Below are 69,303 nucleotides of genomic sequence, written 5' to 3'. Positions count from 1 at the left end.
GGACCAGGGCCCTCTTAGAGAGGGTTGGCCGCGCGGGGACAAGGACGAGACAGGCGCTCGCTTGGAGCCGCTCGCTCCCTCTCCCGCGTGGACGCTTGTAACCCCCTACTGCAAGCGCACCAGACCTGGGCGCGGGACGAACACGAAGGCCGCGGGATTCCCACCTCTCTCACGCCGGTCTCCGGCCGCCTCGCTCTCCCCCCTTCGCGCTCGCCCTCGCGCTCGACCCATCTGGGCTGGGGCACGCGGCGACATTCACTCGTCGGCCCAGGGACCCCCCGGTCTCGAAACGCCGACAGTCGTGTCGTGCTTGGGCTGTAGCCTCGGCCTGTAGTGCTGGCCCGGTCCGACACGATTATTTTTTTATTTTAGAAAAAAAACGTATATACCTATATACAATTTATATTCAATATTAAAAATATCTTAGTGTGATGTTCTGCTGGTTAGACAGTTTCACCCAGTGTCTCCCGCCCTTCTTCCATCAGGGCATGGGTTCGAACCCCACCTCCTGCACCGGCTGGCCCGACACAGTTAGCAGGCCGGCATGACGTGCTTGTGCCATAGTTGTGGCCCGCGTGCATCTAGCCCATGTCGGACGTCGTTACGCTGATTTAATTAAATGGGTCGACGGGCTAACGGGCTGGTCCGACACAGTTAGCAGGCCGGCATGACGTGTCTGTGCCATATAATTGTGGCCCGCGTGCATCTAGCCCGTGTCGGACGTCGTTTGGCATCTATAGACATGCATCGGATTAATTTAAAATAGCTGTGAGAGGTTATTTCTAAAAAATGACGCATGATGACCGTTGAAACTGGTGCTTTAAGTATAGTATAGAAAAGAAAACCGTATAATGGGTCGTTGCATATTAAACGTGGGTGTTGAAATGCACTAAAGATAATAATTAGTTGCCTAAAAATTGCTAGTAGAATTAGCTAGTTAATATATTACCTAATTTTGTTAAAAATAGTCGATAGCTAAAATATTAGCTAGACTGTTTGGATGTTTTGGCTAATTTTAGTAACTAACTATTAGTTCTAGTGCATTTAAATACCTACTAAATTTAATTTAGTCATTGTGCACGGTGGAGATTTTGTGCACAGGATATATTACCGTTTTTTAATCTCTCTCGTATGCTCGAGACTCCGAAAATTTGTTACCCGACGCATCAATTGAAACCATAGTATTATAATAGTCTCAGCTTTAAAAATAGTATCCGACCGGTGCACCTTCTTTGAATAAGTTTGGAAACCCTATTTTCTTAAAAAAATCTATTTTTCTAAATAAAAGTAGTTCATTTTTCTTTGAGAAAATAAAAATCCTTAAAAAATGGAGTTCCTAGACTAGCCGTAACAATTTTTTTTTACTAGACTAGCCGTAACAATTTTTTTGACTTTTCCTGTTGCACGAAGTGGAATACTCTTTGAAAACGTTTGCAGGCACCTATCTCCGTTTATACTGTAACTTTATCTTCAAGTTTTTTTTTGCTATTTTGGCATGCAAAACTAAACGATTCTCGCTAATAGTACTCTTAATATTAGATTATTTATAATAGTACTTTCAAGTAGAGTGTTTTGCTAAAATGGTATTTTTAACTCCTTTTATTTTTCTTTTTAGTTTTTTGCTTCTGGAATTGACCATTCTACCCCTGCTTAATGTAAGACGAACCCTGCGTGCAGTTTGAATTTGCTCTTTAGTTGATGTTCAGTTGATGTAAAGCAGAGCGTGCAATAGTCTTAATTTTCTCTTTGGTTGATGTAGAGCAGAAGCATCAACATACTGAACTTTACATCAACTGAACATCAACTAAAGAGCGTCAATTATGTTATCAATTTGCTCTTTAGTTGACGATCTTTAAAATTCAGTTGGTGTTCTTTATACACATATATGCACGCTCTGAAGCAGAAGCATCAACCTACTGAACTGAACATCCTAGGTATTGCACAAATGTTCTAAAGCAGGGTACAGAGGGCAAAACATCAAGCATCGGCCGGTCTGTTGCAAGTTCTTTAAACTGGTTCATTCGAGTGAATAAAGCGATCGGAGAACCACGAACCCAATAGAAGTGTTCCTCCAGTAGATTAAGCAGGGGTAGAATGGTCGATTCCATAAGCCAAAAAACTAAAAAGAGTTTAAAGTACCCTAATTACCATTTTAGCAAAAAGCTCCACTTGAAAGTCTATTATAAATAATCTAATAGTAAGAGTACCATTAGGGAGAAGCTTTTAGTTTTGAATGCCAACATAGTAAATAACTCTCTTATCGTCTCCCTCAATCGTTCCCCAATCGTGCCTTTCGTTCTCATTCTTCTCCTCTGAATCTGCAGCTAGGGTTCTTGCTCCCACCGCCATCAACCCGAGGATGAACCCAACTGTTGTGGCATTCGTGAGGGAGAACGTGAGTTCCCCCTCATGCTTCGCCAATCAGGCGTACTCTTGAGAGCACCTAGAGGGAGGTGAATAGGTGATCCTGTAAAAATCAACACTAAATGGCACAAAACTTTGTTTATGAAATGTTAGTGGAATCAAAACCATGGTGCTATGTCTAGAGAGAAAGAGATGCTTCTTCACCTAATTGTTCTTCACAAAGTGAGTGTTTAAACTTAGAGCAATTATCAAGTGAGTAGAAGCAGAGAGAATCGCACACGAATAACAACAGGTGACACATCGATTTTTATCTTGTGGTTCGAAGTAGAACACTTGCCTACTTCCACGTTGTGGCGTCCCAATGGACGAGGGTTACACTCAACCTCTTTCAAGCGATCCAACGATCCACTTGAATACCACAGTTTTCTTCCTTATAGCAGATGTTTCCTTTGTGAGGAATCTCCACAAGTTGGAGCCTCTCACCATTACAATATTGATCACAATGAAAACCACAAGAGTAAGGGAGGGAATATAAACACACACAAGAGCTAGAGTCACAGCAGTGACACACACACAAGTCAAGAAACGAGCACACTAAACACAACGCAGCGAGTTCACAACTCAACAAGTGCTCAAATCTCAAACACAATGATCCGAATGCGTGCTTGCGGACTCTAGGCGTCTTAGGATGTTCAATGGAGGCTTTTTTCTGTTGCTCCATGCGCCTAGAGGTCCCTTTTATAGCCCCAAGACAGCTAGGAGCCGTTGGAGCCCCATTTGGTAGGCAATTCTTGCCTTCTGTCCGTTAGCGCACCGTGCACCACCGGACATGAACAGTGCACGATTTGTTTCCTTCTTTGGCGAAGCCGACCGTTGAACCCTCGGTCCCTTAGCACACCGGATACTATCTGGTGCACACCGGACAGTCCGATGCGGCCTAGTGATCGTTGCCTCTGGCCACGCGTTGCCTGTTGATTGCGCGTCGATCACACTGCCGACCGTTGGCGCGGACGCTGTTGGCTATCACCGGATAGTCCGGTGCACATCGGACAGTCCGGTGAATTTTAGTCGCAGCGTCCTTGGCGATTTCCGAGAGCAACGAGTTCGTCGCTAATCCAGCTTGGGCACCGGACACTGTCTGGTGCACCCGCAGCTGGTGCTCCACTAGTTGTTTCAGATTGCTCCTTCTTGGACTTGGCTTAATTGAGTTCCTGGCACTTATACAAGCATGTTTAGCACATGAAACAATTGACTAAGTGTATAGAACTTACCTTCATACTTGATCCATCTTGATATTGCTTTGCTCAACATTATGTTAGTTCACACATAGTGTGTTGTAAATTTAATCACCAAAACAATATAGAAATAGCCCAAGGGCACATTTCCCTTTCAATCACCCCATTTTTTGTGATTTATGCCAACACATTAAAAAGCAACTCATTTTGAACTAACATATCTAGAAGAGCTCAAAAGCGCAAGTTTATGTCAAATTTAAGATCACTAGGATTATTATATAATTTGGCATATATGGATCACTTATGTATTGAGAAAAAAATGATTTGATAAGATTGATATCAAAACGATCATTGATGACTTTGCCTCAAGAAATATTAGAAGAAACTTGTGAGGTATTGTAAAATTTATTTGATATAAAATTTAGATATCACATTAATTGTTATCGGTATAATATAAGATATATACTGAAAAAATATTATACTTATAAAGGGGCTACTTTTTATGTTCGTTCTGGGTCACCGAAATCTTATCTCCGATGCTGTTAGCAACCCATCTTATTAAAACTTTGATTATTAATTTTAGTCATGTGTTACGTGCCGGGAGCAAGAAAAAATAAATAAAATGTTTGTGCAAGGGGTGACAATGATAAATAATTTCTACTGAAGTTGTAGAGCAGTAGGGTCTTTTTAATAAATAAGCTGAAATAAGTATCTATTGAGCAGTTTATGGCATTATGATAATTTGTCCCTCAGATTATATAGTTTGAACTAATAATATATCTGTTTGCTCATCTAGATTATTAAAGTTAAATTATATAATCTATAAATTATAAGCCGAAACAAACAGCTCTATAGATTGATTCTCAAACTGGGTTTGGGGTGTTTGTCTTTGGCGCAAAATGTTTTCCAAGCCGTTCCGAGCTCGAACGAATCCGCAACAAGCGTTTGTCACGGTGGTCCGACTGTTTCCTGGTAGAATCATGATAGATTCGACGGGCCAAATGAGCCTCATGTCCCAAAAAAAACACTACAAAAATCTACAACTATAATCTGGCAACGGCAACATGTGTGACTCCTCAACTTCCGGAACACCGAACACACATTAATCCATCTTGGTAATTTCGTTAGGAAGCCTACCGTCAGTTGGCCTTTTTTAAAGGCATAATGGTCGTGACATCCAGGCTTGCTATCCATTAGAGTTAGACTATGCAGATGCATTTGCCATGGCCATGATCGATAACATCGAACCTGAAGATTGCAGCAGCAACCAAACCATCAAGATCCTGAGGAACCTAACGCAAAGTTTATTTTCAAGAAGAGCACAGGAATGCTCATTTCCGAACAATTCAATGTCTCGTTACAAGCAAGCATGCTCACACATAGGCACTCAACTTTCGTCATAGAAGACACATCACTGAACAAGCAAACAACCCAGAACAGACTTGGCTTATTCCATTCACCGATTGACAGGGCAACCGTTTCAAGCAGATGGCTTCATCAGGGCAGCGACCTTCTGGACAGACGGCCTCTCCATCAGACCAGACCACCAGGCCTTCACATGCGGGTAGGCGTCGAGCACAGATGCGTAGGGCGTAGCGAACAGGCAGAGAGTGACAGACACATGGTTCAGGTCGGCGAGGCTGAGGAAGTCTCCAGCAAGGTACTTGCACTTGGTCAGGCGTGCCTCGTACACCTCTAGCACCTTCTTCAGCTTCTCAAGGTTCTCATCCACAACTTTCTGGTCGGTGGTTCCCCCAAGCATAGGACTGATGAGGACCTGGAAGAGGATGGGATTCAGTGCAGCGGTGTACTGGTTAGCCTCCACCTCGATCCAAACATCCACCATTGCTGCCTCCTCGAGGTTTCCTTCCCTCAACAGCTCTGGCTTGTTTTTGCGAGCAGCGTACTTGCAGATTGCTCGTGATTCTATATAGCACACAGATGGAAAATATTTAAATAAGAATAAAATTAGGAAAGCAACGTCATTAGTAGATGCAAAATGATTCTACAGCACTAGCATTTGACTATTTCTTTTTTTTTTTTTTTGCGAGACCTAGTCCAGACGCAGATGCTCATGTATACATGAGTAGACGCTCACCTTTATGAAGGTGCACACACCTTGACTGCCTAACACTTCTCAGAAAGTAACAAGTAAAATCAGAAGGCGTCCCATCTGTGCACTTGATTTGATTTTACATGGAAGCTACATGCCCCATGACGACTGAGTGAAATAATGTGTTTGCTCCAATAAGCTTATTGAACTCATCGTGTTTGCCAAGTAATTCACTCATATGGAACAATACACACTCACCAAGCGACAGCATATGATGAGACAGAACAAGATATTATGACATTTCGCACTCAGACAATCTTTTTCTTTTACATCATGGTGTATCTATAAATGTGGCTTCATTTAGTCAAATCTCTTAAAATCATGTGCTTCTACCTTCTAGCAAAATCTGAGATATCATTTAAGTGGACAGTGATGTGCTAACCATGTCACATGGTACAACCAAGTGAGAATTAGTCACAGCAACAATGTATAATAAAAACAACTGTCCTATTTCCATGCAAAAAAAGGATCCGAAGAGATAGGATCATACCGAAGAGGTACAAGTCACCATCCTGCAGAGCTGGAACCTGACCAAACGGCTGCAGAGAGATAGATAACCATATCAAGAGTCAGGGCAGGCGCATACAAGAACCAGATATTCAAATGTTTCGCATCCGTGCATGCTTTGCCAGTTAAAATTTCAGTGAGCTTTATTATTGTGCGCATCAAATTTAATTTCAGGAAGGTGGAACGAGTATCAAGCCATTCCTGCATAAAATTCTACAAAAAACCTACTATGACCCATCCAACAAAACAATTGACAATCAACTGGTCGACTATGTTATTTCCCTACATCCATTTGCAACAATTGCTCAGACCAATAAAGTAACACGGTTCATCCCACCATCCGGCTAACTGAACACCTAATCCCATCCAGATGGAGTTACGGAGCTTGAGTCCGGCTCGCTCAGCCCAGATCTTCGGTAATCGAAGGGATTAGGGAAGACAGCAGATGGTGAACACGGGTTATTATAGTGGAAGGTGCGTGGAGGGATAGTAGGTAGAGGAAGTGGCGAAGTACTTTTCATCCGGTTCCTACGCTTAGCCCAGATCTGAAACAACCTACGGTTAGTCCATTTCTTATAATCTTGTAACTAATTTTACCATTTACAGTATGGAACAGATTCCCTGATTTGTCAATTTTGGATTCCCTCCGCGAAACCGCAGCCTTAAATCCTAAACCCCCAGTTTGCCGTGAAACAAAACCCATCGCGCTAGAGGGGAGTCAGATCGGCCGTCGACGATAGGCCGACTGCAGCGCCACGCCACCCCATCGCGCGAACGGAACGGACGCTGCATTTCAATTACCGGGAAGAACAAACAAACAACAACAACAACAACGGGAGAGGGAGAGGGAGAGGGAGAGGGAGGATCGGGAAGGTACGGTACGTTGCGGACGAGGTGCTCGGGGCTCTTGTGCTCGGCGGTGGCGAAGTTGATGGGCACGATCTCGTAGTCGGAGCCAGCCTCCTCCAGCGCCGTTGCGCACCTCGTCACGTTCCACGACATCACCGCCCCGTACAGCTTCATCGGAGCCATGGTGTCCCAGACCCAACCTCTCCTCTCCTCTCCTCTCCTCTCCCTCTACCCTGTTTGTTTGCTTGGGGATTCTCTGCGCCCAACTCTCTACGCAAGTTGCATCGGGTGGTTCACTGGTTCCCCTTTAATAGACGAACTGGGAGGTCGCGCGGCGACCGAGTGACGAGTGTGCCTGTTTTTTTAGTGCAACCAAGTGATTTCTATTTTTCTAAAAAAACTAATTTTCTTAGAAAAATAAAAATCCGTTGGAAAATGTGGAGTCGTAGTGGAGAGGGGTAGGTGCGGCAGCGCTGTTGTCAGTTCTGATGGTCAGCGAGGCCCCAACCGCCCCCGCGCGTCTAGATGCTTCTGCTTACTTTTCACACGAGTCCGTTTTTGTCATGTTTGGTTTCTTTAGTCTAAGAACTAAAATTTAGTCTCTAACATGTTTGTTTGTAGAGGCTAAAAATAGAAAAAATATACTAAATGACTCATAATAAGACTAAAATAGTCTTTAACATTCTTCTGCTATTAGTACAATTGAACTGGTAGATGTGGAATTAATATGGTTTAGTTTATTTTAGCACATATGTGAAGGACTAAAGACTAAATCATTTTAGTTCATATTTTAGTTCTAGTGTTTGATAAAAAAAGAACTAAATAAGACTAAAAACTAGAGACTAATCTTTAGTCCCTCCAAGTAACACCCCTTTATTGTCCGGAAAGACCGCAAGAGATCAGGAGACGCGATTACGCCAGCGATTACGCTCGGTAGTGCGCCACCGAGGGGCCCACATGAGCAGGGGGCTGCAGCGGCTGCTTTGTTCTCCAGCAAAGCAGACTCGTCCTTCCTTCCTGCTGCTGGGCAGCACAAAGGGCCGCCTGGTACTTTGCAGCCTAGCCAACCGACAAACTGCTGGCTGTTTGGTTCTCGTACCTTTGCTTCTCTCGATTCCTGCACCGACAGTATTTTCCTTGATGTTAAGTTTAGCAAAAATGGCTCTTTTCCTTGATGTCGCGTTGTAGCAAAAATGGCTCGCCTGGTCTAGCAGGTTTCTCATAGCGCGCTTTGTGAGGCCACCCGAGCTAAAGGGGGTGCCTTTGGTAAATAAAGTTTACTTCAGTTTATATCATGTCAAATATTTAAATATCAATTGTGAGTATTAAATATAGACTTGAATGGGTTTAATAAAGTGTCTTGTCTTTTAGTCCTCATATGTATAATAAGTTTTATAATTAGACCATATTTAATACCAATAATTATCATTCAAAGTTTTATAATTAGACCATGTTTAATACATGTAATTATCATTCATTAGATACTAAAGTTTAGTTAGGTGAAATCAAACACCCTTTAAATCAGGCTAAAATGATAAAATCTTACTAGATCAAACGACCTAATTTGGCCGCACGGGACAACAAGAAAACACAAGAGAAAATCTTACTAGCACAGAAATCGAGGTAATCTAGCTAAGCAACCAAACATATGCAGTGACGCAATGCCAGGCAAGAAATCTAAGCATGTTGCAGGTTCGCGTGCTGCTTTACTCTTTAATTTGTGGTATATGCTAGGAGGTTAAATATTTTAAAGTTAAATTTAATTTTAAAGATAACACTAAATTTGTGATAATATATATTATATAATATATACTATAATTAATCTACAGTGACAAGCATGCCAACCATAATAATTTAATTTATTGTTGAAAGGGCACTAACTTACACATTTAAACCAACTCCGGTAAGTGTAGTATATCCCTTCAAAATAGGGGCAAATCTAGAGCCCTGCACGTGCCCGGGCTTGGCTCAATCGGTGTGGGGGAGGACAGCTGATACCTTCCGGTTATAATGAGGGTGGTGAATGAACCGAATGGTGATGACATTTTATTCAGGTGTGCAGTGTGCTAGACTCAGCGCTTTACAGTTCAGTTACAGCTCGACCCAGTCAGGAAGAGCCGGTGCGCAAAACTGAACTGAACTGAACTGGTCTTCAGAAATCACTTTCACTTCAGCTGCAGCCTGCAGGGGCTGGAAAACTGCAAACATCCCGGTCTCCGTTTGTGGACCGAAAGTACAAGCCATGGTATGGCTACTGCCTACTGTCTAAGATAAGTACCAGGCAAGGTTGAGATTCGCCCAAGAACATTACAAGTTGCAAGGTTAGAGCATTTTAAAACACTATATGGGCAAATTGAGGAACGGCAACCAAGGAAATGCAAACATCAAATAGTTTGAATCAAAGAAAGCTGAAAATTTCCATGGCACTGAGAGGATCTGTATAAATCCAACGACAATGAGAGAATTTACTCCGATTCAAAAGGGCACTGGGCACCCAGCCAAAGAAAGTGACGTAGCATTCCATACAGCCAAAGAAAGCGACAACTCCACATGATATTCTGCATGTTTATTGCCACAGTTCCCATCTTCTCCCCAAAACTGGGTACTTACTGACGTTCTGGTTTAATGCCAGGAGTTCGGATCATCCTCTCCACAGAAATGAGTACTTACCGATGTAATGGTTTAATTGCACGAGTTTCGGATCTGGCAGTTTTACAGCTACGTAAACACACTCAATCCAGCCTCCTAAGCAAGTACGCGACCTCAACCTCCTTGGTTAGCGGCATGATTCTGTAGCTGTACAGCTCGGCGACCAAGCTCGGCCTGATTTTGTAGACTGGTTGGCTGCCGTTGTCCTTAGCACCAATGTTCACCTCTTGCCCGAAGATCTTGGCTTTGGCTTCCACCCTGTGTTCGACAGCACGCTCCACCGTTTCATATGTGAGAAGGCGCATGAGTTGATCACGGTCCTGAATTTTACAAAAAGTGACAATAAATAGACAGTTTTTTCACATGAATCGAGATATCATTTTGTTCTGAAACTCTGAAATAAAAAAATACTAATAGTTGGAACAAAAGCACAGACTTGGGCTATTATGGCTGGCGTGTAAGCTTCAGGGGACTCTTGAAACTTGGCCTCTGCCACAAACTTCCCATAGTGGATCCTTTTGGAGAGTGCCTGGAGTATGGAACAAGGAACATAGAATAAGGAAAAATTATAAAAATGCAAAAACTGCACAAGTTGCCAGCAAAATCTTGCATAGATTGACGCATGCAAAATTGGCTTGACTTTGTTTGCTAAAATATAGCACCCTAAAATATATTCTTCTGCGGCAGACAGAGCAAAAGGAATTTCGACACCTAGTTGACTGGAACAAAGGCAGATGTGCATCCAAAGAACTAAAACTGAGTAGAGTTCAGAGAAATATAACATGAATATCAGCTGTACCTGCAAGCAGGTTGTGTCACAAAGAGCATTGGATCCAGCATTACCATCACTTCCTTCTTTCACCAATCTTGGAAGAAGTTCATCAAAATACATTGTCCAAATCTCTTTGTTGATATTGATAGAATCAGCAATGGGATGCAAAACCTATGACAAAGGGCAAGAGTGAAGTATGAATTCATCTAAAATGAAATAACATGGACATAATACCAGGACAACTCATTGGCACTATGATTTATGAATCTTGCAGCTGATGACAGCCCAAATGCACCATAAACATATGTTTCATGTTGCAGATGGATGGATGACACTATATCAGCGCTTGTAGAATATGACAATATTCATGCAGGTCAAACAGTCCAATGATTAATAAATTGAAGCAAAGTGGTAAATCATCATCAATGGATATCCCCTTCAAAAGAAATGTGAATAATGCTACTTTCACCTCTGCTCCACCTAAGGTTCAATAGAAGCTTTTGGATTTAATCAAAGTCTAAAGAGCATATGCGGTAATAAAAAAAATAACCCAATCACTTATTTCAACTCAACTCAATACAATAAAGATCTGTACAGCTCATTCCATAATATATTGGAGAAAGTAGAATATATATTAGGAAACACAGAACTTTTCCTGCCACCTGTATCTAAGGTCTGTGGGATGTGGCATCTGCAATAATGGTAGTACAATGTGCAAGTCACAGCAAACAACCTATATGTTGCTCAATATATTAGCTGTACAAACCTATTTAATTCAGATGCTACCAACTGTATCCAGAAACACATTTATTTTATCTACCTCCATGAACCAAATGGTACATTAGATTGCAAATGATGGCTTATATCTCTTACAGTGACAAAGAAACAAAAAAACAGTCATTAAGAGAAGCATTTGACAACTAAGAACATGCATTACCCTTGGGTATTGCATAGGTGGCAACTGGGGCTCAGGCAGATCCTTGGAAAAGAAAGGGTGCTCATCTGGGCTCTTGTACCTCCCAACCTATGTCAAAAACATTTGCATATGTTATTCTTTCGCATGCCACTATCAATTGCTTTGGTTTTTAAAAAGAAGTCCAAACGAATTCACCTGTGCATGGAGCTTTTCAGTTTCTCTAACCATATATTCAACCAAAGACCCTCCAAAACCATCCATGTGGAAAGCATTGCTATCATATGTGTCAGCGTTGTAACAAAACTGTGCTCTCTCCAAAAGTCCAAATATGATGCTGTCTTCTAGTCTAATCAAAACTTGTCTGATGCTATCCAATGTCAATATTTCACTTCGATCAACCCTCTCTTCCCTAATAAAAGTAGTGCACCATTAAAGTAAAGAATGATAAGTGTCCCTTCAATCAATCAATATAACTAAAAGTGGGTTTATTCAAAAGAAAAAAATCAAGCATCACATAAGACAGTAAGCCTTTGTGCAAAAAGCAACAAGGTTAATATACATAGGGCATAGCCGTGCATGTCAGTTTCCTCCTCACGATATTTCTCTCGTATAGTATATGGAATATTTTCACAAAAATCAAACAGACTTGGTTCACAAAAGAAGTACAATATCTGAGCCGTCAGAGGTGTGCAAATTACCACGGGTTAGTTACAAGTTACAACAATGTAGATACATAGTCCATACAGGCTACACCATGCTTTTGGGATCAAGTCATGACTTCCAAGGTCAAGTCCACCAAACAATTAAACTTCGCAGGGTATTAAGCAAAAGACGCAGAATAATCAACATCGCGTCATATTTGTTAACACAACAAATTCGGCAAGGACTTCAGTACTTCACCCAATTGTAGAATTAGAACAGTAGTACATGCTACATATTGGATGCCTCAAGTACCTAAAACATGGATGATCAGGTTCAAGAGGGCTCAAATCCAAAACTGAGAACCAACATAATCGCAAATCTCTCTCGATAAGAGTTACCACAGTCCACACTACGACCTGGCACAAACACGAAGTCATGGACCTAAAACATGGATGATCAGGTTCAAGAGGGCTCAAGCACACCAAACCACAAATCCCCAACTGAGAACCAACACAATCGCAAATCTCTCTAGATAAGAGTTACCGCACCACGACCACGCACAAACACGAAGTTGTAGACGTAAGAGGGTTCACCAAACCACAAATCCCCAACCGAGAAGTGAGAACCATCGACCAACACAATCGCAAATCTCTCTAGACAAGAGTTACCGCACCACGACCACGCACAAATACGAACTCGTGGGCTTAAGAGGGCCCAAGCACACCAAACCACAAATCCCCATCAGAGAACCAACACAATCGCAAATCTCTCTAGATAAGAGTTACCACACCACGACCACACACAAACACGAACTCATGGATCTAGGACCAACCCCGCATCCCTTACACGGAACCAACAATCAAGGGCCATAGTCGTTTATTAAACCAAACAATTTCTAACCAGGAGAAGGAGCGTTCGTACTTAGCCATGGGCGTTGCGGAGTTGTTGGCCGTGCGGAGCCCCTTGTTCCTGGGCGCTGGTCCGAAGGCAACGCGGCTCGTACCCTGCGGCCCCCGGGCGAGATCTCCCCAGTGAGCAGCAGCGGGCGACGCCGCCGCGGGCTTGGTGACCAGCTTGAAGGCCATCGCCACAAACCACCTCCACCACGAGCAACTTAGTTCGGGACGCTCGCACGAAGTGGGAGGGAGAGCGTGTAAAGCATGTTATGCAAGCAAAATGCCGGGTATTTATTGGGAATTTGGAAGTCGGTGGCCGCGTGGGCCGGACGGAGAGAGCAGGTGTGGTAGGCTTGATGGGGAAGGGGCCCAGGACCGTGGCCCGTGGGGAACGGAACGAGAGCTGGATGGCTTAGCGAGGGACCGAGGGTCCGATCGCTTCTGATTCGGTGGGCCTTGGGCGCTTCGCGCTGTCCCCGTGCCCGCCAGTTGGGCCGTGGTGGCCATGGCGCCAGCCACGGTGGCATGCCCGCATGGTGATCGGCTTGCGTGCGAGTGCGAGCGTCCCAGTCTCCCATATCGGGGGCATCGCCATTTTCATTTTTTTTTCTTTATTTGCGCACGTTATACATCACACATAGTAAGACCATCTCCATTAACCCCCTACTCCTTAAACTCGGATTCTACAAGTTGCTAAATATATATTAAAAACAAAAACAACTTTAGCCTTCAACAGTTCCTAATTCTTAGATTATTAACTATTATTAAATTATACTATCTCGATAATAAATTTATCATTATCGTGACTTAAATCATTTAAAGCGCATCACTTGTACACATGTGCGAACTCAATGACAAACAAGTAATTTTATGGTGTAATTGATGAGTAAAACATGCTCAGTGTAGCTCAGCGCTAGCCTTGGCGGGAGTCGAGCAGTGCCCCCGACCAGACCCCCCAATTAACGGGGCCTCACCCTAGGTACTAAAAAATGGTACGTATATATAGATATATAGCATATTTTGTATAGATATATATTTTGTATAGATATGTATGTTAGCTCTATAAAATTTTTAAAGGCCTAATCATAAGTCAATAATACGGTAGCAACAAGCAAGGAGAATTAAACGTAACCCATTAATCTTTGTGATAAGTTTATACCAACAGACAAATAGGTTTGTACTGTTGAATCTTGGAGGTTTTTTTGACTTTTGGGAGAAGAGTAATGATACCATAATTCACCTGGTCAACATTCATTTTTCTACTGTAGAATTCATGGAACATTTCAACAATGTCATTCTTAACAATATCCCAACATACTTGATAAAATTCAATCGATATATTATGAGGCCCTAAAACCTTGTTTTTTCCATATGAAATAGGACAACTTTAATTTCTTTTTCAGAGAAAGGCTAACATAAAATTTGGTTCTCAAGATCATATATAACTTCCAGTTCAGCCCAAATGCTATCATCAATTTGGAATAGGTTGCCAAGGGCAGGACCAAATAAGTCAGTGTAATACTTAGTTACATACTCAATTAGCTGCTCATCACAGTCAATTCTCCTACTATCTTCTTCAAAGAATATGATGTTGTTTTTCCTTTTTCTCCATTAGCAATTCTATGAAAAAACTCATTATTTCCATCCCCTTTTAACAACCAATTCACATGAGCTCTTTGCTTCTAATAAATTTCATCCTCTTCTAACATCTTTAGGTTTTCACCCATCAAACAAATTCTTTGTTCCATTTGAGATACATTCAATTCATTGTGCTCCTCAACAATTTCTAGAAATTCTAACATATGTTGTATCGGAAGTTTCCTTTTCTATTTTTCTTTTTTTTTATTCTAGCCCCAACCTTTCCGATATTGTTTACAAAGTTTCAAATTTTGTTGAATTTTACCCAAGGCATTCCTATCACCACAATGCTTACCCCATTTTTTTCAATGTTCTTATGAAAATCTGGGTGAGACAACCATTTAAGATCAAATGGCTATGATACGACATTTCTCTCGGAAGCTTTTTAACCTTAACCAAAGGGAAAAATATTCTCCCAAGTTCTGCTCATCAGAATTCTATCAAGTTTCACCAGAGTAGGGGTATTATGATTATTCGACCAAATAAAACCCCCAACCATTTCAATCTCAATCAACTCATGTTACTGGATAATCTCATTAAAGAGCTTCGATTGTTTATGCAGGCCACCACCCTTATTCTTTTCACTTGAGAACCTAGTAATATTGAAATCTCCTCCAACTATATATGGAGCTCTACTATCATTACAAAAAGAAGACAACTCATCAAGGAATCTATCCTTCTCTTGCTCTTGAGCAAGGCCATAGACAATAATCAAATTCCACTTCTCTGAACACATTTTGTCCCATAAATCAACATGTAACATATGTGCTCCTTGTTTCAAGACACCCACATCAAATAGGTCGGTTTTGATCCCAATTAAAATTCCTCCAGATTTGCCACTGGATGGATTCCATGCCCAAATGAAATCATGATCATGATCAAAATTATTTGTTACAGATTCATCATATTCCTCAATCATGGTTTCTTGAATACCAATGAAGGAGAGCTTATATTGAGTAATGAGGTTTTTAATATAAATGGAAACACCTCTCTTCCTGATACCTCTACAATTCCATATCAGACCTTTCATTTGTGTTGCCATCTTGGTGATTATTCTTCTTATTAGCAGGGATTCTCCCTTTCCCTTTCTTTCCTTCGAATCCAGGTTTTTCCTAAACTATACTCATGGGAGAAATTAGAATGTTTTTTTTTCTTTTTAACTTTCTTTTTCCTCGATTGGCTAGAGTGAAACCATCTGTTTCAGATGTTTCCTCTTGTTCAGTTACCACATCATCACTAATCTGAGCTTTTCTGTTTTCTATCACCGTCCTTTTTTGAGCTAGAGAATGTCTTGCAGTCTTGCTATTTCCATCTCTTTAATTAAATCAATGGGTGTCATGTTTTCTATGTCAATTTTAACACCCATTTTGGAAGATAAGCACACAATTTTACTCAAAGGAATATCAGTAAAATTATTAGTGGGGACCAGTATATTACCTTCAAGATTTCTCTTCACTGTCATTCTTTTATTCTTTTCTTCAATTCTTAAGCCCATGTCTTTCTTTAGTCTTTCACTCACCCTCCTCTCCTCTGGGGCTACAACAACTTTCTTCTTATTTGGAATAATAGCACATTAGTAATAGCTTCCTCATTGTCCCGATATGTCTTGTTTTTTCCTATGACATATTCAGAACTATACTGTCTTGAGTACATCCCGTAGGGTCCACTTTTCAGTATCACCATTATGTCCCGTGTGCATTAGTTCCTTAATCACTACATAGATTTTTTGGATACCTCGTTGCCTTAACATATCGGCATTTATATCCACTTCCTCTATAGTTTTCATACACCAGATTTTCTGCACACCAAATCCAGCCACTCCCATATCTAGTTTGGTATACACATCACCCAGCATGTCACTGTCTTCATCATCCTCGCTATCAGTGATGCATCTTCTTCATCAGCAAAATTTTTAACCTCCATTTGTTTCTCCATTAGGGTATGATCTTCAACAACCATCTTTCCTTTGTTTTTCTCCACTCTAATATCCTTAGGATGATTATTTTTGGATTGAGATCTCCTTTGATAGGACTGCATCACTTCTTTACCACCTCTCTGTTGCTCTAGGTTCACATTTTGGCTTTCTGATTTTCCCTTCATCTCTGTGAAGTCCTTCCCTTCATACTTAGTTCTTTTAGCAAATTTTGGAGGGTTATCTTCAATCCTAATCCCCTCGTCAAGAGTGTCAATTTCATCATCATTTCGAATTTCTCTTTCGAAGAAGAAATCATATAAAAAATAAGCCAAGAGCACTTTTAGCAACTTCAGGGACAACTCTTACATCTCTACATGCTATACTTGCTCTCACAAAATCATTCCTAAATCTGGTTTTTTTCATCAATCTCCGTAACTTGGCCACCCACTTTGGCAATTGTTTTAACAAACCTCTGTTCCATGGGAATTCCCCTAATTCTGAACCATCCCCTTTGAAGACAACCTTTTGCACTAACAACAGGCGACCATGGGTCGATAGTAATTTGAGCTTTGACAGTTCGCATACCCAGTGGTCTAAAGTATCCCAAATCGCTTATCGTTTTAGGATATGGAAATCTCACTACCAATTTGTCTAGCAGACCACCTCCAAATATTTTTCCCAACATATTCATAAATTCTTACTCAAATTGCCCCCACCCCCCAAATGCCCTCCAGATATGACAGCCGTATTAGGGGTCTGTTTGGTTTGATGCCTAACTTACCACACTTTGTCTAACTTCTCTGCCTAAGGTTAGTTCTTCAATTCGAACGACTAACCTTAGGCAAAGTGTGGCACATTTAGCCACAAACCAAACAGCCCCTAGATCTCTCCTTAACCCATCTATTATCAGTTTTTCCACTATATAGAAGAAACTTTGTTCTTCATCCTGAACGGCGCATAACTCGGGGGCATTGTTCCAGGGTAAACATTTTTTACATTCATAAACAACATGATCGTCAAATCCATAGGATTCACAGGGGAAACGGTGCCGACAATCTCTAGTCATGTGGTACACGTACAACTTAACAGATTTTAACAGGAACGGCAACCAAGGAAATGCAAACTTCGAATAGTGTGCATCAAAGAATAAGTTCCAGCGACAATGAGCGAATTTACTCTGATTCAAAAGGGCACCCAGCCAAAGAAAGTGACCCAGCATTCCATACAGGCTACAACCATTAGCATTACGCACGAGGGGCGAGTAAGCGCAACTCCAGATGATATTATGCATGTTGCTTGCCACACATGGTATATTTTCCATCCTCTCCCCAAAACTGGGTACTTACTGATGTTCTGGTTTAATGACAGGAGTTCGGATCATCCTCTTCACAGAAATGGGTACTTACCGATGTTATGGTTTAATACCAGGAGTTCGGATCTGGCAGTTTTACAGCTACGTAAACACACTCAATCCAGCCTCTTAAGCAAGTACGCGACCTCAACCTCCTTGGTTAGCGGCATGATTCTGTAGCTGTACAGCTCGGCGACCAAGCTCGGCCTGATTTTGTAGACCGGTGGGCTGCCGTTGTCCTTAGCACCAATGTTCACCTCTTGCCCGAAGATCTTGGCTTTGGCCTCCACCCTGTGTTCGATAGCACGCTCCACCGTTTCATATGTGAGAAGGTTCATGAGTTGATCACGGTCCTGAATTTTGCCAAATGTGACGAGAAATAGATATATTTTTCAAATGAATCGAAATATCATTTTGTTCTGAAACTCTGAAATAAAATAAAAAATAAATGAAAATAGTAGTACTAGAAATACTAATAGTTGGAACAAAAGCAGACTTGGGCTATTATGGCTGGCGTGTAAGCTTCAGGGGACTCTTGAAACTTGGCCTCTGCCACAAACTTCCCATAGTGGATCCTTCTGGAGAGTGCCTGGAGTATGGAACAAGTAACACACAATAAAGAAAATTATAAAAATGCAAAAATTTCACAAGTTACCAGCAAACATCAGATCAGTACTATGAAAATGACATCTCAAGAAATTAAGACAATAGGAAAATCTTGCATGGATCGACGCATGCAAACTTGGCTTGACTTTGTTTGCTAAGATATATTCTTTTCAACTGAATGAAAACTGCGGCAGACAGAAGAAAAGAAACTTTTATAGCCTAGACACCTAGTTGGCTGGAACAAAAGCAGATGTGCACCCAAAGAACTAAAACTGAGTAGAGGATTTAACATGAATATCAGCTGTACCTGCAAGCAGGTTGTGTCACAAAGAGCACTGGATCCAGCATTACCATCACTTCCTTCTTTCACCAATCTTGGAAGAAGTTCATCAAAATACATTTTCCAAATCTCTTTGTTGATATTGATAGAATCAGCAATGGGATGCAAAACCTATGACAAAGGACAAGAGTGAAGTATGAATTCATCTAAAATGTAATAACATGGTCATAATACCAGGACATCTCATTGGTATTATGATTTATGAATCTTGCAACAGATGACAGCCCAAATGCAGCATAAACAAATGTTTGCAGATGGATCAGGAAGGCACTATGTCAGCGCTTGTAGAATGACAAGATTCATGCAGGTCAAACCATCCAATGATTAATAAATTGAAGCAAAGTGGTAAATCATCATCAATGAATATCCCCTTCAAAAGAAATGCAAATAATGCTACTATCACCTCTGCTCCACCTAAGGTTGAATAGAAGCTTTTGGATTTACTAAAAGTCTAAAGAGCATATGCTGTAATAAAAAAATAAAAAAATCCCCATCACTTATTTCAACTCAACTCAATACAATAAAGATCTGTACAGCTCATTCCATAATATATTAGAGAAAGTAGAATATATATTAGGAAACACAGAACTTTTCCTGCCACCTGTATCTAAGGCCTGTGGGATGTGGCATTTGCAATAATGATAGTAGATTATGCAAATCACAGCACACGACTTATATGTTGCTCAACAATCAATATATTAGCTGTACAGGCCTTCTAATTCAGATGCTAAACAACTGTATCCAGAAGCACATTTACTTTATCTACCTCCAAGAATCAAACGGTACATTAGATTACAAATGATGGTTTATATCTCTTACAGTGACAAAGAAACAAAGAACAATCATCAAGAGAAGCATTTGACAACTAAAAACATGCATTACCCTTGGGTATTGCATAGGTGGCAACCGGGGCTCAGGCAGATCCTTGGAAAAGAAAGGGTGCTCATCTGGGCTCTTGTATCTCCCAACCTATGTTACAAACATTAGCACATGTTATTCTTTCGCATGCCATGATCAATTGTTTTGTTTTTTTAAAGAAATCCAAATGGATTCACCTGTGCATGGAGCTTTTCAGTTTCTCTAACTATATATTCAACCAAAGATCCTCCAAAACCATCCATGTGGAAAGCATTGCTATCATATGTATCAGCATTGTAACAAAACTGTGCTCTCTCCAAAAGGCCAAATATGATGCTGTCTTCTAGTCTAATCAAAACTTGTCTGATGCTATCCAATGTCAATATGTCACTTCGATCAACCCTCTCTACCCTAATAAAAGTAGTGAACCATTAAGATAAAGAATGATCAGTTCCTTTGGTATAACTAAAAGTGGGGTTCCTAAAAAGAAAGAAATCAAGCATCACATAAGACAGTAAGCCTTTGTACAAAAAAGCAACAAGGTTAATATATATATAGCCATCCATGTCAATTTCGTCCTCAAGATTTCGGTCTCGTATCTGGAATATTTTCGCAAAAATCAAGCAGGCTTGGTTCAGAAAGGAATTACAACATCTGAGCCATCAGAGGTGTGGAAATTTCCACGGTTTAGTTACAACAATGTAGATACATAGAGACTACAGGCTACATCATGCTTTTGGGACTTCCAAAGTCAAGTCCACCACCAAACAATTAAACTTCACACAGGGTATTAAGCAAAAGGCGTAGAATAATCAACATGATGTCATTTTCGTTAACACAATAAATTCGACAAGGAGTTCTCCAAATTCTAGAATTAGAACAGTAGCTATAAATTGGATGGCTCAGGTACCTAAAACATGGATGATCAGGTCCAGGAGGGCTCAAGCACACCAAACCACAAATCTCCAACTGAGAACCAACACAATCCAAATGTCTCTAGATAATAGTTACCACACCACGACCACGACTACGCACAAACACGAAGTCATGGACCTAAACATGGATGATCAGGTTCAAGAGGGCTCAGACACACCAAACCACACATCCTCAACTGAGAACCAAGACAATCACAAATCTCTCTAGATAAGAGTTATCACACCACGACCACTCACAAGTCACAAACACGAAGTCATGGATCTAAAACATGGATGATCAGGTTCAAGAGGGCTCAAACACACCAAACCACAAATCCCCAACTGAGAACCAACACAATCGCAAATCTCTCTAGATAAGAGTTACCGCACCACGACCACGCACAAACAGTCATGGACCTAAAACATGGATGATCAGGTTCAAGAGGGCTGAAACACACTAAACCACAAATCCGCAACTGAGAACCAACACAATGGCAAATCTCTCTAGATAAGAGTTACCACACCACGACCACAACCACGCACAAACACGAAGTCATGGGCCTAAAACATGGATGATCAGGTTCCAGAGGGCTCAAGCATACTAAACCACAAATCCCCAACTGAGAACCAACACAATCGCGAACCTCTCTAGATAAGAGTTACCGCACCCGCACCACGACCACGCACAAACACGAAGTCATGGACCTGAAACATGGATGATCAGGTTCAAGAGGGCTCAAACACACTAAACCACAAATCCGCAACTGAGAACCAACACAATGGTAAATCTCTCTAGATAAGAGTTACCACACCACGACCACGACCACGCACAAACACGAAGTCATGAACCTAAAACATGGATGATCAGGTTCCAGAGGGCTCAAGCATACCAAACGACAAATCCCCAACTGAGAATCAACACAATCGCGAGTCTCTCTAGAGAAGAGTGACCACACCACGACCGAGTCACCACAGTCCACGACAACGACCATGCACAAACACGAAGTCATGGATCTAGGATTAACCCCGCATACCTTACACGGAACCAAGGGGCACAGTTGTTTATTAAACCAAACAATTTCTAAGCAGGATAAGGAGTGTTCGTACTTAGCTATGGGCGTTGCGGAGTTGTTGGCCGCGCGGAGCCCCTTGTTCCTGGGCGCTGGTCCGAAGGCAACGCGGCTCGTACCCTGCGGCCCCCGGGCGAGATCTCCCCAGTAAGCAGCAGCGGGCGACGCCGCCGCGGGCTTGGTGATCAGCTTGAAGGCCATCGCCACCAACCACCTCGCAGGAAATGGGAGGGAGAGCACGTTGGGCAAGGAAAATGCCGGGATGAAATGGGAGGGAGAGCGAGCACGTTTAGGCAGGGAATGCTGCGATTTATTTGGAAGCGGGTGACCGCGTGGGGGCGGAGGGGAGAGCAGGTTTGGTAGGGTAGGTGGAGAGGGGCCCAGGAGGCCACGACCGCGGGCAACAAAACGAGACGCATCCGACTTATATCATAAATCTAATATTTTAACATATATATATAGAATATAAAACTAATTTTTATTAATATTATTAAAAATATTATAAAGTATTTAAATAATTTTTTGTATAATTTTTTATGTACGTTATTTTCTCTCTACAACAAAAAAAATGAAAAAACATCTGAATCCATATTTAAATAGACATCCAAATTTTATATCAATTATTTAAAAAGATATAGAACGAATTTAATGTTTAATTCTTTGTGAATTTAATAGCAAGCTCCAAGTCAGTTGGGACCTCTGTCCAACTCGGCGCTCGGGCGTCGGGTTGCCTCCCAGAGCGAGCGGGTAGTGACTTGTGATGGTTCTCCATGGTAAACTACTCAAAACGCCATCCCTTAATGTTGTCCTTCAAGGGAATGTCAAGGTATTCAGCCTTCCTGCCCCAACTAAGCTCTAGGCTGGCACCACCGACCAACTGATGCTGCCCCCCGACCATTCCAGGCCTAGAGTGGTATAGATACTTCCACAAGCCAAAGTGTGGATAAACTCCCAGGAAGCAGGAATGCCTCATAGAGATGAATGAACACAGCAATTTGAAGCACAGAGTTGGGATTCAGATGAGTCAAATTGAGGGAATAGAAGTCAAGGAGACCACAGAAAAAAAGGAGAAATCGGCAAACCCAGTCCTCAGGTCAAGAAGGGAACGAAAACGATCGCTTCATGGGTGTCCTCTGCCGGGATGGTGATCCCCCGCCAGATTCGCCAAGAGCACAAATCTTTGGGTGGGAGAACATCGATCTCGACGAGATGAAGAAGATCAGGTTTCGAAATGACGGAAGTGTAATTATCGCATAAAGGGAGCTGGCTATTGGGATCAATTAGAGGGATAGAGGGCGTAGCGACCCCCTATTTCCTCTTCATGGGTGCCATCCCGATCTCACAAGCAAGCAGGCTCGGGTACGACGTAGGAGCAAGCACAGGCTCGAGGGACTGGAATGTGGCGGAAGAAAAACAGAGTTAGGGTTCACGCACCGGGAAACCGTTGACAAGGATGTATACGCACATGCTAAGTCAGGTGCATCATGGCGGGCAAGTGGCTCGAACAAGTTTTTGGCATAACAGAATAAAATGGGTCGGACAGAGTTTCCAGACGGGCCTACCTGAGTGTTTCGAAAACTGAAATCGTCGATTGGGTCCATCAGAATCAACTTATCAGGCAAAGCAGGAGTAGAACAAAAGCAGAAGTGCAATGGTCGGATTTCATTCAATCGGAGGAAGAACATTACAAAGAAAATAGGGCCGACTCATTATGAGCCGACCCTGATATCATTGTTCCTCTACCACTACTACAACTACAACTACTGCTACTACTGCTACTACTACAACAACAACAACTACTGCTACAAAACTAATACTACAACTATGGCTACTACTACAACTACCACTACACTACTATCTACGTCGGTGGCGCCTTGCCACCGGCGTTACTGTCGTCTCCATCGCCCTCATCACCGTCGATGTCGTCGTCGCCACCGCTGTTGTCGTCGTCGCCGCTGCCGCTACCCTCCTCCTCAAAGTCCGAGGAGTCCTCCCCCTCTGAGTCATCCAACCCCCCGAGCCCCACACGCTCAACGGATCAGATGTAGGCTCACTTTGTCGCCGACAACCCCGTGGAGTCATCTGAGTCATCAGACGACGCCATGGGGGACGCCGGAGGGGGTGAGCCATTGTACTCGGAGGACAACTCCTCCTCAGAGAACTCCGAGCCCCTGAAGTCCTCTGATGAAGGGCTCAGAGGGCGCTTGTGCTTCCCCTCCGCCGAGTGATGCCTGCCCCTGCTTCCCTTCCCTCCGGCCATCGCTCTCTTGGGTGAGGAGGAAGGGGAGAAGAGGGGAACGAGTGAACAAGAACAAGTGATGAAAGCAATCGGGGGTGAGCAGGCTATTTAAAGGAGGCAGAGGGTGGCCCATCGTTCCCCGCCCGTTTGGCGAACAGTCACAAGACTTCAATAGCAGCTCAGATTTCTAAGAAATAAGACAGGCAGTTGGCATCGTTTCACATAACACGGCATCGGAAGAAATCAAAGTCAACCACCCAGACACAACATTACACCTCCCTGTCATATCAGTTTACTATTTCGGGACAAGACAATGGGCACCTTTCAGTGGATAGACACCCATTGGGTGCACCCATTGGTTGTACCATCCGGATTTTTTGAGATTTTCTGAAGCAGCATGACCTGCAACATATATGCATTGAATACCCAACAAAAAAGGGCAAGATCGGTAAAACTGAAGGCAATTAGGACTCTATCGGGCAAAAGTCCAATCAGCAGAAGCATTGAAGTCCTTGGTCAAGTGTCGTCTAGCCAGACTTCTCCTGGTTTAGGCTCGGCCGACTAGACTCCTATTCATCAAGGCATCCAGTCGGAACGAATTCAAACCAAGCTAGGGGTGGACAGACGTCACCGCTGGATTACATCAAAATCTTCTGAGTGCAGGTTTAAAAGACCTTTGAGTTGATTACTCGAAATCAATTCAAAGCTTGTGGGCTACACCCATTTGGTGCACCTTCGGTGCACCCAATGGACACAGGAAAGCCCAGGGAAGAACACTAAACTCAAAAGCGAACATTAATGACATTTGAGTTGGTTACTCAAAATCAATTCAAATCTAAGGGGCTACACCCATTGGGTGCATCTTCGGTGCACCCAACAGACACAGGAAAGCCAAGGGAAAAACGCTAAACTCAAAAGCGAACAATAATGACCTTTGAGTTGATTACTCAAAATCAATTCAAAGCTCGGGGGGCTTGTGGGGGATAGATATCCCTCGGGTCCACATGCGCATGAAAACACATCTGGGGCCACCTAGCAGGCATCCCCCTAGGGCGTCCTGTGGTGGGCCGGCCGAAAGTAACCAGGCGAAGCAAGCCCATTCTGAACCAGCAAAGGCCAACATCTAATTTAGGCACCATGAGAGCACAAGTATGTCTAGCATGACGATTGCGCCCACCCGACAAGCTAAGCCTCCGGTGGTAACTCGGGCGGATGAGCGCAGGGAGTTCCCAAGATGTAGGAGGACATTTCGCTACAAACCGAGAAATAGGCGAATGGATTACATTTGTCACCAATGTGGGGATAGCTACACTTGGTCGTGTATATAAGGCCAAGAGCCACCCCTACCATTTTCATCTCACCTCAGCCCACCATTCTCATAGTTCACAGCTTGTAATCTCATCCCAATACCAAGATCATCGCATGACGTAGGGTGTTACGCCTCTCACGTGGCTCGAACCTGTACAAGCTTATATGTTTCTCCTATCGTGCCACCGCACGAACCATCGAGTCACGATCAACGGCGTCGTCCTGCCCAAAAGCATCACAAGGTAACCCTGTGGTGTGCGGTCGGGTAACAAACACTGACATCTTTCTAGTAAAAGCTTTGAATCATTCTGGCTCCTTCAGGTTGGCTGACTTGAAAGAACTACACTCATGCTCTGGCGACCTTTAGAGATATTATGTTTAAACTACAGTTAAATGTTTCATTTTATTCTTTATTCCTTCTTTTTGGTTAAAGAGAATGCACCCTTTTTCCTTATGAAGGGGAACTTTATCAAAAAGGTAAGGGGTAAGGTTTTTAATAGGTGGCTCTCAGTAGGTTGTAATTAGCCTAAGGAATATAAAGGCAAGTTCTCTAAGGAATCTGACATGCGCCAACACCTTCGACTTCGAGTGCTAACCAACAAAACCGAAGTCTAAGAAAAAAACATTTGTCATATCTCAATAGTGACAGGGCAGAAAAAAGATCTTTGTTATACCTTAATGGTGATAAGGCAAAAAGTCGTTCGTCGCATCTTAATGGTGACGAGGCAGAAAAATACCTTCATCTTATCTTAATGGCAATAGTATAGAAAATGGCCTTTGTCATATCTTAATGGTGACAAGGCATAACAATCCCTTCATCATATCTTCATGCGACAAGGCAGCAAATGACCTTCGTCATAGCTTAAAGATGACAAGGCAGAATAAAATCTCTAAAGCGACAACATATAAAAAGGTCTTTGTGGAAACGTTTCAATAAAACATATATTATGGGTCCTTTGTGTAGAAAGAGGGGATGTACTTCTTCACTTTTGGCTCAGAACAAAAACGTTTATGCATATGTCATTATCAAAGCTTTCACATTAGTAGCTTTGCCAATTTTGGTCTTTGTGCTGCATCGCTTCATGTGTGCGAAAGAAGGGGAGGCATTTTTTACATTGGACTCTGAATAAAACAACATACGTTTCACATAAACAAAGCTCTAAGGTAAACATTCTAGCTACACATGTTGGTTCCAAAATGTCATTTCATTAGCATGAAGATAATGGAGATACTTTTGACCTTCATCTCAAAAAAGAAAAATATATAGCCCAAACTTGAAATTAAAACAAGTATATTTATATGTCTTCATTCATAAATTTAAATTATGTTTCATTACAAATATCTTATACAACTAAATCCATTATTCATTTGGATTTGAATATGTAAATGCATTTAGCCTTAGATCCGCATGCTAGACCCTTTTGTCAGCACCGATAGACGCGTTTTCAATAGGTTGTGAAGGCATGCATACAAAGCAAAGGCTAAGTTATAGCTATTCTAAAGTATCTTTGGCAAAATCTGATATACAAAATCTACACTTGGTCAGCAAGTGGCGCGGACCCTCATCTTTCTTTTTTTACTTAGCTATTTTTGTGTTGTGTGCCTCCTTATGCTTTTGGCATATGCATAGGCTAGGTCCTGTTCACCCTTGTTTCAAATTAATATGAAGAATCTTTGACCCATGTTGTGAGACCCATTTGAAGGGTACTTTATATCTTTGGCTAAAATATTAAAATTAGGACATGCCACAATTTTTAAGTGGGAGCAATCGACTTTCTCTAGGACGATACAAGCAACACTGTGGGCATTGGCCAAAGCGCAGTAATCGCCACTTGATTCAAGCACGGAGGAGAAACTGTCCACTTCATCGACCATCTAGTTTAGGGCCCTGCCAGATTCGCCATCTTTAAATGACATATGTTTTGGTCACACACCAACCAAAGACAAAATGTTATATACACGGTAAGGGCAGTGTGAAGCCATATCAAAAACTGAGTGTACGATTGAGAGGGTGTTTTGTAGTTTGTCAGAGCTTTACTTTCCTCTTTAAGCTCCTTGGAGACATTTTGATTCTTCTTCTAGGCATCAACAAGCTACTATATAAGCACCAGAACCTCTGCATCATGTTTTTTCTTGTTTCTTAGAGACTTTGGATTGAAGATCTGCAACTCCTTGTTCCTTGTCTCTAGCGTAGCTTGAAGGGTGGCCTTCTCTTGGGTCAAAGCCTTGATAGTGCCATAACATTTTCGAAGGCCTTTAGCTAGGTATTCAACATTTTAGTCTTCTCCCCATCGTTTTTCCATAACACAATGATATCTTCGTGAAGCTCAGATATGGACATGGCATGGCTTTTCTCTTCTAGATCACTCTAGGTCCTATGAGCTTTGCTTAGGGTCATGCCCTAAAAAGGAGAAAAGAAAGAACTATTTATCTACTAAAGCTTGCACAAAGAATGTAGAAACAAAGTAGAACAAATACAAACCTTTGGGCTATACGTAATACATTAGGCAAGGTCTCGCTTGCTAAGGGCAGTGACCTTGTGTTCGAGCATTGTAACATCCCAAAATCCCAACCCAGGTTTGAAACCCTAACCCCCCTAATTCCCCCCTCCTTCATTTTATTCTTCTCCCTTAACCCTACCCCTAGGTCACCCCATCATTTGCATGCACTTAAAATGATTTGAAGCACCTCACATAGACCATATTTATCACCAAGTTCATTTAGAGAAATTTTGATAAGAGAAAAAGAAACAAAAAGACACAAAAGTAGAAAAGAAAAAGAAAAAGGAATAGAATAAGAAAAGGAAAAGGAAAAACCCTCTCCCCTCCCTCGGCTGGGCCGAATCCCAGCCCAGCTCGCGCGCGCCCGCTCCCCCCTCTCTTCCGGCCCAGGCGGCCCAACCCGCGCGCCGCTCCCGCCCCCTGACCACTGGGCACCGCCTGTCAGCACCTCACCGCTCTCTCCCTCGCGCGAACCTCTCTCACTGGCAGCCCGACCCCACCCGTCAGCTCCTTCTCCCTCGCCCATCCCTCACCGGCGCAATCGCCGCCGAGCGCCCCTCGCCTCGTCGCCTCGCCATTAATGCCTGCCAGCCCCCGCGATAACCCCGCCACTGTGCTTGAGCCGACCACTCACCCCCTCAGCCTGCCCGAGCCGTCCCAATCGGCGTTAGCGCCATTCCCGTACCCATGGCGAGCTCGCCGGTGCTCGTCGTCTCCCCCATCCCCCTCCCTCCCCCGAGCGCCTATAAAAGGGCCCGCTCGAGCACCGTCTTCGCCACACAACACCAGCCATCCTCACTGCCCTCCTCCCCGAGCCGTTCAAGCGAGCGCCGCCGTGCCCCCTGCCTTGCTCCGGTGAGCTCCCTTCCCCCTCTCTAGCGTCTCTCTGTTCAATTAAGCTATGGCCAAAGCTCCGCCACACACTCGTGATCACTCAACACCACTTTGCCCCCCCCTGTCGTGGCTGGAAACCTCACCGGCGGCTTCGCCGCCGCGGGCGCCCGCCACTGCGCCATGGACCGGCCGCCATACGCCCCTGTAGGCCAAATTTGCCCCACCATCGTGACCCACTCCAACCGCCCGTGCTTCGCCACCCCTTCCCTGCCAGAGGACCGGACCGACGGCGGAGAACCGCCACGGAGCTCGCCGCCGACCGGCCCGGTCGAGCCCCCTTCCCCTCCGTTACCGTAGCGCCGTCAGCTCCCCCCCCCCTCTCTCCCTAGCTGGTGGGCCCGCGCTACGGCGCCGTCCCCGCCGCCGTCCCCTCGCTGCTGGGCCGTTTGGGCCGCAAAGCGCGCCCGCGCCCGCACGCCTTGTGGGCCAAAATCCCCCCCGGCCCGGTTGGATGGAGAATCCCTTTTCTTTTTCTTTTTCCTATTTTCCTTTCCCATTTTCACACATATATTTAGATACTAATATTTTATGCACCAAAAATTGTCTAAATAAATTATTAGGGCACAAAAATAATAAAGTATAATAATTTGCACACCCCACAAAGGTCACTATGTTTGATGTATTGTTATTGTCTTGTTTAATTAGCGGAAGAGGGATCCGATCCTCCGGAACTCTTAGCTCCGGAAGAAGGGCAGGAACCCGACCCCTCCGAGATTAACCTTTTGTGCCAGGAAAGCTTCAACAAAGGCAAGTCCATCTTTCCCTTGATGCATTATTTACCTATTTCTCTCTACCACTGCCTAAGCCTGGATTATGGGATGGGAATCGAATTGCATGGTAAGCATGAGAGAGCCCGCATTAACTATTACTTCGATTAAAAGATATGGGACAAGTAAAAAGGGGTATAAGTGAAATGTTTTCCAAAAGAGTGCGATGAAGGGTACTCACCCTCATCACCTGGTGAAGTAGGATGATCAGGGACTCCCTGGTTTAGGGGAGGGCCTAAGATGTTGGCTCAGCTGGTTTAGGCGTGAGCAGAAGGATCGTCCTCTCATATAAGGACCAGTTTGTCATCTTTCATTACCTGTACTCTCAAAAAGTACAACCACTCGAGGTTGTGTGGGCAGCCACTCAATCTGAACTCGTACGGTCCCACCCCAGGGTTATGAAGGCTGGGGTAGCACCGGGAGGATAAGGAGGGGGAATGTTTTGTCCGGTTTGGACATGGTGGTGGCCTGACTCCTTCCGGTATAACCGTTAAGGTTCGGACGTACAAGGAAGGAAAGAGTTTCGGATTCAGGTCTCATTGGCCATGAGATCGCAGAGCCGGACTAGTGGGTAAAGTGTACCCCTCTGTGCAGAGTCTAAACCTATTCGAATAGTCCGTGTCCACTGGTATGGACGAGTCTGGTATAGTATGACAATTAGTGTTTCTACTACAACTGGGAACAGGGAAATGCGTGTGTATGTTCTGGAAAGAAAATGGTACCACGGGAGCGGGAAGCTCAGTGGTGGTCAAGCAAGTGTTACTTCTTTTGTCTTGGGAAAACCCTAAACATTGAGTACCGCCTTTCTATCAAAAAGTATGAGTGACTTCAACTCCACCATATAAAGCATGTACAATATAGGTCACTTTCTCTTTACGGGAGCCGGGTGGGCTTGCGGAATACCTAGTGTATTCACCCAGATTTATTTATGTTTTTCAGTAGCTGAAGACTTCTTTTCTGCTATGCTTGATTGATGGGGCTGTGTCTTCACCCAGTTCTGCCTGTGGCCTGAGCTATTTTATCTTCCACTGCGCTTTATGTTTTTCGGCTCACTTTCGAGCTTGTATCCCCGGTATTGTAATAACATTATTCAGACTCTGTAACTATTTGAAGTAATGAATGTGGTTACTAGCCTCCTGGGACTAGTAATTGTATCACATTTGAGTCCCAAAGGATCGGGACGCTTTAGGTGGTATCAGAACCTATAGGACTGGCCGTAGACCACAGCCCTGACCTTAAAAGTTGCCTTAACAAGAAAACACCTCTTACCTCCAAGAAACACTCTTTCCCCTTTTCCCCGATATTAATAGACCTTTCTTTCCGTCTACCAGATGGAAAACCCCTGGGTGATTAGGACTTCCTATTGCTCAGAGGAGGAAGGCTTTCCTCACCTTCTTCGAAGCTGCACGCTGCGCTTGAGGATCCGCAAGAAGCCCGAATATGTCTGGAAAGAGTACCGTGAAAATGGAATGGAAAAGTGCTCTATGGCGGTCTACTTGGGAGAAAGCCGGAACTACCCAAACCACCCTCCTTTCCAAATTACCTTCATCGGGCACTGCTTCCCAGACACATGCCAGAGCGTTGCTCGAAAATCCCTCAAACAACTGTGCCAAAACTATAGCCAAGAGATCTTTGAGACTCCCCTCCGATATTTCCCACCCAGCAACAAAAACACCCCAACCTGGAAGAAAAGACTCCAGGCTCTATCAGGAGGAGATCCCATAGAAGATGATCCCACTATCGTCTACATGGCTGGATACCTCCACACCCTCGACAACCACTACGATGAGCTCTCCTCCCATTGTACCCACCTAAACTCCCGAGTGGAAAGCCTAGAGCAGCAAGTCAAAGAGCTTACGCAAGAGAAGGCATCTCTCCAGGAGAGTCTCGGCATAGTGGAAGGCGAGGAAGCCAACACCCGTGAGGCCTATCGGACCTTGAAGATAGACTTTGACAAGAAGCTAAAGGCACTCGCCCTCAAAAAGAAGATCCAGAAGAAGACCACTAACCAAGGATGCCAGACAGAGAAGAAGGCCCCTCTAGCCCTACCTACCCCTAGAATAGATGACTGGTCCGACGAAGAAGATGTATCCCTAGCCAGCCTCGATGATCTTCTCAAGGCATTTGGGGACACCTTAGACAAGGAACTCGCTAGTACCTCGAAGAACGCTCTCGTGTAGTCTCCCCCTGTACTAGTCTTATGCTTGTAATGTGATGGTGTAATGAATAAAATAACTTGGTTGAAAACAATTTGCATGTGCATGATAGTGACTCTCTTCCCTGGCAGATGGCTTCGGATAAAACCACGCCTACCGCCTCAGGGATTGGAGCAGGTTCCCCCCGAAGAGCTGAAGGGGAAGTCGTTAGAGAAGAGAGTGAAACCCACCTCCCCGCACCTCCACCCCTACCCTTAGACCTAGCCCAAGTTCTAGCCAATCAGACCCGACTCATCGAGGTCCTCACTCGAAATCTGGAAAATCAACGGCCAAATGGTGGAAGACCGCAAGACAGAATGGGGGACTTTCTGAGACTCAAACCTCCCACGTTCGCCGGATCAAGCAACCCCTCGATGCAGACGATTGGATGCGCACGATCAAAAGGAAGCTGGAAGCCATTGGTTGCCCAGAAAATCAGCGTGTTCAACTGGCTGCCCACCAACTCTCTGGGATGGCCTTAGCCTGGTGGGACACCTTCAACGTCACCATCAGAGATGCTACCTGGGCGGAATTTGAAGCAGCTTTCCGGGAGCACCATGTGCCCCAAGGATTGGTACAGCTTAAGGAGGACGAGTTCCGAGAATTGACTCAAGACGGAAGATCTGTCAGCGAATATGTGCACAAGTTCACGGAGTTAGCCCGCTACGCGCCAGATGATGTCAATACTGAGAGCAAGAAGATGGCCCGTTTCCTTAAGGGACTCAGGCTAGAACTCAAGACAATTCTGGCTAGCCAAGACTTCCTCAACTTCTCTCACCTTTCCAACAAGGCCATGCAAGTTGAAAGAGCTAAGGAGGAAGAAAAAGGACATCTCAAAAGGAAGTTCCAGGTTCTCCGGGCACAACAGCAGGACCGGCACCAGAAGACTCGATCATTTGGGTTTCCACCCAAGGGGCCCAACTTCAGTAGACCAGCTGGACCCACTCCGTCACGATTCAGCCAGCAGAGTCAGAGCTCTTTCCATTCTCCCTCGGTGGCAAGCAACCAACCTACGGCAAATGCATGTTGGCACTGCGGTGATCCAAGTCACTTCAAGAACAACTGTCCGCAGCTGAAGCCACAGGGACCCGCCTACTCCAACTCGGTGAATGGCCCCAAGAATACCTCGGCACCCGCCCCCAAGGCGCCCTCCGCCGTCAGCCAGCAGAACAAGACTCCGTACCAAGGGAGGGCACGTGTAAATCACGTCGATGCCCAGGAAGCTCAGCAGGCTCCGGGAGTAGTACTCGGTGAGTTCCTTGTTGAATTTACTCCCGCTACCGTACTTTTCGATTCTGGAGCATCCCACTCTTTCATAGCCACTAGCTTTGTGGAAAAATATGGCATTCCCTCTACTCCCCTAGAGATTCCTTTGGTCACCTGAACCCCAGGGTCCGACCTCCTATGCCAACTAAAATGTTCCCAAGTCAGAATCCTTTTAAGTGGGGTAGTATTCCTGGCAGACTTAACTGTCTTGCCATCCAAGGGAATTGATGTAATCCTAGGGATGGATTGGCTAACTAAACACAAAGGCATCATCAGTTGCGCAGACAAGACAGTCCTCCTCACCGACCAGCAGGGAAAGTCAGTCTCTTGCCAGGCACAGCCACCCGCCAGTGACCCAATGATGTTCAATCTAACAACGAAAAGTATATCAGTAGTGGAAGAATTCATGGACGTATTTCCAGAAGAATTGCCAGGAATGCCACCAGAAAGAGAAGTGGAGTTCTACATAGATCTGATTCCTAGAACAAAAATAAATTATTAGGGCAAAAAAATAATAAAGTATAATAATTTGCACACCCCACAAAGGTCACTATGTTTGATGTATTGTTATTGTCTTGTTTAATTAGCGGAAGAGGGATCCGATCCTTCGGAACTCTTAGCTCCGGAAGAAGGGCAGGAACCCGACCCCTCCGAGATTAACCTTTTGTGCCAGGAAAGCTTCGACGAAGGCAAGTCCATCTTTCCCTTGATGCATTATTTACCTATTTCTCTCTACCACTGCCTAAGCCTGGATTATGGGATGGGAATCGAATTGCATGGTAAGCATGAGAGAGCCCGCATTAACTATTACTTCGATTAAAAGATATGGGACAAGTAAAAAGGGGTATAAGTGAAATGTTTTCCAAAAGAGTGCGATGAAGGGTACTCACCCTCATCACCTGGTGAAGTAGGATGATCAGGGACTCCCTGGTTTAGGGGAGGGCCTAAGATGTTGGCTCAGCTGGTTTAGGCGTGAGCAGAAGGATCGTCCTCTCATATAAGGACCGGTTTGTCATCTTTCATTACCTGTACTCTCAAAAAGTACAACCACTCGAGGCTGTGTGGGCAGCCACTCTATCTGAACTCGTACGGTCCCACCCCAGGGTTATGAAGGCTGGGGTAGCACCGGGAGGATAAGGAGGGGGAATGTTTTGTCCGGTTTGGACATGGTGGTGGCCTGACTCCTTCCGGTATAACCGTTAAGGTTCGGACGTACAAGGAAGGAAAGAGTTTCGGATTCGGGTCTCATTGGCCATGAGATCGCAGAGCCGGACTAGTGGGTAAAGTGTACCCCTCTGCGTAGAGTCTAAACCTATTCGAATAGTCCGTGTCCACTGGTATGGACGAGTCTGATATGGTATGACAATTAGTGTTTCTACTACAACTGGGAACAGGGAAATGCGTGTGTATGTTCTGGAAAGAAAATGGTACCACGGGAGCGGGAAGCTCAATGGTGGTCAAGCAAGTGTTACTTCTTTTGTCTTGGGAAAACCCTAAACATTGAGTACCGCCTTTCTATGAAAAAGTATGAGTGACTTCAATTCCACCATATAAAGCATGTACAATATAGGTCACTTTCTCTTTACAGGAGCCGGGTGGGCTTGCGGAATACCTAGTGTATTCACCCAGATTTATTTATGTTTTTCAGCAGCTGAAGACTTCTTTTCTACTATGCTTGATTGATGGGGCTGTGTCTTCACCCAGTTCTGCCTGTGGCCTGGGCTATTTTATCTTCCACTGCGCTTTATGTTTTTCGGCTCACTTTCGAGCTTGTATCCCCGTTATTGTAATAACATTATTCAGACTCTGTAACTATTTGAAGTAATGAATGTGGTTACTAGCCTCCTGGGACTAGTAATTGTATCACATTTGAGTCCCAAAGGATCGGGACGCTTCGAGCATGGGTAGGCCAAAGTTGCCCATTATTTATTGTACAATGTTAGTCTCATTTATGTTAGGAATGCACTCCAATGTGTTGGATGAATGGTATGCCATCAAATAAAGTGCAATCCTTGTCGTAGCCCAAGCCTTCGGCAAATATGGCTAGCGTGGTGGCTTCTTATAGAATGAACTTCACCCTAGAGATATTGCAAAGTCATGGCTTCTCTTCATTAAAGGCTTTGTCTCTTTTCGTAGAAATGTGCTTCAAACAAGAGAGCTCTTTAGTTGTGTTCCTTTTCTACTTCTATGACCGAAGAGTATGGGTGGTCTAGATCCATTTCGACTATTGCTACTATGGGCGATTGTTTCTGTTTGTCAGACGAAGATTCATATGTGGCCTGAAGAATGGTTTCACTCATGTGGCCTTGATATTATCGGTAGTGGACCTTAGGCTCTCGCTAGGCCTGATGTCTTTGGTTTGCTCATCGCCAAATATGCCAAAGAGGGGAGGCACATGGTGTGGTAGATCAAGGAGGTGTCCTCATCTACATCAACACCAAGCTTCAGAGTTGTCCCACTTAGTGGTAGGAGTTGCGGGGCTCTTCACTCGCTTTGTAGGGGTGAAAGAGAAATGGTCTTTGAGCCATTTCTATATTGGTTTTTGTGTTTGTGATTATCACAACTCAGTGGACTAACTAGTTTGCTAAGTGTTTAAGCACATGATTAAGAGACTGAATTTAGAAGATCTAGTGCAGAGATATAGACCAGACTCAGAGAAAAAAGGAATATTAAGTAAGAAATGAATTTTGGGTCAATTTAGTGTTTAGATAAGTCCTAAAAAGTCATAGTAACATATTGGAACATTTCAAAGATCAGATGTAGAATTTAGTATTCCAGGGGTCAAATAGAGTTAAGTATGAGAAAGTATAAGGAAGGAATTAAAAGATCAAGATCTATGACTTAAGAGTGTTTAAATGGGCTCAAGATATGTTTGTCTAAGTCATCAAAGTGTCCAAGACAATATTGAAGCCTAGAAAGTTGTGTCCAAAATGGATTAAATCTAGGTACTTGAGAGTGCACCGGACCTCTCGTAACAGGTCTGATGTGCACCGGATCGGGCACACATAGATGTAATTTTTGGGGCTTTGGCAGATTGGTGCACCGGATCAGTCTGGTGTGCCACTGGACCACTCACCATACTCTACACACAGAGAAGGTGTAAATGGAATTCAGCAGAAGGGGTGCACCTTACCAGTCTAGTGTGCCATCAGACCTACAGTATACCCAACGGTTAGAAGGGGAAGTCTAGTGGTCTGCTGATGTGGCAGTGAACAATGCGATGTCTGGTGTGCACCGGACGAGTCCAGTGCCACTGATAGCTGACAACATTACAAAATGGTCACTAACGGGACAAGGTATAGTGCCATGTCCGATGCACCACCGTATCGGTCCGGTATGGCCAGTGTCAAAATAGTTTTGGGAGTGGATTTCCAATGGCTCTATGGGCTTTGGGGGCTTATAAATACGACCCCAACTAGTGTGTAGGACATCCAAGAGCTGAGAAAAAAGTGATACAAGCTAGAGCAACATCTCCAACCTTCCCAAGTGATCCAAGTGTCTCAAATTGTGTTGTGTACTTAGAAATAACATTCGTTTGAGTGATAAGTGATAGAGCATTTGTGTTTGAGATGCAAAAGGAGTGTTTTGTGATTTTGAGCCTTAGGGCAAAGCTCCCAATGAGAATTGTAAAGCAGGCAAGAGCCTCCAAATTGTGGAGAAGCTTGTGGAGACTCCATCTCACATTTGAGCAAAGTGGAAGGGAACTCAAGTTTGATCTTGGTGATCACTTTAGTGAGAAAAGGGTTGAGAAAAACCCGATCCTTTGTGGACTCTTCAATGGAGACATAGGCTTATTTATGAAACCAAACTCTAGCAAATAAATTCCTGTGTCTTTGTTTTGCTTTTGCAATTTGTTGTACACATTTCTTCCCTATATTCTATGTGCCTTAATCTTTATATTATTGCTAAGATCTTTCTGCATTTATATTTATTAGCAACATATTGCACTTGAACTTATCCTAGATTAACATCTCTTATTCTAACACTTAGAATTATATATTTCGGATCAAGTTTTGAGTTTAAATTTTAGGTTTTGTCTGCTCACCCTCCCTCTAGACGACTTTCAAGGGGCTCAAAATTTATAGTGTCTAGAAGACTAAGAACGCTAGCAAGCATTCTCTTTGTCATTGTCTCGAGAATCTATGTTGTCCCTAGGATTGCTTCACTAACCACAATCTTTTTGGTGACCAACTTCATAAGCTTTTTTCTCAGCTTCGGCCATTATTGGAAGTTTTGCCTTCGGCACAGGGGCATCAAAGTGTTTTTGCTTTTTTAAGCCATGTATTGCCTCCTCCTACAACATGCTTAGTTCACATTTTTTTTATTCCAGTCCCATCGTCCTTCGCAAGGTTTGGATAGTCTGAATACTTGAGCCCGTATGCCTTGAAGACCCGGTTGAACCTCTACATTCCTTTGCTGCTAAAAGCTTCGATTAATAATATGTCTTCTTTTTATTATATAGTTTCTGAGTATTTCATTGGCGATTATCTTAACAGTAGCAAGCCACACTTTGCACGACCCTAAAAATTTGTCGTCGAAGGGCTAAAATTTATAGGGCAACATAATAAGCTCCAGTTAGTTTTTTTTTGTCTCTTCTTTGTCGTCGAGCTTCGACACCGACCATCTGTCTTTGACAGAAAACACATGATAGGCTATATATTCTTGCACCAGATCACATGTGTGCATATTCTCACAAATAATATTGTAGGCAATCATTGTTGTCTGTCTTCATTCTAAAGGAGGGATTTGAGGGGTTCATGATCGGTTCCATCTCCGGTCACTTTGTTAGATCAACTTTTGGCTCGACAGTTCTAATGTTTTATTTTTTTAGAGAAAATCATCTAATGTTTCATTGTCTCACTTTTGGCTCGACAATTCAATTCTCATAACTATCATGGAAAAGCCATTACCTTAGACATAGTCGATCAATATTGATTGATTGTGTGATTTCACGAGCTATATATATGATATGAATACATAAAGAGATTAATTCAAGGTTTCTATTCTTTATAACATGAAATATTCTACATGGCTTGCGCAAATAAAAAGATGCCCCGGATCCTTTAAGGCCGCCTTTGGATTGCAGTTTTTTTACTTTTTCTATAAAATAAACTACTTTTAATACAAATTATATGAAATTTCAGCATTCCAAAGCCCGATAAAGATTTGTCGGTTGATGCCATGTCCCTTATGATGCGTTTGATTACGGGATAGCTAGGGACAGGTAGAACAAGGACGTCTCATGTCGTCCTCTCTCGTTCCTCCAATTTTAAGGAACAATTGAGATTAGGATAGTCCTGTTTCAACCCTTATCCTGAACCAAACAGTCTTATTTAAGGGGTCGTTCTATCCTATTTTGTTCTGTCATTACAACCAAACATATTTGCTAGGTCTTGACACAGTAACTTATGAAGTTGCAGTAGTTTTCAATAGTTCCAATGCTGTAACTTTTCTGGCCATCGCTAGTGTAAAAAAGATGGGAATCCGCGAAATTTCTTCGCTCCATCTTCGCAGTCGCATTTTTTTGCAATTTAGTCATTTTTGTTCAAAAAATTCACGTTTAGACCCTTGAATAATTTAATGTCGTTTTTGGACCCTTTTCTCGACGCCATAGGACGTGACGACAAGTTAATATGGCTCGGTGTTATAACCTACGACACCGAAGTACCTAGTGCACTGGACTATCACTGTTGAGCCGACACCTATGTGGTAGAGCTCGGCGCCATGAATCATAGCGCCGAGCTCCCGTCTCGGGTCGCGTGGGCCCAGGGGCGGAGGGCCCATTATGGCCCAAGCCATACCTAAAAAAACAGAACCGGCCGTCGCAGTCCGCCCGTCCGCCCAGCTCGAGCCGTCCGTCGTCCACTCGTCCCGCACGTCCGCCGAGCGCCGAGGCCCGAGGGCACGAGCAGCCACCAGCCAGCACCGCCCAGCAGGCAGCAGGCGCCCTGCAGCGGAGCAGCCGCGGCACCGGCCAGCAGCCACGCCGTCCGCCCAGCCCAGTAGCTGCGGCGGCAGTGCAGCACCGCCCAGCAGCCGAGCCAGCAGCCCAGCACCGCGGCACTCCGGCGCGCCGTCCGCCGAGCGCCCGACGGCCCGAGAAGGCGAGCAGGAGAAGCTCCGCGCCTCCGCCCGTCGTCCGCTCGGGCTCGGCCCAAGCACGCGCCTTCCGCTTCCAGGTTCGAGCCCCCGAGCACACGCAGCACGCGAGGCCTTCCGCTTCTTTGTTTGAATGTTGATTGTTTGAATGTTGTTGTTTGTCACAAACTTGCAGGTAATAATTATGCCAAATCAAAGGGAAAGAGGACCAAGTCACAAATTTGTAGATTTAAAAAGCTATTTTAGTCGCGCGTCTAGTAGTACAAACCCAAGTACTCCTTCGCATCACAAATGAGTTGTCCCTTCTGTTGCAAAAGAAGGATCAAAATATTGTTCAAGCCATGTCTTTAGTTGTTGATGTGAGAATTCGTTTGAATGATTTGAGAAGTGAAGGTTGGGATCCATTGTTTGAAGAAGTCAAAGCTTTTTGTGTGGAAGCTAGTATTGATATACCAGATATGGATGGTCCAATACCAAGATTTGGTCAGTCAAGAAGAGGAGGAAGAAATAATATCACTCAAGATCATTTTTATCGTGTTGATATCTTCTATGCTGCTATTGACTCTCTTATATCATAGTTGGATCATCGATTCAATGAGGTATATTTGATGTGAATAAGCTTGCTAGTCTTATGGAGATATATTTGGAGGATTTCTCTTTTGATGATCGCAAGTTAATCAAAGATCGGTTACTGACATTTATTGTTCATGTGCGAAGAGTTGATGAATTCAAAGCTTGTCATGATCTTGCAAGCCTAGCAAAAACAATGGTTCAAATTGGCAGGGATATTGTATTTCCTTTGGTCTATCGGCTCATTGAGTTAGCATTGTTACTCCCAGTAGCAACGACCACAGTTGAAAGGGCTTTTTCTGCCATGAAAATTATCAAAACTGAGTTGCGCAACAAAATGAGTGATTATTGGCTTAACGATTTAATGGTGATCTACATTGAGAGGGAATTGTTCAAAGAGCTTGATCTTCAAAATATTAAGAAGGCATTTCAAAAGAAGAAGGATAGGCAAATGCAATTGCCTAGGTCTCCAAGACATATATAACAAAATCAGTGGTATGACAATTACATGTTTTGTAGCAATTTGTTTTTATTTTAGACAATGTTTTATTTTTTATATATATCACGAGTTGTTTTACAAGTTAATTAGTTGAGTGCTAAATATTATACGGTCTAATTGTGTAGAGCCATACCTAATTTATTTTCATCCTCCCCCACTGCGTGGGCCAACGCAGGGAGTCCTTGTTTTGCTGAGACGTGCGTGTGGCTTGCTTTCCTTGCAGATATAGAGTGCAGCCGAAATAGACGTGTGCGTGTGGATGATATGTAATGCCATCTCGCCAACTCCACTCCCCAGCAAACTTTTTTTGTAAGAACACGTCCCAATCTCTCTCTCCCGTATTATGTTTGTTGTCTCTTTTTTGGCTACCAAGATTTGTGCAAATTGCAACAAAATAAAGATCAATGAGCAGAACCTTGGACCTCTTTTTAAAATTTATATAGACTAATTTATGCGTGTTGTTCGATTTAAAATTCCTGAAGATCTTCTATCCTCTAACAGTACTGTTCCCCCAATATTCGACATGCTTCCTACATCTAGTGTTTTTTTTTTCTACGAAAATGGTTACTCTCTATATAAAGTTGCCCTTTCACCTAAGAAGCGTTCATGCATTACGTACCTTTAGATTCTTGATTTGATACCTGACGACTGTACTGTCACGGCTGGAGTGTTCGGACGCGCATCTCCGTCAATTCGCAGCAGCCAGCAGAGAGAGCGGATACACGCAGGGTATACTGTACAACAGTACTCTCCGTTTTTTATTTTAAAAAGATGAGCTCGATTATGTGCTATGTAGAGACTGAAAATAGGAGCTCGGCGATATAAATGCAGCAGCGGTCCTAACATTTTAGGGGCCCGGGACAGGGTTTCAAATAGAGGCCTTTCAAATTATTTTTAATGTATAAATGTTACTAATTAAACATTCAAAATACATCTAAAAATATTTATATCAAATAATAAGTAAATAAAAGGCTATATATTATAATATCATCTTGAAATTTTCTTATAACATGTTTAGATATTTATTATTTTGTTGATGGACTATTGGATCGACTAAAATTGGGCCCTATAAATTTGGGGCCCAGGGCGACCGTCCCTCTGCCCCACCCTCAGGGTCACCACTGTATAAATGATGGCACCAAGCTCTGGCACATAGACACCACTAATAGTCCAGCGCATCAGTGGTAGGCTATGGCGCGGAGCCATGTTTCTAAAAACGACATTAAATTATCTAGGGATCTAAACACGATTTTTTTTAACAAAGGGGCTAAATTACAAAAATTCGGTCTTGGCAGTCACAAAGAGATGTAACCTTCAGCTGCATCATGATTGTATCTTTCCCCCGAAGAAAAGCTAGCACAAGCAGTCAACAAAAAATGTTATTTCCACATGATTGATTCCATGAATGCAGAGTCCAAACAACTGCATGTGAAGTCTTCGCGTAATTTATTCGAGACTCCACACAAGTTGCCAGTGTTACATATGCACAATTGTCCACCAGAGGGTACAGTACAGAACTAGATAGATCTCAGAGAACTATACACAGAACATCCATAGGGATATATATTTTTTTCTTTCTTTCTTTCTTCCTTTCTTTCCTTCGTTTATATTTATCGATGGTATTATAATGTAAAAGCAAGGCACACGTAGCTTATCTCAAGCATGGCTTAATCGATTGGTGACGGTAAAACTCTAAAAGAGTAATTTTCGATCTGCAAGGTTGGACGGCATATGCAGAGAATTACTGCAGGTTACTGAGGATGCCCAGTTCGCCAATGGTTGCCTTGTCTTACATCTGCATCTGTACCAGATAGTTCAGCACTTCACATCTGAGTTGGTGGAGGTGAATCAAAATGGTTCCAAAACAACTCTAGCAACACGAAGGCACTGCACAGACAGGGATTGAAACTAAGTTTGCAGGTCAGTTTGATGATGCACAAATACCATTTTAAGTGATTACCTTGACCTTTAGCTATTTGTGTTGCCATCGTTGTCACTTTCATCTCCAGAAGCTTCATAGCGTGGCTGGTCATACTTCTCACGGAGCTGCTTGATAGGAATGAAATCCCCAGCTGTGTCCTCACCGTAAAAGAGAAACTCAATGTAGGGGTGATCAAACCTTCCCTGCAGTACAAAAAGGGAACAATGTTACTTAAGCTCAACAAATACGAGACCCAAAAGTGTCGAACAACCATCATATGAGGAACATATACCCACTTTTTCTGATTCTTCAGCTGCAGAAAGATTTTCTTCTGCGACTGAAATTGAAAAAAAAATGAAATTATGAAAACTGCACAAGTTCCTTTATGAAACCTGTATGTATCTTAGATAATGAAAATTGTGGAATAGCATCTAACCTGTTTCGATTTTCATGCACTCTTTAATTCATAAAAGTTCATTTTAGACATAACTATCAAAATGTCATAACAATAGATGCATTATTTTATCTGGCAAGCTCAAATTTAAATCCTCAAATGCATATACATTAGAACTAATATAACGTTTCTTTGATTAGCAGGAGTGTGTCATTGTATTAATAGATAGTGGAAATGGTCGCCTCTGTCCTGTTTCGATTTGCATGCACCCTAACAAGAGATGCATTATTTTATCTGGCAACCCCAAATTTAAATCCTCAAATGCATATATTTAAATCTTCAATTAGGTGGAGAGGTGCATATCATGGTATTAATAGATAGTGGAATGGTTCTTGTACACTGCCCTTGGGGTGAAGACAAAAAAAGAGGGAAAAAATAAAAAAACAGACCTCTAGATTAACATGCGTGTCAAAGGAAGCGAGAATAATTGGCCAACCTGAGAACAACAAATATCAACTGACAAAAAAGAAAGAAGAACTCATACCATATGCAACCAGCAGTTCTGGATCAACATATACATCAACCAGGACCTGAAACATTCAACAATAAATTAAATAGTATGCCAAAATCTCAAAAGACCAGAAACTGAAACTGATAATGAAGAATCATCTCACAAGGCATTGTTGTATACTTGTATAACTAAGAAAATTTGTTTTCAAAGAATGATGTGCACCCAGAGAGAAACAGTTCATTTAACAAATGTCGATACTGCTATGTCATGGGCAGTCGGCTGGGCATTATGGGCCAGATGGCAGGAGGGTAGGTCAATTAGGGTTAGTGCTAGAGATAAGATATCTTGGTTAGGCATTAGGTCATCCCCTATATCTAGAATACCCTCTATATAATCAGGGATCTGGCCCATAAGGCTCAGCCAACTTCCCAAAACATGCCATTAATTATTTCAACAATAAATGTCACAGAATAGAAACAATACCAAAGTTCTGAAACAATTTCAGAACATGTCTGCGAGTGTACAATTATGAATTTCATAAATTGTACAAGCACGTCAATTATGATCAGATGAACAAACAAGTTAGCCTTTGCCAGGATTATTATATATAGCATGTTATCATTCTGCTAGTCTAGTGCAGCTGCAGTTTTACTGTAACTTCACAAAAATAGCTTACTATAATCTACAACAAAGAAGTCCTGAGATCTGCTACGAACTGTGGAGATTGATACAACTTTGGAAGCTGCACTTGCCTGATAAAAAGGTTGATTTGGACCCTTAGACAGCTTCTCCACGTTTGCTGTCTCCATCCAGGACTTGGATTCACAGCACACCGGGTCCATGCCACATATCACGCCTCTATATCCTTCAGCAAGAGTGCATGATGGTGCAAAAATCAAACAGGATAAACAAGAGCATTCACCAAGTCAATATTGAAACCAAATACTAAACTATGGATTTAATCTCAAAAGAAAATGAGGATGAATAAAGCCACAGATAAGCGTAGAGAATGGGACCTTTTTCATTCACTTAATGAAATATTTCCCTTTTTTCTAAAAAAACTACAGATAAGCTTTATCAACAGATTGAAAAAGAACGAACACATTATGCATCATGATTACATAGGGGCAGGGCAGACCGGCAGACCTAATGCGGGAGGCACCCACATGAGTGGGGTCTCGGGAAGGGATAAACTGGGGCAAGCTATGTCCCCGCAAATGCGGAGAGGCTGCTTCGAACCGGCGACCTGGTGACTCAGTGGACACATTATGGCATTATGCAGCCTAATTACATAGCTTATATAAAAACAAAGAAGTTATTGCATCGGTTTTGGTTCAATCGGAGCTGATAGTGTAGAGTATTTTTAGTGAATCTGGTTCAATCCCAAACTGGAACAGTGAAAATAAGGACTTTGTTGAGAATGCTGAAAAGAAATAGCACAAAGTGGTCACCTATTGTTACAAAAAGGGACCAATTTTAAATGCTTTTTAGTGTCCATATTGTGAGCCAAACGTTTTTAACAAAATGAATATTCATTGAGATTATGCTTAGCTACATAGGACAAGGTGAACAATATTTAGATTGTATAGAACTACTCACCATGTATATTGTGACGTACTTTCTGCCCTAATCGAAATGCATATTTCACATTTTGATAAGCAAGAGCTTTAGCAGATACTGCAAGAGACTCAACCTACAAGGCATTAGAAGTTCATATGTAACTTACTCAACAAAACAGTCATAAGACTAGGCCCCCTCAGTTTTGTTATACCTCAAGTTTGGCAATGTCATCACGGAGACCAGCTGCCAAAGCATAGTTTTCACTGTCAATAGCCTTCTGCAAGTCTGCACTGTAGTAAAAGGGGGGAATTTAAGGTAGCTTCCAAATGGATCAATTTTAGTTGCCCAACAACTGGTTTTCCCTCATCAGATTTGCTACGGTATAGGTCAAATAACAAAGGGGAGCACCGGAACATATGAATTCTTCATGTGAAAGATGTGTATGTGAGAACTTGTACAAGTGCACCCAATCTTATTATTACCATGGAACACTTGAAATGGTAACATACCGCACACGTATAAGATTTAGAGCTTTGTCTTGGGCTTCAGTCTTTGGTGAACCCCTTCTAGCTTCACGCTGCCTAATAATTTCTGTTTCAATCTACAAAAGGGTATCTTCTTTAGCAAGCTCTCATCTATCCTATGTATTCGCTTCCCATGAACTTGTAAGTGAAGGTGCTATGTTACCTCGGTTAGTTTTTCCCTCAATTGCTTTGCCACATCAAATTGTTCTATATTCAATGCATACTGGTAAAAAAACGAAGAGTGAGGCAGAAAAAAAAACAAATATTACACACAACAGTGTAGTGATGGCATGTCCAGTATTCAGTAAATAGGCCACAGACTAGACAATAGATAAGTGAAACAATAGGTATATGAAAAACATTAGCAGTTGGAGCAGTAGCTTCTGTTTGTGATAGATTATATAATGTAACGATAAATAAACATATAAAATCTGACCATAGGGAGAAGACATCCCTCGTTTGTCTTAAAGAAAGTGGAGTACCCAAGAATAAACAAGCAACTACTCACCTGTATCCGGGTCTGTAGATCCATCTGGAAGTAGAAGATCAAAATATCTTCATTAGCAGACTCACTGCGCTCCAGCCTTGCATCATTGCTACGCCCATCTCCTCCAAACAACCATCTGGCATTAGTTTTCACTGCGGCATTCATTCTTCTTCCATTGTTCTTCATTTGCGGTTTGTGTGCACACCACCAATGCAGAGAGTGCAATCCCTGGCTTACTGCATTAACTTCACAAGGCAGCCTCACATCGTTCCTTGCAACACAAGCCCTTCTGCAGTTTGCTCCATGGGGTGAGGCAACTGAACCGCATATAGAGATGCCCTGCATTGTATGGGCTTGAATCTCGGGAAAGTTCTATCACAATTTGCACAACTCAGCCCGAATCAATGGAGTACGCCCCTGGCAAATGGCACCTCCAATTCTGGCAAAGCACGATCTGCTATTAGCACAGCAAATTTTGCCTGGTGCATGCAAAACTTTCAGCAAATTGCTTAGTGCTCTGAAACTAGTAAGGTTACTCTGTCAACTAATCAGTGCTTGGGACTTTGGCTTCAGGAGACAAGACGGAGTGGTTCACTCGGTAGTATTTCACGACACCCTACAATTTGTTACAAGAACGAAGCAAGGGACAGCAATTTCTAGCTTCTTTCTCTAGATTGAGGACAACCTGTTGTCTGTTCACAGTTACAGGCAATCGCATGGGTCAATCCGCGCTCGCGCACGGAACGCACCCACGCCTATACGCCGGCGCGCAAGGCGTAAGGGATGGGGATGACCGGACCAGACCTGGCCGCGGCTGAGCGCAAGAAGCGTCCGGCATTGAGACCGGCCCGAGCGGCGACGCGCATGGCAGTGGCAGGGCAGCGCTGCAGCGGCGGCCCACCGCGGTGAGCAGAGCTAAATTTTGTGTGGAACCGAACTTGGGGTGAATCTTCAATCATAGTGGTGCGGAGAGGAACTAGCTCACTTTTTACCGGAAGCGAGCGCCTGCGCCTGCGGAGGGGGCAGCAAGGTGAGGGAGCCGAGTTAACGGCCGCGCCGCGCTGCTTCTGCAGTTCTGTGGAGAGGGACCGCTTCTGCAGTTCTGCTGCTGTAGGTGTGGGTGTGGATAGGGAAGAAGGGAGCCTGCTCGCCTCCACCTGAGCCAGTCCTTCACACGGCCCAGATACAACCATAGGTCTCGAACTCCCGGGGAAGCCAGGGGCCCAGGACCACTCCTTCACACGGCTTCACCAGTTTTGGATGAGCCCAAGAAGCATCCCACAAAATATTAGGTTATGCTATCCCCTCGAGATGTTGCTGGTCGCATTGAGAAAACGAAACAATTAAAACGTATCAAATGAGGTCACGCATCTTACGACCAAGAAAATTGGATTTTTGGACTCTAAACAATGTGTTTCGTACTTTTACCATTCATTAACATTGACATTGCAAGAATAGAACTCAAAATATGTCACACTGGTTTCAATGCCATTTGGATATTTTTGCCTTTCTGTGCCCTTGTGTGTCTACGCCCCGAAGGCCAAAAATATCTAAAATGGCATTGGAAATATGGGCAAAAATATCTTAAATGACATTGGGAATATGTGTGACATATTTTGAGTCATGTTTCTTTCTGTGAAGTCAATATTAGGAATGACAAGTCCCAAAAATCAATTTTTTCCTCTCTTGCGACCAATGCATCTTATCTTTTCAGAAAACAAAACAAATTTACTGAACGGCATTTGTAACATCAGGCTGACGCTTGTAAACCAAACTACGACCACAGTAGGGAATAGACCCGTGCTGGATCATCATCGAAAGCCCAAGGCTCATCACTGCTCATATAACATCGGGAAAATCGCCAGTAAACCAGTCCGAATGTTTTTGCAACAAGAAATCTATTTGGAAGAGCGTATAATAGTTCCAAGCCAATCTTCCGAGTCGGTGCTCACATCTCCCTTCAAGGCCCTCAGCGAGTGTTCTGTTCCAGCCTGCATCACATAAAACATTGAATAGTGCTTGAGTCATGTCCATTCAGAAAAAAAAAAAGAGCTAAAATTTGGTCATTTCCCTGTTTCAAAATGGAAGCAAGCATTCGGACCTTGGTAATATACACGTCTATTCCAAGCCTAGCTATCACTGCAGCCTCCAGTATTTTGGTCTCCATCCCACCGGTGGTGTCATGTGCTGCAACTGATATCTCCACTGCAGTACATGAGAACAACAGATATCTTACTCTACAAAATACAAGGCTACAGCAAGCAGTTTAGAAGAAAAAAAAAACCAGGCCAGGCACATCATTGTCCCTACTCCTCAGCCTAATAAACCATAGTTTGATCCTACAGTTCGCTTCTAAACCACTGCACCTTCACTAGGAGCATTTGATGTCACGTTATTGAAAATACAGAAGGACATTCTCAATGGTGAATGAAAACTAGGTTGGCAATGCTTATTCAGTACTCCCTCCGGTTCTTTTTAGGAGTCGCTCTGCCGTTTTTCTCACTTTACCTGAAAGGAAATCGTCTGGGTATTTAATTGCAGATTTGGACGTTTTTGCCCTCCCCTGCAGAGCTCATGCAGCGATGCAGCGATTCGGCTAGACAACACGTGCCCAACAAAAAATATATGAGCGCGCGCAGCAAAATAAAAAAACGAGCAGGCGAAAAAGGTTCGACATGCAGACACGAAAAATCGAACCCAGGTTGCATCAAGAAACTTGAGATGAGCTTTAGTAACCGGTTGAGATAGAAAAGGCAGCTTGTTCAAAGGGACAATGAACCATATTTAATAAGGGTACAACCGGAAATTAGCATCATGATTAATCACACCTTGGTATGCGAAATGCTGTCCAAAACAACATCTAAAAGGAACCAGAGGGAGTAATCCTTGGTTGTCCGTAAGAAAGTTGTCACTGGTAAACTACCTGAATCAGGTACTTGGAAGTGTCAGAATAGTGGCTAAGGCATGTGCCAGTCCTAAGAGCCAAGCTGCATAGATGATATTGATGTATTAGGGAAGGTTCCTCTGATTAGATGCTACTGCTGTATTAGACAAGGATCCTCTGATTGGGACCCTATGTATTAGACAAGGCTCCTCTGATTGGGATTCTCTCAGGTTTACATATCCCCTGGACCATGCCTATATAATGTGTACACCAGCCCCTATCAATACAATCAAAGCATTCAGCCCTAATCATCTTCTATCAGGAAGGAGCATAACTCCTCAGCACAACCACACAGGTCTTAGGACCAAGGACCGTTTGACAATCACAATCCACCATGAAAAGGAATACGACATAATACCTCCTTTAGTGTTGCCTTGCAGCAATGCAGGTTTTACAATCGACCAGCCTCCAATGTCATCCACCTCTGTTAACTAACACAAGTCAGCTAGAATTTGTTGAAGAAGCATATTTCCATGTTTTACCCAAGAATTGAATGATGACAATTGCATTACCTTTGTTGTCCTGTTTCCTCGCATAATGACTAATACACATCAAAAAGTACAGGCTAGATATTATGGGCAGATAAAAATCAACCAGGTGAATACTAACCTATTTCTCTCAGAAGTACTGCATTTGAGTCAGTTGGAGGGCGATCATACACTCCATGGACATCTGTCTACATCACAATTTTTAGAAAACCATATAGTGTACAAAACCATCTTCCATCGATAACATAAAACTTTTAAAGCTGTAAAGGAGGGAAGGTAACAGTACCAGAAATACTACATATTTCGGACTCAGAAGCTGTGCAAGATGTCGTATAATGACATCCCCACTCAATATGGTACAGTCCTGGTCATTTAAAGATAAGATCAATTTTATTTTTAATAAAATAAATTGACTTCATAGTCCATAAAACCTAAACAACAACGCAGCAAGCTTTGATTTGAAAATTCACCAATAATTCATCAAGAACTGCATCACCGTGCAAAACCTGCAAGAAACAAGGGTCTTATGCTATAAGCAAAAGTTTATATTAATTTCTGATCATGCTTAGGTTCCAGCTGCAAATCAGAGAAAGCGCATGGAACTTATCTAATGCTTGCTTATAATAATTAATACTAAATAATTCATATGGGACTTGTTTTAGCGTTCAATGTGCAATATAGAAAAGCACTATCACGAGTACCAAAATAGTGCATGCATAAAAAAATAACAATATGATACATGTTCCAGTAGCACCATATGCTGTCAAATATGGGGTGAGTAACTATACCACTCATGCCAACAACTTCAGGTGTGCGTACCCAGTGCCAAAAGCTCCCACAGAAGAAAGGGTATGGGGAAGAGAACTTTTCTACATCCTTACCCTTGCTTAATTTTTCAAGGATCTCCAAACAGCAAGTGGAGAGACTACCACTGCACCAGGCCCTATTTTTGATAAATATGAAATTTTGAAGGAATAGCGGTTCAAAACCTTTGCTACAACAACTTACTGGGACAAAACCTGCATGGAGTGACTGAAATATTTGAGAAGCATTTGCTGATGCAAGCTGCAAATGCATATTAACAGGATTAGGTATGGATGTACAACAACTGTAATTCTAAGAAGATACAGAATGATATGCAACAAAGCAATAGTTATCAAGTTTGCTCACTTTTCTTTGTTGGGTAGACCACCCACAAGCAAATGGTGACATCCCAACAGATGGTATTCCTTCTGCAAAAGAATATGCAGTTCAATAAGTCTTGTGCCCACCACTGGTTCCAACTGACAATCTAGTAAAAACAATTCAAGGTCTATTTAAGGGCAAGCAAATACACCAGTTGATTTGTTGGAAGTGCATTCAGATTTGCAGATACAGGCAAAAATGGTTCATGACAAAATGATGATACATCCTTGCATTGGCCCATGAGTCAAATAAGAACTTAATTATATGTTCAAATTAAACACAAGACAACATAGCATAGCCTACTGCAGACATGGGGGAAACATGTCATAGCCTACTGCAGACATGGGGGAAACATAATCATGAATTCTGAGTGCCTAAGCAGCATCAATATGAGAAATAACAAAATACAGAGCATAGTAAGTAGCCATGACTAATACGTTGCATAATACCACGTGCAAATAAAGACATGGGATGACAAGGACAAGTAACCTCAAAACCTGCATACCTCTTGCTAGGGCTCTAACAATTTCCTGGTTGAGAGATGTCACCTAAATTACAAAAAAAACATCAGAATATTCATCAGAGAAGCACTAACATTTTGGCAAAATTCATGATATCCTCGTCAAATACAATGTCATAATTGGCCTCACTGAAATTCTTGTAGCAACAAAGCCAGCCTTGACCAGTGTCGAATGTAACCCTCCTTTATGAACTCCAGATCTACTTGCTTGAAAGTGGCCAAAAGACCCTGAAGCAGAATATCTCAAATTCAGCATCCTAATAACTAAAACTAAATTTATCCACTATTGTTTGTAGGCTCTACCTTCATAAAATGTACCAGTCTAAAAAGTTTAAAAGTAATAAATAAATTGATATCTCTAGTTTCATAGAAATATCTCACTGGAAGACACTAGAGCCTATAAATCGAAGTTGAAACTACAGTTGACCAGTGTCTAACCGAGACGGACAGTCCAATGTGTGTGGTTGCGCTTCCACTGAGAAGCATTTGCGCAGTGTTAATTGCAAAATCTCTTCCACTGAGAGGCATTTGTGCAAATGTTACTTGTCAATTCCAAGTTTCCAGGATCAAAATGTGAACAATCATGCGCCATCTACTCCACACCAAAATCAACAAGTTCGGCTCGTAACTTATAACAGGAGTAAGACAGACAGACAGACAGACAGACATAGTCAATTCAGTAAGACTGTTAAGAGTCAATTCAGAGTCCGAATAATACCGGCCCCGTGCACGACGACGAAGTTAGTGTCGAGCCCCAGCCTAGCTATCCCCGCGATCCACTCCGCGTCAACGGCCGGGTCGACAGGATCTCCGGGCTTCCTACTCCAGTCCATTCCCAGAACCTTCTCCATGGCGCCATCGCCGTCAGATTCGGACATGGCATGCCGCAGCTGCGCACATGCCGACCGTAGGTTCTCCTCGTTGATGCTCTCCAGCTCGCCCTTGTTGGTAATCGCCGCTCCACCTGCGCCACCCCACAGTAGCTTCTTAAATTAATGCCAGAGAAGAGTACACAGAGCTACAAAGGCACGGACGACAGGCGGACAGGGAGCCAAAGAATCGTTGGCGGAGGGCGCGAGAGAGCACCTAGCTTGACAATACAGCGGACCGAACGTGGCGCCGTGAGTCTCGGTTGCGCCTGCGCCATCTCCTCCGCCATGGAATCGTCACTCCTGCGGTCCGCAACGGCCGAAGCGCAGGTCCGCAGGGGTCTCGGTCGACCTCTAGGGAGTTTTTTTTCTACTGCAGTACTGCTTTTCCTTTTGCATAGTTTCCCTTCTCTCTAATAGCATTGATTTATCCTTTAAAATACTCTCTATTTTAAATTATAATTTGTTTGTTTTTTACACCAATTTGAATTTTTTGCAAAACAATTAAAAAAATTGTAAAAATAATTAAAAAAATCGAATTCATATTTAAAATATATTATATGCTAAACAATATTACAGAAAAAAATAATACTCCCTCCGCTCCAAAATATAATTTGTTTTAGACTAAACATACATTCATTAACTAACCTATGAATATAGGGGGTGTTTGGTTTGTGGAATCACTTCATCCTAGATAAAGTGGTGTATCATGAGTCTATTCATTAATAGGGTGTTTGGTTTGAGGAATCACTTCATCCAACATGAGGTGATGTATTATAAGTTTATTCTTCATATTTGATAGGATGAACTCATTCATCATATTAATACTAACTAATTAACTACGAGGAATGAATTAGTGATGAATCAACTCATTTCATTTCACAACCAAACAAAAAAGTGAAGAGTGAGAAGATAATTGACTAGTTTATTCCTTAAACCAAACACCATATATATTTGGTAAGATGACCTAATTCCTCATGTTATTATTAACTAACTAACTATGAGGAATGAGTTGGTGATTAATCAACTCATCCAATCCAAAAAAAAGAGGAGTGAAAAGATGACGGACTATCTAATTACTCAAATTAAATATCCTAAGAGGTTATATGTATATCTATACTCATTATCATTTATTTAAATATGGACGAAAAAGAAGAGGGTTAGAAAAAAAAAACTATGTTTTGGGACAGAAGGAGTAATTGTGAATTTTTTAATAAGACAAACTAATTAAATTTGGTGTAAAAAGCTCAAAACGAGTTATATGGAACGGAGGGAGTAGTACTCTAGCCTCTTTAATTATTTTCATTTTCTTTTCTTATTTCTCACCACTTTATTTGGGTTATACAAAGTCGCCTCAACTTATTAACCTTTTAAAATGTCATAAAGTCGCTTCATCTTATTAACTTTTTAAATGTCATGAAGTTCGTGTGTTCAGCTTCCAAACATTGGTGATCTGGCTGGTAGTGAAGGAAGGGCAATTGACAATGGTACAGATTGACTGAACCACAACTCCACAATGCCCATTCCATCAAATATCCACCGCTCATATATGGTCCTCTAACATCACCCTAAGGCTACAACCAGCATCGTTTGTCAAACTCATTTCTTCACCCTCTTTAGGACTTCCTTCAGCTCCGGAGGCTATTTCATGAATCCAACCAGCATCTGTCTATAGTATGCTAGAACTGGATCAACAGTGTGTGTTGGTTTCTTGTGTGCAGGTAGAGTGAATCTGTCACAACTGCAACTTCGCTCCAGCCACTACCAGCTGCCTGGTTCTTTCATATTATCTCATCCTCACTTCACTGCTAGTTACATACTCGACCCCAAATAAGAAATTTTCTATAGAGTGAAATTAATGAACAACTTTGTAGCAATACAGGCACTGAAAATATGGCACCACTCAGGTGTCTCTATCCTCATACATTGTTGGAAACACCAACACGATTATTTGTGTGTATAAGTAGAAGGATACGGCATCAGCTTCCAGATCATATACGCCCCTAGGACGCCCTTGTACCACTTTGGTCTTGGGTGACAGGAATATGCCCATTGTTTGAACAGCTCAGGAGATCTGGAAGCCTTATCAACTTTGGTCCCGGTCTTCCTCTCAGGTGTTTTGGCTTTATATCCTGTGCTAGCAATTGAGACGTTATGCAGTGAAGTTTAAAAAAAAGATCCATGTAAAAGAATGCTTATGAACCAAGTTTAGTTGCAAAGTAGTAAGCAGATTCGATCTGTACTTACTGAAAATAATGTATCCGCCCTGGCTATTGTGTCTGCTTAATGTAAAATTCTAGAATTAACATTTACAAGCTGCTCATATCGTTTGACCTTATTAACCGTAACTTTCAGGGGAAAACTTTATTTCTGATTGTTGAGTCTCTCGTGTCACAGACTGCTTTATAAGAAATAACTCTGATACATCACTGGCCAAGTGCGATCAGGCTTGCTCACATAATCTAATTTCAACAAAATGGATAGCTAATATAAATCTACTTTTACTGAACCATTGGTCAAGCGCAGCTCACACCGCATGAAGTAAATTGGCTCATATCAAATGCCCTGATGCATGCTGTTCTGCCATTACATAAGCTAATCCCATTAGTATCAGCATTGGCATGCTGTGATTCATAGAGCTAACTCACAATTAACTGACAGCACAGGCACTAGCTTTTTTCCCCCATATAACATACAGTATCAGCAGCTCACCTCAGATATTTAGATCAAAGATAAGACCAAAGGAATGGGTCATGAACTCATGATCTAACATGATTATTTAATAATCTGATAAGGAACAACAACAAATAAAATGCAACAGTCAAAAGGAAATTGTGTTGGTCTGTTGAGGGCGAACCTGATCAAATATTGCTGTAGGGATGGCAATAGTTGCCACTGCATTAGGAGAGTCAACTATTCCAGAGATCCTACCCTCACAGGGACAGCATGATAGTAAGAGATACACCTGTATATATCACCCAAATGCTAAGGCAATATTCAAACATATATGGTAATTAGAGGAGGATAATCATCACTCATCAGTTACCCTACTGCCTACCTGCTCCTTTGAGTACCCAAATCTAGCAATGTACTCAATGGCGTTCAGGACTGCGCGCTTGTAAGCAACTGACGCATCAAGGAAATGCTGCTTCCCAGATTCATCCACGCTTATGCCCTCAAACACTAGCCACTCCGAGAAGCGTGGCTCGACAGGACCGATCTCAAAGATAGGGTTCACGTGTAGCGGTGTCGGACCAACTGGGGTCAAGTATTCCTTCATCCCGCCTCTTATGATCTCGCACCTGTTACACAATGTCAGAGGGGACATGCTGTTGAGTTTGAGAAATGTGCAAGGTAAATTGGATTTTCATAGGCAGATTTTATTTGTCCAGCTGACAGTCGTCATGTCCAGCAACATTGATTTGATTCAACTGCGTGGTTCAGGAATAATTGGTCACTGATGCAGTGAGTGTATCTCAACCATCACAATATACAAACTAGAAACCATTGATGTATGTTTATATTGTTGTGATGACAGAATAGAACATCAACTAATGCAACACCATTTGAAACATGATATAGCAAATCCCATGAGCTATCTAAGAAAACCCATGAATTTGCTTTCATATTCTTCATGAGTTATCTGAGAAATACCATACAAGCTGCTATGAAGATGACTGGTGCTAGTATCTTTATAAAAATCGATGTGATATATAGTAATGTGAGGTTCACTACACTGTTGGATCTGAAATTCTGATTTGATGCAGGTGATTGTTTGGGTCCATCCTTAGGTCCAGTAACGTTTATAAGTCGGAATATAAAAAGTAACATTGAAGTGTAAACAAGTAGAAAGTTTATTACTTGAGCTCAAGGAATCCACTCATTTCAATTGCTCCACAAAACGAAACTTCACCATCGCCCTGGGAGAAGTGCATATCACCGGTGCTAAGATTCGCTCCTTCGACAAATACTGGCAGATAAACTTTGGAACCTCTGCTTAAGTTTTTTATGTCACAATTACCGCCATTCTCCCTTCCCGGAATAGTCCTGGCTGCTTCATTCGCCACTTTGTGCCATCCAGCAGTCCCCTCCTGAATCTGCACAATATCGCACTAATTATGAACAGGTAGCAAGTTATACTTATGTCTGACAGATTAGTGTTGCTTTTAGGTGACAAAAAAAAGATTAATCGTTCAGGTATGAAAAATACAATTCTAGAAGCAACACTATAAGCAGGTGGGTGCTCATGCCTTTCCAAGTAAGCAGTTCTCAGGGGTCGGTAAATTGGCAAGGGGCCTCTGGTGTAGCACTTCACACAGTTTAAGGGTCTGTGGGCTTGTCTCGGCCAATCTTTTCTCCCTCTCGTTCCATATATTAAGAAGTTCGGCTGACGGTGCAGTTCCCACAATACCAGGATGGGTTAATCCTGGGAAACGAACACCTGGTACACGCCAAAACCATGATTACGGAAGGATCCAAAGCTGCAGAGTTTCATTCACACAGCAAGAACAAGAAGAAGCTTCACCTGGTATCTGAGGGGAGTACGCATAGATTCCTTCGAAATACCAGATGGCCTTCCTCGCAGTAGGGAAGTGGTCAGTTAGGAACCCACCTCCGTTCTCTCTCTCAAATATCGCAGTGTAGCCCCACTCGTCGCCAGGAAGCGGGCCAAGGTTGCAGATTTCCACCGCGAGAAGATCGCCTGGTGAAGCCGGAACCCCTTCGGAATCAACGATTCTTAGGGGCCCACTAAGATAATGAGTCTGTAGAGTATCTGTAGTCAGTCTGGCTCGCAATCGCAATGAATGAGAGCTGCAGAGTGGAACGGAGATCAAAGACATCTCCAGCAGCAGCAGCAGCAGCAGGATACAAACTTACGATTGTGAGGTCCAGGGATTTGATGTCGTCTGCAGAGTTATCGTCTCTAACCCTCCCTCCAGTCCAGTCTACCATCTCGACCCGGAACAGTTCCCCTTCGGTTACATCAGCAACGGGAGGGATGTCTGGATGCCAGCGGTTGTGGAGAGGAACCTTCTGCTCCCATGGCTGCTTCTTCACGTCTATGGGCACTACCAGTCTAGGAGTCAGAGGAGCCATGTTTCGTTACAGTATCTCCTCAAGAGCTTCTTCGCTTTGGAAGCTTTGTGCGCCTTTATACTTTTATAGTGGTAGGATAAACATGGTGATGTGTCATGCTATAAGATAACAAAAAAAAGGGCTAGAAGCGAAGGGAATTACAGGGAAACATGATTGTAAACATGGTGTCGGGGTCCTTAAAAACATCCATCCGCTTAATGGTCGATCTGGTAGCTAAACCCAAGTTTTCTTTGCAAAGAAATATTCCGAAAAAATAGGCATGATTTCACCTACTGATAATATCATATGATTGGAGTTGCTTTCGATAACCAAGTCACCATCAGCTAAGAAGTTTCTTGTGGAGCCCCACGTCTCTATAGACCACTGAAATCTAAGAGGATGAGATATTTTCTTGTTGCGCAGCAGTACCAACCAACTTAGCTTGTCTCATTCGTTTGTGTTCTCCACGGGTCATGACATGTAGGACTTGTGATACTGATGCACAAGGCTTTTTTTAGGCCATACTCCTCCAACATAATATGCATGTCCATCCCCACAACATTAGTCACTTGCATTGGGCGTCAACAAACTGAGGTTTGCATTCCTTCGGAGGCCGTCGTCTCCCAGTTAACTATGGTTGTTAGATCGTTGTTTTCGTATGATGTAATTATTTAACTATTTTGTACAGAACTCCATTATATATTAAAGATGTGGCATTCGTTTTTGTACCATAAGTCATCATGTGTGTGAGACTTAATCTCAGACACATTTGATTCGCGTCTGGGTTTTGGCCCTTAAATCCAAGTGTGACAGTAAGGCATGCTTAACTACCTGATACTGTAAAGGTTAATTGATCATCTGATGTTTCTCAAAGTGCACATTCCATGAAATTTCCATCACTTATACATTTGCTTGACCTGTCCTCTAACATCCTAAGGCTCCAGCCTGCATCCTTTGCCAATCCTTTTTCCTTCATCCACTTCAAGACCTCGTGAGCCTCCAGCCACCTCCCTGTCTCAGCATACAAGTTTGCAAGTGTCACATAATGCGAAGCATTTTCAGGCTCCAACTCCAGCAGCTGCATTGTCACATGCTCACTCAAGACTGAATCACCATGGTCCTTGCAACCTCGCAATAGCAGGCCCCAAATGACAGCGTTTGGCTGTGATGGCATTGCCTCAACAACCCTGAAAGCATCATTCAGGTGTCCAGAGCGACTAAGAAGATCAACCATGCATCCAAAGTGCTTGATCCCAGGTTGAAACCCATACTCGCCTTGAACAATCAAGTTAAATATTTTCCTCCCAATATCAACTAATCCAGCATGTACGCATGCATAAAGAACACAAATTAGCGTGACAGCATCAGGGCGTATGCCATCAGCCTTCATCCTGAAGAACCAACGCAGAGCCATTTCTCCATCCTGTACCAAAGCAAATGCTCCAATGATAGAGTTCCAAGTAAAAACATTCCTCTCAGTCATTTTGGAGAATACACGGACTCCTTCCGCAACGTGTCCACACTTCCCATACATGTCAACAAGCGCAGTGCCTAACACGACATCCAGTTCCCAACCCAGCTTCTGAACGTACTGATGAATCCAGATGCCAGTGTCCACAGCACCATGTGCTGCACAAGCACCAAGTGCAGAAACCATGGTGACGCGGTTGGGAGCAACAGATGCAGCGAACATCCGCCGGAAGGTGGCCAGAGCCAAGAAACTGTGGCCGTGGTTTCTGTACGCGGTGATCACCGTGGTCCACGAGACGACGTCCGGGCGTGGCATTTCATCAAACAACTGCTCAGCGTGCCCGAGGTCCGGATCACAGGCCGCGTAGCGAGCAAGGAGGGCGTTTCGGACGTGGAGGTCGCGCGCAAAGCCGGACTTGGCCACCTGGGAGTGCGCGACGTTGAGCTCGCGGAGAGAGGAAAGCGAGGTGAGCATCAACGGGAAGGTGTAGCGGTTGGGGCGGGCGCCGAGGCCGAGGAAGTGGCGCAAGAGCGGGAGCGGTGAGCAGGCGGGGGCCTGGGGGAGGGAGCGGAGGAGGGAGTTGAAGACGAAAACGTGGGGCCGCGGGAGGGAGGCGAAGAGAACGAGTGCGGGGTCGAGGCTACGGAGGCGGCCGCAGGCGAGGAAGAAGGCGGAGATGACGGCGGTGGAGCGGAGGAGCGCGGGTTCCCGGAGGATGTGGACGCGGAGGGGCGCGAGTGCCGCGGCGGAGGTGCAGGTGTTGATCGCGTGCAGCGCGCGCGTGACGGCGGCTGGAGGCGGCACAGTGGACGGGCGAAGCCGCGGCGGGAGGCCAGCAGGGTCGGCCATCGCGGTATGCTCTAGAACATACTAGGCGTCTAGGCCGGTGGCGCGGGAGAGCGAAAAAGATCGCGAAATGCGATGCGACAGCCGCGGGGTGAAAACGGTCCGAAGAGACCTGAACTTTTTTCGTTAGTTTTTTCGATTTTTTTTCTACCGTTTTTCTCTCGTATCGTATTTTCGGTGACCATTTTCATTTTTCCTTAATTTTCGGTAAAATTTCAAAAACAATTCTCAAATCTCGATAAACGACAAATATCGTGGAAAGGAAGGATGGTATCATGGTAGCGAGCGGGTGCGGTGGAGAAGCCGTGGTGAGGGGCCAGCGGAGGCCATGGCAGTCGAGCGACAATAGTGGAGAAGGCCGTGGCTGATGACGCGACGATTCGGATGTAGCGGGATGAGAGAATGATTTCCTAGATTAGGAAGAGGCTCTAACGTAATGGTTAAGACTTCTTTTAAGTACCATCTATAAGTTTTAGGTTTGATTTTTCTTAGAGGTGAATTTTAGACTTAGTTAAAAAAATTATGATTACAATTCAAAAATTTTCTCGATCGAGATCATGTTTCAGTCTCCTAAAATATTATAATCGATGTAACAGCAGCTCTAACTTTGAGCTCTCTAAATCATAGATTTAAAGAATTGATAAATAACTTTTAGAAGTAAAAAATTATGTGTTCTCGTATAGCTCTCTAAATATATGATATTTATATTATAGTTTTGTTTTGAATTTATCCAAATCAGAAATTTAAGTAACAAATATTAACAACCGTCTTCATTACTTACATAATGCAGCCAATTTTTCTTTAAGAAGTTAGTAAATGGTTGCTAAATATAGAGAGAACTAGGTAAATTTAGAAAATTTATTTAGAGAGATGTTAAAAAAACTTTTAGATTAACTAACTAAATTATGGATTTAGCGAGTCCTCTAGAAAACTACCGAAGTTACACTAAGAGTTAGTTTAGGAGTCACAAAACCGGAGGGGATTGGAGAGGCTAGAATCTTCTTCTTATTCAAAATTGAATAAGAAAGGCATTCTAGTCCCTCCAATCTCTCAAACGCTATAAGGTAACACTGTAACCATAGGACATCGCCTCAATTATATAACATCTCGTTTGGATCATTGGAATTAAATTTCATTCTAATAATAATAATTTAGGCATACATCAATTAAGCTAATTCGGTTTTATGTAAAATATATTTGTATGCTATTATTATCAAGATATCAGAAACATTTATGTGCTATATTTTTATTGTAGAGAAGTGAGACGAAGAGTGTCATGTAAGTTACAGAATATAAACAAATTCTACTAATAAATAAAATTATTTCTCATCCTCCACACCATGAACTTGAGATAGACTTGTATCTGAACTTTAAAAAATGGTGAAATCTCAAATTTCAAACTAAATGAGTTAATTTATTGAGTGAATTTCAATTCCTCTAAAATGAAGGGATCCAAACGCACGTAAAAGATAAGCTGGTATCAGAGAGGAGAATTGAAATGTCTTTACATTATTACCAGTACGAATTCTAGCTATAGTTTTACAACAGCCTCTGAGGGAGGGAGAGGGACCGACGCCGCATACCGAGACCGCTGCGGGTCGGCCATTGTCGATTGTCACAGGTGCCGCGGTCAACAGGTATCTTGCACTGTTTATTCGCTCACTAGTGCTCCTGGAAGGCTGGAACTAGTACCGGCTTCATGGCTCCTGGAACTTGATCGGTATTTGCGCCATCTGGGGCTGATGCTTCCTGACCTGCAGAGACATTGCACAAGGAAGTGTTTACTCTTTTCTGATTATAACAGTACAGACCAACAACTGCTATGTTCGCTTTAGATTTATCTTATCCAACTTTGAACAAGTTTTTTTAAGAAAATATAGACATCTACAGGTTCAAGTTCAAATAAAGCCTCAACCAAAACATATTCCATGGAGAATTTAATGAAAGCATGAAACTAATTTGATAATCGATATAGTAGTCGTTGATATTTTTTATAAACTCCGTCAAAACTAGAAAGGTTTTATTTAGAACAAAACTAAAGTGAACTATAATTTAGAATGGAGGGAGCTGCTCGAAATGAAAATGATTTTCAGGACCTTGACACCAGCCATCGACAATAGCTTGTGAGAGGCAACATAAACGTGAGCTGAGTTGTCAATCTTTTTTTCAACGAAATATATGACCTCAGATACGCCTGACTGTAAGAAATATCAGCATGCTGTTAGAACTCAAGCAATAATGATTAGAATTGCACGAAGTTAATTTGGTGCTGTTCTTTTTATTAGGCTTTCGGTGAAAGGAAATGGCTGCATGCGGAATCACGCTAGACTACCATGCAAATGCCAAACAAGTAGATCTCGCTTAATAAATTGAACACAACCAAGCTACAGGGGAAGCTTGCAGTGGTTCACAACATTGCAGTTTAGCAAGAAAAGGCAGAGGGCAGTCAAGCTTAGGTGAATACTTATGAGTGCATAGTAAAAAACTTGGGGATGCATGTCGTATACAAAATGAGTGGAAATATAGGTCATTGTGGGGGTAAATTTAAATGCACTACCGTAAACTGTAACCCTAACTAACACCATGATCCTACAAAGAGACAAACCTGAATAATAATCTTGGCACATTCATTGCATGGGAACATGGTGACATACAATTTCTGTAAAAGAATAAACACATAAAACCAGTAAATCTTTTGATAAAAGTTTAATGAAGTGTATAATTGTGTAGGACTCAAACAACCAAACCTGTCCAGCCGCTGAAGCATGGTTGGTATTTAGAATTGCATTAACCTCAGCATGGACAACGTAGCTGCTAGGATACAAAAATATATATATATAATTGGTTAAAATTTAGCATATGGAAAATTATATGTCGCCTTCCTTAGCTACTATGTTTGAAAAAATCACCACAAAAATCATGTATGTATTACACATAAGTGTAGCTGCAACAATTCAGTTTGAAGTTCATCTTTGATGTTGAGATTAAAAAACAGAAATGCCACTGTCAGCACATGATGAAGAACAGTTTATCTTTCTTAACATATAGGATCAATTTCAAACTGAATTGTCGCGGCTATACTTAACTTTATATGGACTACATACATGAGTTTTGTGATGATTTTTGCAACATGGTATTTTAGCTAACAAGGGCGCCAAATCTTCACCCTTTAGCATATATAGGTGCTGCTACTGGAAACTCCTCTTTCAGTATGAGAATTTATTGTTGCCCGTGTCATGAGAATTTATTAGCAATGTAAAATCCACAATACTTCAGGATTGTGGAACAAAGCCAGATTAGCTATAGATAATAATCACTCAATACAGAATAATTTCATAAAGTTAAGGCCATGAAACTGAGGTTGGAACTCATATAGTACAAGCAAGAAAGCACATATTCAATGATAGGAACTCCGAAGAAAAATAACAAGTATGATAATTGATGTTAACTGTGGGCTACTACCTGGCAAGTAATATACAAAATCTCATTCAAGGTGCGCTACTTTCGAGGATCTGAAGTCAACCTCAACGTGCTATGGTTGTTTCATAGCTCGTTTTCACCAGACAGTTATTGTGCATTGCTCATTTGAAAGAAATTATATGTATATATACACATAAAACTTTTGGTACGTTGATTGGGTCGCATTTCAACCAAACTGGCTCTTTCGAGCAAGCAGTGAAGTTTGAGTAGTTTGTTGTTGTTCTGAAGTTGTTAGTGGTATGGGCATATATCTTCTATAGTTGTGTGGTCTTTATGGCCTAGTTTCTACTCAAACAGGGTCAGCTCTTGTTTTTATTTTATCCTTCTAGTTAAAATATTGGCAAAGCTTTTGCCATACTTTCAGGAAAAAAATGACTTCTGGTACGTCATCAAATATACAAAGTAGTTGTTTTATGGTAAGTTGTTTTCATACGTTTGGGAATAAGATTATTGAACATAGTTTCATTAAGATCTTGTGTTAATAAATAGTATGGTGTCTGTGTCCATAAAACATAAGTGTGTATCAATGGAAAAAAATAATGGCAATGAGACAAAGAATGAGAGAAATTCATTACTTACGGGAATTTTGTCTCCAATGGATCTCCACTTGCAGATTTCTGAAATAGAAAACAATTAGAAGAAGAATATCGTTTTCTTCACCATATGTGAAAGATGCAATCTTCTTTGAGAAGTGAGAAAGTGGGTGGATATCTTTTGAAACTGTCATGTGGTATTTGACTAGATTATTAAGTAACCTTCTTTCTCTTGTTATTGAGTGGACACCAGCTACTAATAGTTCCAAAATAGAACTTCAGAATTTCAGATAAAAGGAACATACCTTTGCCCAAGGAAGCTTGTCATCGGAACAACCTCTAGGGAAGCCATTGTAGCCAATTCCTGGTTAGAAAACAACTGAGTTACGTTGTCAAAGACAATATGCAGCTTTAAAAGTTGAACATGACAGCTATATTCATCACAATGGGCCCATCACAGAAAATACAGCCATCAGCAACCACAAGTTTAGCGAGAACTAAGTTGCATATTGCCATAAGCCAAGATAGGCTCTATTAACGCGCCACAGAAAAGATACCACTAATGCCATGCTACATTAGGAATCAACTATTAAGGACAGACCCAATGCAGGCAGCTCTCAGATGTGTGGGCTCTGAAGAAGAAATAACCGAGGTAAGCCGTACTCGATTTTGCAGGGAGGCTGCGTTGAACAACCTAGGACCTTTTGGCTCAGTGTTGGAGCGAAGGCGAAGACGCCACCCTTCGCTCGATGCCTTCGCCTACCTCGCTGCACCAACGGAGACAAGACGACTGGCAGATTTACCCTTCGGCCTACGCGTCGCCGGGCGAAGACCTGTGACGAGGTTGTCTCATCTTGCGGCCTCGTCCAACATGGAGGCCTACGTATAATCCGGCCCATTGTAACATGCCCTGCGTGGCCGCTGCGCATTACGGGCCTAGGTTGTAAAGGTCTCCCTGTAATTACAGTCTGTAACCCCGCTTTATGGGAATATTCCGGGGAAAACCTAGGCGCCTGAGGGCACATGCGTCCTTAACACTGGACGTTGGGCACTCAGATACCTATAAATACCCCCGCACAGTGTCCTTGAGAGGCTAGATTAACAGAGCTACTGCCATCTCGAGCAAAAAACCTGTTTACACTGCTTCACTCCCCCGTTGGATCAACTTGCCCAGGAGAGCAAGTTCCAACATTTGGCGCCCACCGTGGGTGCTACGAAAAAACCACCCGCGATGGCACCCAAGAGAGCTACCTCGAAGGCTGACGACTGGCTACCGCCGGGGGCGGTAGCCTTCGCAGTCCCCCGAGCCCTCTTCGGCCTAGCCACGGGAAGCCTGATGACCGCCCGACGCTTCTGCGCAGCTTCCTGGCGATCCTTGTTCATCACTGCCGACACAACAGCAGCAATATTCCGTCCGTAAGGAAATACTCTCAGGTCACGAGCCATGCGAGATGTAAAAGAGTCTTCGCCAGCCGCGCGGGGGATAGGAACGTTCTTAGGCCACCGACCCCCAGTAACCTCCAGCATCCGCGCCGAAGACTCCCGGAGCTCGGGCGAAGACATCCTTCCCCCGGGGGCCGCGCATGTCCCCATCAACTCCATAGCAAAACTATCGGAGACCCCCGGTCCTCCCATCGCAGTACCTAGCTTCCTCTTCTTAGTGGATGGGGCGGCCACCGGTGCGGGGTCGTCTTCAGTCTCAGCCGCCGGTTTTTTCCCGCGGCGGTCGACAACGTCTTGCCCGGGATAACCGCCATACGGCAAACGGTTCAACTCGAAGACCCTATTCAAGCGGTCGTTGGATCCGCGTATATCCCAACTCCGTTGGGCCTCCGTCTTTGGCACGTAGCGACCAACAATCCGCACCGCCCCATCCTCCGCCTCACGCACGAATGCGGCGGGATCCCGGCCATGCAAATCCAGTGCGAAGGCAGGACTCCGCACTAGCATCCCACCGCGGGAAGGCATCTGGCGAGGGCATACTTCGCCCACCGCCCAGCCACGCGCCAAAGGTCATACTCCATACCCGACAAACTCCTCCACCAGATCGCGTCCGCTACTCATGCGGGCCGCGCACCGAAGGGCCTCCTCATTTTCATCCTCCTCTGCTACCTCAAACTGCGGGTACGCTGAGTAATAATGCGAACACATCTCGGCCACGGGGAGCCCCGGATGGTCTTCGACTGTGCCTTCGGCAACGTAGAACCAAAATTCCCACCAGTTGCCCCATTTATTGCGGGCGCAGGGAACCAACTCAACAACTTCCATCGAAGTCTTGCCGGTCTTCGGCGTAAATGTGCAAGACCCAAATTGTGCAATCTTATTTCCGATTTTCCTTTTCTGCCAATGCAGACAATAATGCTTCGCGAAGACTTCGACCGATGGCTGCCCGCCGTACGAAGTCATTGCCCAGACATATTTTGCCAAGGCCACCACGGCATTCGGCGTCAGCTGGTGGACCTGGACGTCGAATCTACGCAGAACTTCTCCCACAAATCGATGCGCGGGCAGACGAAGGCCAGCGGCGAAAAAAGCCTCGAAGACGACCAACTCGCCTTCCGGCTCGGGGACCTCCTCTGTCCCCGGGACACGTGCCACTCCGCCGCCGAAATACCCAAGCTGTTGCATGTCTTGCACACGGACCGAGGACATCCGCGACACGCCGAACTCCACTGTGTCGCCGGCGCGCAACTCCTCCGCCGCCACATTGCTCAGCGTCTCCTCGGACGACGCGCCGGCCGGCGGTGTATCGGCAACAGAAGATGAAGAGGACGGCATCGCTACGTACCGTCAGCGGCTGCGGGCGGTCTGCTTCACATGGGCCAGATCTCCGACGAGCAAGAGCAAGGAGGGCAGACGAGCAGCGGGCGGTTTGAGAAGGAAATTAGGGTTTTCGCGGAGCGCGGAAAGATAAAGTTCAAAACGCGCCGCCCCCCGCCCCCTTTTATACACAAGGCGCGGCGCTTCGGGAAACCCGCAATTCTACAGTACGGCGTCAATCAACGGTCATGTCAAAAAACCCCGCGGAACCACTTCGAGCGAGGGCAGCGTCTCCACCATCTAGCGACGTCTTCGGCACCAGATGACTTAGTCGAACTGGTCCCTCGGAGGGCAAATGTTGGAGCGAAGGCGAAGACGCCACCCTTCGCTCGATGCCTTCGCCGACCTCGCTGCACCAACGGAGACAAGACGACTGACAGATTTACCCTTCGGCCTACGCGTCGCCGGGCGAAGACCTGTGAAGAGGTCGTCTCATCTTGCGGCCTCGTCCAACATGGAGGCCCACGTATAATCCGGCCCATTGTAACAGGCCCTGCGTGGCCGCTGCGCATTACGGGCCTAGGTTGTAAAGGTCTCCCTGTAATTACAGTCTGTAACCCCGCTTTATGGGAATATTCCGGGGAAAACCTAGGCGCCTGAGGGCACATGCGTCCTTAACACTGGACGCTGGGCACTCAGATACCTATAAATACCCCCGCACAGTGCCCTTGAGAGGCTAGATTAACAGTGCTACTGCCATCTCGAGCAAAAACCCTGTTTACACTGCTTCACTCCCCCGTTGGATCAACTTGCCCAGGAGAGCAAGTTCCAACACTCAGTGCAAAGGCTTCTCACCACCAAGACATGTCCTTTAAATTAGGAATCAACTATTATAGAAATTATTTACTGCTCTCTTATTCCCGCTCTTGGATATATAATTGGGATAGCACAACTGGAACCAAAGCCATCAAAAGTATAAACTAGACAGGAAAAGATGGAAGTTATTTATAGTATGAGTAGTGAATTTCCAACATGAAGGTACAACGGGAGTGAACATTCACACTCCAGCATTTATCAGAACAGATCATAGACCCAATACACCAGGCACTCTCATTATCAAATTGATACATACACAAATGCATAGCAGTGTATACAGAGCATTCTGCAGCAGTACAGCTTCATCCTCACCTAGGATTATTCCCTCTTGGCTAACCAAGCATGCTCCAACCTGAGTGAAATGCATGTCATATCAATCAATTCATATTTTGATCATTGACATAGGTAAAGGAAGAAAAACTACATTATCTAACATACCGTGATAAATATATTTCATGAGTATGCAAAGGATGTCAAAACAATTATCTTCTCCCTCTTCCATTTATAACAAATCAAGCAGAAAGTGACATATTTTAATCGAGACTATAAAGAAGTAATAGGCTTATTTTTAATATTGTCACACAAAGTAGGAATGAAGTCTGTCAATTTGGCCATTTCTTTTATAAAATTTGAAGCACTGCAATGGTCATGGAAAGATTTAGTGAATCTTTCGTTACACAGATGTAAAGTTTTTCACAATAGAAACAAAAAAAATATTATGTTGTTGCTAATTCTGGTGATTTTTACTCGCCAGGAGGTTGCAAAGATCAATATAACATTGTTCAATCGCGAGTATATTTCTACTTAACATGGCATAGTAACTAGTTCTAAGACGGGCTCTAGTAATAGAGTGTGACTGAAATGTCAAGACAACGGAATTAGACCATTTGATTGCATATTTAGGCCTGTGCATGTTCCAGCGTCAGCGAGACACCAAGGAATTTCCACAAACATATTTGTGCGAACGCATATCCAGACATCCAGTACAGATGTTGTTTACCTGCCGGTTAGGATCCTTAGACCGCTCAGCCGAAAGGAAGGCGATCGCCATGAAGTAGTCGTCCCAGGAAATATATCTGCACAAACAAGCGCCACGAATCTGCACAGGAGACTCAAGACGAGCGGACTGGCATAAGGATCGCTAACGAGGGCGGGAGAACATTGACGAACCCTTCCCTCTTGACAGGATCGAAGGGGGACTGAGCCAGCGGGCGCTCGGAGGCAGATCCGTTAGCGGCGGCGGGGAGGTTCTGGGGTCTGACGGAGGATGTTCTGCGGGAAGACAAGAGGCGCAGTGCAGCGGCGGCAACAACGGCGCCGGTCGCAGCTGAGAGAGAAGCTATGGCTAGATCCCTCGTCGAGGCCATCGCGCTTGATCGGCGGGAAATGGGCGCACCGACCACCGGAGGTGTAGTACGGTGCGGCGGGAACGCTAACTGAGCCCCGGGATGCAAGGATGCTGGGTTGGAGTTGGGAAACGGAGAACTGGAGAGTGGAGACCACGAACGCGGGAAAATATGGGGCTTCCTTTGCTGTTCCCGCGCGTGAGAAGAAGGCAGCGACGTGACGCGTCGTAGCCTCGACGAAGGTCCATTCTTGGTTTGGGCCTCTTGGACTGCGGATCCATAGTCCGTACGTTCTCACCAGCCCAAACAAAATTATCGCTATGGTTTCTCCTACACAAAGAATTCGACTATTTTCTTGAAAAACTATGTAATGATCTTGTGCGATCCACCTATACTTCAAATTTTGCATGGAAAAAACACTTTCCACAATGTTTTATATCTTGTGTTCTTAGCATATCGAGGTGTAGACATTGTTAGAATAGTGTTCGTGTCGATCTAGGCGCTAATCACTCGTTTGTACCGATGGTGGTGCTCTATACGACGGCACGAACAATCTGTAGCCTAGGACCGGAAGATTCGTGACCCTGTGGCATAAGCGGGCCTTTCCTGCGTCGAGCCGGTGTGCATGGGCAGTGGCGTTCGCCAACAACACATGAATCTCGCCTCCCGAGAGGAACCCCGTCAGAGATGTGAGATCCTAGAGTTTGTCTCAGGTCGGCACGCCACCCAAAATATCTCCAGATGACGTAGTGTCGAAGAGATGTGAAGATAGAGACGAAAAATGCTACATTACTGCTACTCATAGAGCAAAAGGTAAAGTAATAGAAGATTGATTTGCTTCGATTGTTGGTGTCGCAATCGTCATACCCCTTCATAAATATATATATATATATATATATATATATATATATATATATATATATATATATATATATATATATATATATATATATATATATATGGTCTGGACCTATTCCTAAGCGTCTCTCAGTAGAATCCACGGGTTTAGGTCAATAAACACGCATGAAAAGAGGGATTAGACCGTCTGCTCTTATCTCATCACGGACTGTATGCGTCTAGGTGCGGACCGTTGAGAGCACCTAAAGGGGGTGAATAGGTGATCCTGTAACACTTAAAAACTTAAGCCACAGAAACTTGGTTAAGTGTTAGCACAATAACCGCCAAGTGGCTAGAGAGGAATCTTCAACAAAACACAATAACCAACAATATCAATCACAGAGATGGCACGGTGGTTATCCCGTGGTTCGGCCAAGACCAACGCTTGCCTACTCCACGTTGTGGCGTCCCAACGGACGAGGGTTGCAATCAACCCCTCTCAAGCGGTCCAAAGACCCACTTGAATACCACGATGTTTTGCTTGCTTTTTCTCAATCCCGTTTGCGAGGAATCTCCACAACTTGGAGCCTCTCGTCCTTACACTTGAAATTCACAAAGAACACGGAGCAAGGGAGGGATTAGCAACTCACACAAGACACAAGAATCAGAGTGTCAACACGCACACAAGTCGCAACAAGAGCT

The 69,303-nt window shown here is 43.4% G+C and overlaps 8 protein-coding genes across 12 annotated transcripts; all 8 read right to left on the bottom strand.

Annotated features, from left to right (window-relative positions):
• Window positions 1-4,876: 4,876 nt before the first annotated feature.
• On the bottom strand, window positions 4,877-7,332 carry LOC542366 (glutathione-S-transferase 1). The gene is given in 3 exon segments (NM_001111942.1): window positions 4,877-5,525; window positions 6,203-6,251; window positions 7,102-7,332. Coding segments are annotated over 3 exon segments (645 nt in total). The 5' UTR covers window positions 7,252-7,332; the 3' UTR covers window positions 4,877-5,079.
• Window positions 7,333-9,472: 2,140 nt separating this feature from the next.
• Window positions 9,473-13,180, bottom strand: LOC103636619 (chorismate mutase 3, chloroplastic-like). Its single transcript, NM_001301551.1, has 6 exons — window positions 12,969-13,180; window positions 11,601-11,814; window positions 11,427-11,513; window positions 10,517-10,660; window positions 10,154-10,246; window positions 9,473-10,037 (listed from the first exon to the last, which is right to left on the bottom strand). The coding sequence occupies exons 1-6, from the start codon at window positions 13,130-13,132 to the stop codon at window positions 9,801-9,803; spliced, it is 939 nt and encodes a 312-aa protein (NP_001288480.1). The 5' UTR covers window positions 13,133-13,180; the 3' UTR covers window positions 9,473-9,800.
• A 4,357-nt stretch (window positions 13,181-17,537) lies between these two features.
• LOC100279511 (chorismate mutase) lies at window positions 17,538-21,896 on the bottom strand. The gene is made up of 6 exons (NM_001152511.2): window positions 21,673-21,896; window positions 19,849-20,062; window positions 19,676-19,762; window positions 18,761-18,904; window positions 18,344-18,436; window positions 17,538-18,200 (listed from the first exon to the last, which is right to left on the bottom strand). Exons 1-6 carry the CDS (start codon window positions 21,834-21,836, stop codon window positions 17,964-17,966), a joined length of 939 nt encoding a protein of 312 aa, NP_001145983.1. The 5' UTR covers window positions 21,837-21,896; the 3' UTR covers window positions 17,538-17,963.
• A 19,438-nt stretch (window positions 21,897-41,334) lies between these two features.
• LOC100280211 (uncharacterized) lies at window positions 41,335-46,524 on the bottom strand. Of its 3 annotated transcripts, none has more exons than XM_008656635.4 (11): window positions 46,356-46,524; window positions 45,392-45,809; window positions 45,047-45,106; window positions 44,869-44,960; window positions 44,571-44,649; window positions 44,399-44,492; window positions 43,552-43,664; window positions 42,833-42,878; window positions 42,191-42,231; window positions 41,934-42,097; window positions 41,335-41,860 (listed from the first exon to the last, which is right to left on the bottom strand). In XM_008656635.4, exons 2-10 carry the CDS (start codon window positions 45,713-45,715, stop codon window positions 41,942-41,944), a joined length of 1,005 nt encoding a protein of 334 aa, XP_008654857.1. In that variant the 5' UTR covers window positions 45,716-45,809; window positions 46,356-46,524; the 3' UTR covers window positions 41,335-41,860; window positions 41,934-41,941. The 3 variants fall into 3 exon arrangements, with proteins under 3 accessions (XP_008654857.1, XP_008654858.1, NP_001347960.1); XM_008656636.2 differs by lacking the exon at window positions 46,356-46,524 and adding an exon at window positions 46,175-46,349; NM_001361031.1 differs by having other exon boundaries at window positions 41,398-41,860; window positions 46,363-46,455.
• Window positions 46,525-47,036: 512 nt separating this feature from the next.
• LOC100191244 (uncharacterized) lies at window positions 47,037-51,814 on the bottom strand. 2 transcript variants are annotated; one of them, XR_004851720.1, is made up of 13 exons: window positions 51,594-51,814; window positions 51,226-51,471; window positions 50,638-50,735; window positions 50,493-50,535; window positions 49,973-50,034; window positions 49,811-49,867; window positions 49,273-49,308; window positions 49,089-49,166; window positions 48,924-48,990; window positions 48,673-48,738; window positions 47,879-47,966; window positions 47,472-47,575; window positions 47,037-47,361 (listed from the first exon to the last, which is right to left on the bottom strand). XR_004851720.1 is itself a non-coding variant. In NM_001136678.1 (12 exons), exons 1-12 carry the CDS (start codon window positions 51,664-51,666, stop codon window positions 47,269-47,271), a joined length of 1,023 nt encoding a protein of 340 aa, NP_001130150.1. In that variant the 5' UTR covers window positions 51,667-51,744; the 3' UTR covers window positions 47,051-47,268. The 2 variants fall into 2 exon arrangements, 1 of the variants encoding a protein (NP_001130150.1); NM_001136678.1 differs by lacking the exon at window positions 47,879-47,966 and having other exon boundaries at window positions 47,051-47,361; window positions 51,594-51,744.
• A 1,312-nt stretch (window positions 51,815-53,126) lies between these two features.
• On the bottom strand, window positions 53,127-56,481 carry LOC100274074 (uncharacterized). The gene is made up of 7 exons (NM_001148453.1): window positions 56,255-56,481; window positions 55,902-56,139; window positions 55,627-55,817; window positions 55,238-55,473; window positions 54,435-54,678; window positions 54,234-54,341; window positions 53,127-53,508 (listed from the first exon to the last, which is right to left on the bottom strand). Exons 1-7 carry the CDS (start codon window positions 56,471-56,473, stop codon window positions 53,380-53,382), a joined length of 1,365 nt encoding a protein of 454 aa, NP_001141925.1. The 5' UTR covers window positions 56,474-56,481; the 3' UTR covers window positions 53,127-53,379.
• Window positions 56,482-56,534: 53 nt separating this feature from the next.
• LOC103636618 (uncharacterized) lies at window positions 56,535-58,741 on the bottom strand. The gene has a single exon (XM_008658973.3). It carries the CDS (start codon window positions 58,395-58,397, stop codon window positions 57,321-57,323), a length of 1,077 nt encoding a protein of 358 aa, XP_008657195.2. The 5' UTR covers window positions 58,398-58,741; the 3' UTR covers window positions 56,535-57,320.
• Window positions 58,742-60,134: 1,393 nt separating this feature from the next.
• On the bottom strand, window positions 60,135-67,952 carry LOC100285892 (deoxycytidylate deaminase). 2 transcript variants are annotated; one of them, NM_001370728.1, is made up of 9 exons: window positions 67,589-67,888; window positions 67,419-67,494; window positions 66,731-66,770; window positions 63,088-63,146; window positions 62,829-62,866; window positions 61,517-61,580; window positions 61,375-61,428; window positions 60,866-60,967; window positions 60,135-60,523 (listed from the first exon to the last, which is right to left on the bottom strand). In NM_001370728.1, exons 1-9 carry the CDS (start codon window positions 67,783-67,785, stop codon window positions 60,467-60,469), a joined length of 687 nt encoding a protein of 228 aa, NP_001357657.1. In that variant the 5' UTR covers window positions 67,786-67,888; the 3' UTR covers window positions 60,135-60,466. The 2 variants fall into 2 exon arrangements, with proteins under 2 accessions (NP_001357657.1, XP_008655116.1); XM_008656894.3 differs by lacking the exon at window positions 60,866-60,967 and having other exon boundaries at window positions 60,139-60,523; window positions 67,589-67,952.
• Between the last annotated feature and the right edge of the window lie 1,351 nt (window positions 67,953-69,303).

This window comes from Zea mays, chromosome 8 (genome assembly GCF_902167145.1).
Source record: "Zea mays cultivar B73 chromosome 8, Zm-B73-REFERENCE-NAM-5.0, whole genome shotgun sequence".
Lineage (NCBI taxonomy): Eukaryota > Viridiplantae > Streptophyta > Magnoliopsida > Poales > Poaceae > Zea > Zea mays.
The sequence above is the reverse complement of the archived record's forward strand: the minus strand, read 5'-3'. Positions and strand labels throughout refer to the sequence as shown.

Coding starts and splice junctions, on each gene's coding strand:
- LOC103636619 (NM_001301551.1), bottom strand. CDS start 13,132: ATGGCCTTCAAGCTGGTCACCAAGCCCGCGGCGGCGTCGCCCGCTGCT. Junction 11,815..12,968: donor TCCGCAACGCCCATGGCTAA/GTACGAACGCTC, acceptor TACTTTTATTAG/GGAAGAGAGGGTTGATCGAA. Junction 10,038..10,153: donor CGCCAGCCATAATAGCCCAA/GTCTGTGCTTTT, acceptor TGTAAAATTCAG/GACCGTGATCAACTCATGCG.
- LOC100279511 (NM_001152511.2), bottom strand. CDS start 21,836: ATGGCCTTCAAGCTGATCACCAAGCCCGCGGCGGCGTCGCCCGCTGCT. Junction 18,437..18,760: donor GTGACACAACCTGCTTGCAG/GTACAGCTGATA, acceptor TCCATACTCCAG/GCACTCTCCAGAAGGATCCA. Junction 18,201..18,343: donor CGCCAGCCATAATAGCCCAA/GTCTGCTTTTGT, acceptor GGCAAAATTCAG/GACCGTGATCAACTCATGAA.
- LOC100280211 (XM_008656635.4), bottom strand. CDS start 45,715: ATGCAGGGCATCTCTATATGCGGTTCAGTTGCCTCACCCCATGGAGCA. Junction 45,107..45,391: donor ATCTACAGACCCGGATACAG/GTGAGTAGTTGC, acceptor TTTTTTTACCAG/TATGCATTGAATATAGAACA. Junction 44,961..45,046: donor TGAGGGAAAAACTAACCGAG/GTAACATAGCAC, acceptor ACCCTTTTGTAG/ATTGAAACAGAAATTATTAG.
- LOC103636618 (XM_008658973.3), bottom strand. CDS start 58,397: ATGCTCACCTCGCTTTCCTCTCTCCGCGAGCTCAACGTCGCGCACTCC.
- LOC100191244 (NM_001136678.1), bottom strand. CDS start 51,666: ATGGCGGAGGAGATGGCGCAGGCGCAACCGAGACTCACGGCGCCACGT. Junction 50,736..51,225: donor CGTCGTCGTGCACGGGGCCG/GTATTATTCGGA, acceptor ATTCTGCTTCAG/GGTCTTTTGGCCACTTTCAA. Junction 47,362..47,471: donor TAGACGTGTATATTACCAAG/GTCCGAATGCTT, acceptor TATGTGATGCAG/GCTGGAACAGAACACTCGCT.
- LOC100285892 (NM_001370728.1), bottom strand. CDS start 67,785: ATGGCCTCGACGAGGGATCTAGCCATAGCTTCTCTCTCAGCTGCGACC. Junction 62,867..63,087: donor ACAAGCTTCCTTGGGCAAAG/GTATGTTCCTTT, acceptor TTTCTATTTCAG/AAATCTGCAAGTGGAGATCC. Junction 60,968..61,374: donor GTGCCAAGATTATTATTCAG/GTTTGTCTCTTT, acceptor TATTTCTTACAG/TCAGGCGTATCTGAGGTCAT.
- LOC100274074 (NM_001148453.1), bottom strand. CDS start 56,473: ATGGCTCCTCTGACTCCTAGACTGGTAGTGCCCATAGACGTGAAGAAG. Junction 54,342..54,434: donor TTGGGTACTCAAAGGAGCAG/GTAGGCAGTAGG, acceptor TGATATATACAG/GTGTATCTCTTACTATCATG. Junction 53,509..54,233: donor CTACAGCAATATTTGATCAG/GTTCGCCCTCAA, acceptor TTGCTAGCACAG/GATATAAAGCCAAAACACCT.